Here is a 72089-nt window from a genome sequence, read left to right as displayed (position 1 = left end):
GTACCCAGAAACGTTCAACAACAGTATCGTGAACTTACCTTCGCTCAAGCTGAAAGACAGCGGATAAATAACTGTTTCAATGCTATTTGTTTGACCGTTGACAATGTTGAGCGATTCAATGAAATGTCTGACCATTATGAGAAACAGGTCAAAATTGTTGGCGCTCAGCGCAGAAAAATACAGAAGCTTGAGGCACAACTGAAGAAAGTTGCGGATGAAAATGCGACGCTCAAAAAGAGAGCGGAATACGCAGAAAAACAATTCTCTCAACTTGTCAAATATCTGCCCGAGCTTGGTGACAAGGTAATGGATTCGACGCCAGTGACCGAAAAATTTCAAGCATATGCCCAAGCTGCCAAGCTCGCTACCCGCTGCGAATGGTATGACTTGCTCTGCACACTTGGCGATCTTTCTCAACCACTTCCCGCAGATATTGCTAAAGAAATATGCCCAACCAGTGAGGCACAAGAGGCGCTGAATATAGGGAAGAAAGAAGTTGAGAAAGTCGCTATCCCGGCACTGGAGGAACTTATCCAGCGCGAAGATGTTACCTTTGAAGATATTAAAGCGCTTAAGCTTTAAAATAGTTGGTTAGGTTGTAAACCTGTAATCCGCAATCATATTGCGTTTTTGTACCTTTACGAGTTTCGCATAACGCGTTATTAATGAAATACTTATATTTCGCAGTTGCAACTTGACTTATTTATATAGCGCTTTATTTAATATATATTCATAATCATACTTGTCCTTTGCAATTTCCAACTTTTACTATTGTGCACATAATAAGTATGTACTTTCGCGAAACAATCTGTTTTCATACATATGAATCTTCTAAGTCCGCCAAAACGATCCTTAGGTAATCTATTAGCATTGCGAAGCATCTAAGTATGGCAAGATCAAATACTTAGGAAATTTTATCCTTTCGCAACATTCATTATTTAACACAAGTAGGCAATTTCATCACTTGGTTCTAGAATTGATATTTCACAATATACATCCGCGTTATTATAGCATAAATAGGCCGCATCATTTCTCAGCAAAACAACACCATGTGTTTTAAAATATCTGTGAACACTTAGTCACATTTGCACAAAAATTAATTCAGTGTTGAAAGATTTAAGTAATTGTATCCTGCAAAATGATCACTACGCGTGGCCACACGCAGCGTTTTCTGCTTTATATAGAAACAATCACTAGAACACAAATTAATTTTGTCTTATGCATTATTTTTTAGCAATACCAGCTCAGCAATGAAAACAACATATTGATCATGATCTAATATGATTAAGCATTCTATCCAAATTCTTCTATTACAAATGTGTGTATTATTCAGTGAGCACTGCATGTCCCTCAACACCCACACTTTGTCGTGGCATAATCATCGTGCAAAGTGGCTCAACTACCGCCGAAGTCAGCATGTCAATACCCTTACAAGCAGAAAACTTCACCATTCCATGCAGTGTGGATGGTATTTGTGACGACCAGGAAATTTCTGAGCAAATTTAAACTTAAACTTCATCTGATTTCGACACGATAAGCAAAGCCTGTAATGTTGAGTCTCAAAAATTTTGAACTGTTTCATATATTCAATTGACCTTCGACCAGTCTCGACGATTCACGAACCATTATTTGTAAATAAATGTGTATACATATAAAAATAAATATAAATATATGTATAGAGTATATTAAATATAATTATTTAATGATTGTAATACTCGTTGGACGTTTCGATTATTATTTAGAAAAGTTTAATTCGAACTTATATGATTTTAAAATAAACGGTGATCCGAAAATGAGTTCTATAAATTTTAGACTTATTAAAAATATATTTAGGAACTATTTGTTGAATTTTAAAAGTTTTTATATTTTACTTGGGGTTGAAAGTGAATAATTAATGTAATTTTTATTTAATAGTTAATGATCGAATTTTATACCATAATGACCAAAATAAATAAATATAGTTAATCTAAAAATTTGGGATTTTTCCGAAGACTTTTATTCGCCACTGAATTAACAACGGGGCACGATATAGCAGTCCGTGAAAACTGTCGGTAGAATTATTATATGAATTCACACGTTCTTAATTTTTAAATTATATTATAATAATGTGCATTCTGTTAACTGTTTTCATGATTGAATGATTTAGGAATATTAATATATTATTATTTTATTTTATCTTATCTCTATATATCCGTATACTTATGGAGATTTAAACACAAACCCACAACTCTGCACTACTACTGCTATTCGATCTAGCTATTGTGCGTCTTCTGTTTTGTAACTTAAACACCACAACTCACCATTTTTGTTCCTCTCTTTCTCTAACTCAAACCCAACACCCATTTTCTTTCTTGACCACAACCGTCCTCCATCCTCTTTCGGCACTCACCTCCGCCGCCTGACATATCCACCACCATGTCATCTTCGGTCAAAACATCGATCACCAAAAACTTGGTGTAACCGATCACCACCATGGCCACTTTCATCGAGAGACCACCACCATAGAACCCTTATTATCGACATCAATATCACTAAAACACGACACCACTTACATTTCCTAAAATGATCATTGCTGCTATGCTATTAACCTTTCAAACGAACCCATACATCTCATCATAATCCTGCAGTAAACGGGAATCACTAAATCGGCTTCCTAGATTGTAGTGACCCGAACTTTTCCATGTTTATATATATTAATTGAGATTGATATTTACATGATTAAATGTTTCCAACATGTTAAGCAATCAAACTTGTTAAGACTTGATTAATTGAAATATGTTTCATATAGACAATTGACCACCCAAGTTGACCGGTGATTCACGAACGTTAAAACTTGTAAAAACTATATGATGACATATATATGGATATATATATAGTTAACATGATACTATGATAAGTAAACATATCATTAAGTATATTAACAATAAACTACATATGTAAAAACAAGACTACTAACTTAATGATTTTTAAACGAGACATATATGTAACGATTATCGTTGTAAAGACATTTAATGTATATATATCATATTAAGAGATATTAATGTATATATATCATATTAAGAGATATATAGTTTGAGTTGTGATCAATACTGAGATACGTATACACTGGGTCGTGAATTGATTCAAGATAATATTTATCGATTTATTTCTGTACATCTAACTGTGGACAACTAGTTGTAGGTTACTAACGAGGACAGCTGACTTAATAAACTTAAAACATCAAAATATATTAAAAGTGTTGTAAATATATTTTGAACATACTTTGATATATATGTATATATTGTTATAGGTTCGTGAATCAACCAGTGGCCAAGTCTTACTTCCCGACGAAGTAAAAATCTGTGAAAGTGAGTTATAGTCCCACTTTTAAAATCTAATATTTTTGGGATGAGAATACATGCAGGTTTTATAAATGATTTACAAAATAGACACAAGTACGTGAAACTACATTCTATGGTTGAATTATCGAAATCGAATATGCCCCTTTTTATTAAGTCTGGTAATCTAAGAATTAGGGAACATACACCCTAATTGACGCGAATCCTAAAGATAGATCTATTGGGCCTAACAAACCCCATCCAAAGTACCGGATGCTTTAGTACTTCGAAATTTATATCATATCCGAAGGGTGTCCCGGAATGATGGGGATATTCTTATATATGCATCTTGTTAATGTCGGTTACCAGGTGTTCACCATATGAATGATTTTTATCTCTATGTATGGGATGTGTATTGAAATATGAAATCTTGTGGTCTATTGTTACGATTTGATATATATAGGTTAAACCTATAACTCACCAACATTTTTGTTGACGTTTAAAACATGTTTATTCTCAGGTGAATATTAAGAGCTTCCGCTGTTGCATACTAAAATAAGGACAAGATTTGGAGTCCATGTTTGTATGATATTGTGTAAAAACTGCATTCAAGAAACTGATTTCGATGTAACATATTTGTATTGTAAACCATTATGTAATGGTCGTGTGTAAACAGGATATTTTAGATTATCATTATTTGATAATCTACGTAAAGCTTTTTAAACCTTTATTTATGAAATAAAGGTTATGGTTTGTTTTAAAAATGAATGCAGTCTTTGAAAAACGTCTCATATAGAGATCAAAACCTCGCAACGAAATCAATTAATATGGAACGTTTTTAATCAATAAGAACGGGACATTTCAGTTGGTATCCGAGCGTTGGTCTTAGAGAACCAGAATTTTTCATTAGTGTGTCTTATCGAGTTTGTTAGGATGCATTAGTGAGTCTGGACTTCGACCGTGTTTACTTGAAAAATGATTGCTTAACAAATTTTGTTGGAAACTATATATTTTTAACATGTGAATATTATGTGATATATTAATCTCTTAACGCGTTTGATATTATGTGATAGATGTCTACCTCTAGAACAAGTCCCATTGACTCACCTAATAATAATGAAGAGTCAAATGTAAATTGGAATGATTCGTGGACTGATTCACAAGTTCCCGAAGAGGAACCGGAAGAAGAGTCGGAACCGGAAGAAGAATCGGAACCGGAAGAAGAATCAGAACCGGATGAAGAAATAGAACCGGTGGGGGAAATAATAAAACGGTTAAGTAAAAGAAAATCCTCAACCAACCGACCAAGGTTAATTATGGTCAATGGTGTTTCCGCCAAGGAAGCAAAATATTGGGAGGATTACCAATTCTCCGATGAATCGGATTCCGACGAGAATTCCGATGATGTTATAGAAATTACCCCAACTGAATTTAAAAAGGCAAAAGAAAATAATAAGGGAAAGGGCATAAAAATAGAGAAATCTAATTCCAACCCCGATGAACTTTATATGTATCGTCAACTCCCGAAGTCCTTAAGTTGTAACAATGACCCGGGAACCTCTAAACCACCAGGTTTTTCTAAACCAATGTGGAAAACGATGGCTCGTATTAGGGGAACATCATATATCCCTAGAAACTTGGCAAAACGAACCAAAACCGAAGAAGAAGAAACGAGCGAGTCGGAATAAGATAGTTGTATTCGTGTGGTGTAATATATGTAATATAGTGTTCTTATGCTTTATGATATATGTAAAAATTGCTTGTATTAATAAGTATTTTTTTATGAATCTAACTCTTGTCTATTTTACAGTTTAAAAACACAAAATGGATAGACAACCCAATATTTTAAGAGACCTACCCGGAGACATGATTGATGAAATCTTGTCTAGAGTCGGCCAGAATTCCTCGGCACAACTATTTAAGGCGAGATCAGTTTGTAAGACATTCGAAGAACGTTCCAAGAATGTCTTGGTTTATAAGAGACTTTCGTTTGAAAGATGGGGGATATCACATTGGGAAACCCATAAGTTACGATGTGTTTACTTTGACGCATATATTGCGGGGAACCCAAATGCTATTTTACGCAACGGGTTAAGAAATTATTTTGACTCAATATATCCGAATATTGGACTTCGTGATTTAGAAAAAGCAGCTAACATGCAACATAAAGAAGCATGTTATGCTTACGGATTAGTAATGTTCGCTTCTCACCAAAGTGAGAACAAGAACATCGGGCTACAACTATTAAACAAAACGTTTCCACAAGTGACGGAGTCGGTAATTGGGGTAAGAAATGAGGTTTTTAGATTATTACGGGACTGTTGGACATTACGTAACCCTCGTCCCTTTGACGACGTTACAACACGCTGTCTTATCAACGGCCATAACGGTTATGTTGCACAAGACCAAGGATGGGAAGTAGTCCTAGTAAAACCAGAATGCATGACTTGTTTCTGGACGTATGAATTACGTGTCTTTATTGCCTTTGCTGAACGACTTGTGTACTAGCTAGAATTATCTTCACAACTATCTTGTATCAAAGTTATTGTGTGCAATATTTCATGCTTTATGTAAAATAAGCGGTATTGTAAGTTTGTAAAATATTGTATAAAAGTTTGAACGCGAAATATTATTATAATCAGTTTTTCATATAGAATTGTAGTAGTTGAATTGTATATTAGCTACTAAGTATGAACTTAACGGGTAGGTACTACCCGAATTTAAACTTATAAAACGCTAATATGAAGAAAAAGCTTTTATAAATGAGTTCATATTATGCTACGAAATACTATTAACTACTCTTAATATTCTGTATGATTAACTTGTTCCATTTAACTATTTTGAAGGAAATGGCACCGACTACTCGACACACCGTGAATATGAATGAAGAGGAATTCCGTACTTTTCTAGCTTCAAACATAGCCGCAGTACAGGCTGCGCTACATACCAACAATAACCTTGGATCTAGCAGTACAGGAAATCGTGTAGGATGCACCTACAAAGAATTCACTGCCTGCAAACCTTTGGAATTTGATGGAACCGAAGGACCGATCGGATTGAAACGGTGGACCGAGAAGGTCGAATCGGTGTTTGCCATAAGTAAGTGTACTGAAGAGGACAAAGTAAAGTACGCTACGCATACCTTCACAGGTTCTGCGTTAACATGGTGGAATACCTATCTAGAGCAAGTGGGACAAGACGATGCGTACGCACTACCGTGGTCAGCATTCAAGCACTTGATGAACGAGAAGTACCGTCCCAGAACCGAGGTCAATAAGCTCAAGACAGAACTTAGAGGGTTACGAACCCAAGGATTTGATATTACCACGTACGAAAGACGATTCACAGAATTGTGCCTATTGTGTCCGGGAGCATTCGAAGATGAGGAAGAGAAGATCGACGCGTTTGTGAAAGGATTACCGGAAAGAATCCAAGAAGATATAAGTTCACACGAGCCCGCCTCCATACAACAGGCATGTAGAATGGCTCACAAACTCGTGAACCAAATTGAAGAAAGAATTAAAGAACAGACTGCTGAAGAGGCCAATGTGAAGCAAGTCAAAAGAAAGTGGGAGGAAAACGGTGATAAGAATCACCAATACAACAACAACAGCAATTACAACAATAATCGCAACAATTATCCCAACAATCGCAACATCAATCGCAACTACAACAAACGGCCCAACAACAACAACAACAACAACAACAACAACAGCAACTACAACAATCATCCCAACAACAATAATAACCGCAACAACAACAACAATCAGAAGCAGCTATGCCAAAGGTGTGAAAAGAATCACTCGGGGTTCTGCACCAAATTTTGCAACAAGTGTAAAAGAAATGGTCATAGCGTGGCGAAGTGTGAGGTCTACGGACCAGGGGTTAATAGAACGAAAGGAACAAATGGTGTCGGAACGAGTAATGGCGGAGCAAGTAGTGTCGGAGCAAGTTATGCCAATGTAGTTTGTTATAAATGTGGAAAACCGGGCCACATTATTAGAAATTGCCCGAACCAGGAGAACACGAATGGACAAGGCCGTGGAAGAGTTTTCAATATTAATGCGGCAGAGGCACAGGAAGACCCGGAGCTTGTTACGGGTACGTTTCTTATTGACAATAAATCTGCTTACGTTTTATTTGATTCGGGTGCGGATAGAAGCTATATGAGTAGAGATTTTTGTGCTAAATTAAGTTGTCCATTGACGCCTTTGGATAGTAAATTTTTACTCGAATTAGCAAATGGTAAATTAATTTCAGCAGATAATATATGTCGGAATCGAGAAATTAAACTGGTTAGCGAAACATTTAAGATTGATTTGATACCAGTAGAGTTAGGGAGTTTTGATGTGATAATCGGTATGGACTGGTTGAAAGAAGTGAAAGCGGAGATCGTTTGTTACAAAAATGCAATTCGCATTATACGAGAAAAAGGAAAACCCTTAATGGTGTACGGAGAAAAGGGCAACACGAAGCTACATCTTATTAGTAATTTGAAGGCACAAAAACTAATAAGAAAAGGTTGCTATGCTGTTCTAGCACACGTCGAGAAAGTACAAACTGAAGAAAAGAGCATCAATGATGTTCCCGTCGCAATAGAATTTCCTGATGTATTTCCGAAAGAATTACCGGGATTACCCCCACATCGATCCGTTGAATTTCAAATAGATCTTGTACCAGGAGCTGCACCAATAGCTCGTGCTCCTTACAGACTCGCACCCAGCGAGATGAAAGAACTACAAAGCCAATTATAAGAACTTTTAGAGCGTGGTTTCATTCGACCAAGCACATCACCGTGGGGAGCTCCTATTTTGTTTGTCAAGAAGAAAGATGGTACATTCAGGTTGTGTATCGACTACCGAGAGTTGAACAAACTTACCATCAAGAACCGCTACCCACTACCGAGAATCGATGACTTATTTGATCAACTACAAGGCTCGTCTGTTTATTCAAAGATTGACTTACGTTCCGGGTATCATCAAATGCGGGTGAAAGAAGATGATATTCCAAAGACTGCTTTCAGAACACGTTACGGTCATTACGAGTTTATGGTCATGCCGTTTGGTTTAACTAATGCACCAGCTGTGTTCATGGACCTTATGAACCGAGTGTGTGGACCATACCTTGACAAGTTTGTCATTGTTTTCATTGATGACATACTTATTTACTCAAAGAATGACCAAGAACATGGTGAACATTTGAGAAAGGTGTTAGAAGTATTGAGGAAGGAAGAATTGTACGCTAAGTTTTCAAAGTGTGCATTTTGGTTGGAAGAAGTTCAATTCCTCGGTCACATAGTGAACAAAGAAGGTATTAAGGTGGATCCGGCAAAGATAGAAACTGTTGAAAAGTGGGAAACCCCGAAAACTCCGAAACACATACGCCAGTTTTTAGGACTAGCTGGTTACTACAGAAGGTTCATCCAAGACTTTTCCAGAATAGCAAAACCCTTGACTGCATTAACGCATAAAGGGAAGAAATTTGAATGGAATGATGAACAAGAGAAAGCGTTTCAGTTATTGAAGAAAAAGCTAACTACGGCACCTATATTGTCATTGCCTGAAGGGAATGATGATTTTGTGATTTATTGTGATGCATCAAAGCAAGGTCTCGGTTGTGTATTAATGCAACGAACGAAGGTGATTGCTTATGCGTCTAGACAATTGAAGATTCACGAACAAAATTATACGACGCATTATTTGGAATTAGGCGCGGTTGTTTTTGCATTAAAGACTTGGAGGCACTACTTATATGGGGTCAAAAGTATTATATATACCGACCACAAAAGTCTTCAACACATATTTAATCAGAAACAACTGAATATGAGGCAGCGTAGGTGGATTGAATTATTGAATGATTACGACTTTGAGATTCATTACCACCCGGGGAAGGCAAATGTGGTAGCCGATGCCTTGAGCAGGAAGGACAGAGAACCCATTCGAGTAAAATCTATGAATATAATGATTCATAATAACATTACTACTCAAATAAAGGAGGCGCAACAAGGAGTTTTAAAAGAGGGAAATTTAAAGGATGAAATACCCAAAGGATCGGAGAAGCATCTTAATATTCGGGAAGACGGAACCCGGTATAGGGCTGAAAGGATTTGGGTACCACAATTTGGAGATATGAGAGAAATGGTACTTAGAGAAGCTCATAAAACCAGATACTCAATACATCCTGGAACGGGGAAGATGTACAAGGATCTCAAGAAACATTTTTGGTGGCCGGGTATGAAAGCCGATGTTGCTAAATACGTAGGAGAATGTTTGAGGTGTTCTAAGGTCAAAGCTGAGCATCAGAAACCATCAGGTCTACTTCAACAACCCGAAATCCCGGAATGGAAATGGGAAAACATTACCATGGATTTCATCACTAAATTGCCAAGGACTGCAAGTGGTTTTGATACTATTTGGGTAATAGTTGACCGTCTCACCAAATCAGCACACTTCTTGCCAATAAGAGAAGATGACAAGATGGAGAAGTTAGCACGACTGTATTTGAAGGAAGTCATCTCCAGACATGGAATACCAATCTCTATTATCTCTGATAGGGATGGCAGATTTATTTCAAGATTCTGGCAGACATTACAGCAAGCATTAGGAACTCGTCTAGACATGAGTACTGCCTATCATCCACAAACTGATGGGCAGAGCGAAAGGACGATACAAACGCTTGAAGACATGCTTCGAGCATGTGTTATTGATTTCGGAAACAGTTGGGATCGACATCTACCGTTAGCAGAATTTTCCTACAACAACAGCTACCATTCAAGCATTGAGATGGCGCCGTTTGAAGCACTTTATGGTAGAAAGTGCAGGTATCCGATTTGTTGGAGTGATGTGGGGGATAGACAGATTACGGGTCCGGAGATTATACAAGAAACTACCGAGAAGATCATCCAAATTCAACAACGGTTGAAAACCGCCCAAAGTCGACAAAAGAGCTACGCTGACATTAAAAGAAAAGATATAGAATTTGAAATTGGAGAGATGGTCATGCTTAAAGTTGCACCTTGGAAAGGCGTTGTTCGATTTGGTAAACGAGGGAAATTAAATCCAAGGTATATTGGACCATTCAAGATTATTGATCGTATCGGACCAGTAGCTTACCGACTAGAGTTACCTCAACAACTCGCGGCTGTACATAACACTTTCCACGTCTCGAATTTAAAGAAATGTTTTGCTAAAGAAGATCTCACTATTCCGTTAGATGAAATCCAAATCAACGAAAAACTTCAATTCATCGAAGAACCCGTCGAAATAATGGATCGTGAGGTTAAAAGACTTAAGCAAAACAAGATACCAATTGTTAAGGTTCGATGGAATGCTCGTAGAGGACCCGAGTTCACCTGGGAGCGTGAAGATCAGATGAAGAAGAAATACCCGCATCTATTTCCAGAAGATTCGTCAACACCTTCAACAGCTTAAAATTTCGGGACGAAATTTATTTAACGGGTAGGTACTGTAGTGACCCGAACTTTTCCATGTTTATATATATTAATTGAGATTGATATTTACATGATTAAATGTTTCCAACATGTTAAGCAATCAAACTTGTTAAGACTTGATTAATTGAAATATGTTTCATATAGACAATTGACCACCCAAGTTGACCGGTGATTCACGAACGTTAAAACTTGTAAAAACTATATGATGACATATATATGGATATATATATAGTTAACATGATACTATGATAAGTAAACATATCATTAAGTATATTAACAATAAACTACATATGTAAAAACAAGACTACTAACTTAATGATTTTTAAACGAGACATATATGTAACGATTATCGTTGTAAAGACATTTAATGTATATATATCATATTAAGAGATATTCATACATGATAATATCATGATAATATAATAATTTAAAATCTCATTTGATATTATAAACATTGGGTTAACAACATTTAACAAGATCGTTAACCTAAAGGTTTCAAAACAACACTTACATGTAACGACTAACGATGACTTAACGACTCAGTTAAAATGTATATACATGTAGTGTTTTAATATGTATTTATACACTTTTGAAAGACTTCAATACACTTATCAAAATACTTCTACTTAACAAAAATGCTTACAATTACATCCTCGTTCAGTTTCATCAACAATTCTACTCGTATGCACCCGTATTCGTACTCGTACAATACACAGCTTTTAGATGTATGTACTATTGGTATATACACTCCAATGATCAGCTCTTAGCAGCCCATGTGAGTCACCTAACACATGTGGGAACCATCATTTGGCAACTAGCATGAAATATCTCATAAAATTACAAAAATATGAGTAATCATTCATGACTTATTTACATGAAAACAAAATTACATATCCTTTATATCTAATCCATACACCAACGACCAAAAACACCTACAAACACTTTCATTCTTCAATTTTCTTCATCTAATTGATCTCTCTCAAGTTCTATCTTCAAGTTCTAAGTGTTCTTCATAAATTCCAAAAGTTCTAGTTTCATAAAATCAAGAATACTTTCAAGTTTGCTAGCTCACTTCCAATCTTGTAAGGTGATCATCTAACCTCAAGAAATCTTTGTTTCTTACAGTAGGTTATCATTCTAATACAAGGTAATAATCATATTCAAACTTTGGTTCAATTTCTATAACTATAACAATCTTATTTCAAGTGATGATCTTACTTGAACTTGTTTTCGTGTCATGATTCTGCTTCAAGAACTTCGAGCCATCCAAGGATCCATTGAAGCTAGATCCATTTTTATATTTTCCAGTAGGTTTATCCAAGGAACTTAAGGTAGTAATGATGTTCATAACATCATTCGATTCATACATATAAAGCTATCTTATTCGAAGGTTTAAACTTGTAATCACTAGAACATAGTTTAGTTAATTCTAAACTTGTTCGCAAACAAAAGTTAATCCTTCTAACTTGACTTTTAAAATCAACTAAACACATGTTCTATATCTATATGATATGCTAACTTAATGATTTAAAACCTGGAAACACGAAAAACACCGTAAAACCGGATTTACGCCGTCGTAGTAACACCGCGGGCTGTTTTGGGTTAGTTAATTAAAAACTATGATAAACTTTGATTTTAAAGTTGTTATTCTGAGAAAATGATTTTTATTATGAACATGAAACTATATCCAAAAATTATGATTAAACTCAAAGTGGAAGTATGTTTTCTAAAATGGTCATCTAGACGTCGTTCTTTCGACTGAAATGACTACCTTTACAAAAACGACTTGTAACTTATTTTTCCGACTATAAACCTATACTTTTCTGTTTAGATTCATAAAATAGAGTTCAATATGAAACCATAGCAATTTGATTCACTCAAAACGGATTTAAAATGAAGAAGTTATGGGTAAAACAAGATTGGATAATTTTTCTCATTTTAGCTACGTGAAAATTGGTAACAAATCTATTCCAACCATAACTTAATCAACTTGTATTGTATATTATGTAATCTTGAGATACCATAGACACGTATACAATGTTTCGACCTATCATGTCGACACATCTATATATATTTCGGAACAACCATAGACACTCTATATGTGAATGTTGGAGTTAGCTATACAGGGTTGAGGTTGATTCCAAAATATATATAGTTTGAGTTGTGATCAATACTGAGATACGTATACACTGGGTCGTGGATTGATTCAAGATAATATTTATCGATTTATTTCTGTACATCTAACTGTGGACAACTAGTTGTAGGTTACTAACGAGGACAGCTGACTTAATAAACTTAAAACATCAAAATATATTAAAAGTGTTGTAAATATATTTTGAACATACTTTGATATATATGTATATATTGTTATAGGTTCGTGAATCAACCAGTGGCCAAGTCTTACTTCCCGACGAAGTAAAAATCTGTGAAAGTGAGTTATAGTCCCACTTTTAAAATCTAATATTTTTGGGATGAGAATACATGCAGGTTTTATAAATGATTTACAAAATAGACACAAGTACGTGAAACTACATTCTATGGTTGAATTATCGAAATCGAATATGCCCCTTTTTATTAAGTCTGGTAATCTAAGAATTAGGGAACAGACACCCTAATTGACGCGAATCCTAAAGATAGATCTATTGGGCCTAACAAACCCCATCCAAAGTACCGGATGCTTTAGTACTTCAAAATTTATATCATATCCGAAGGGTGTCCCGGAATGATGGGGATATTCTTATATATGCATCTTGTTAATGTCGGTTACCAGGTGTTCACCATATGAATGATTTTTATCTCTATGTATGGGATGTGTATTGAAATATGAAATCTTGTGGTCTATTGTTACGATTTGATATATATAGGTTAAACCTATAACTCACCAACATTTTTGTTGACGTTTAAAGCATGTTTATTCTCAGGTGAATATTAAGAGCTTCCGCTGTTGCATACTAAAATAAGGACAAGATTTGGAGTCCATGTTTGTATGATATTGTGTAAAAACTGCATTCAAGAAACTGATTTCGATGTAACATATTTGTATTGTAAACCATTATGTAATGGTCGTGTGTAAACAGGATATTTTAGATTATCATTATTTGATAATCTACGTAAAGCTTTTTAAACCTTTATTTATGAAATAAAGGTTATGGTTTGTTTTAAAAATGAATGCAGTCTTTGAAAAACGTCTCATATAGAGGTCAAAACCTCGCAACGAAATCAATTAATATGGAACGTTTTTAATCAATAAGAACGGGACATTTCATAGATAACCATCACCTCCCTTTCCTATTCGATCAACCATGCACCACCACTACTACGCTCGATCATCTCTAAACCACCACCTTTCTCCACCATCGAAGACCACCATAAACCCGCTACTATACGCTACTGCACATTTCTGTTTTTATGTTCGAAGTGAAACCAACCACCAACACGTTGATCACCTCAAACACCATGAGTGAACTGCTGCTACTAAAACGCTTCCTGTTTTATGGATGAACAATGAAACGTATTAAAGAAGATGACGTGACGATATGAGTTTGGTCTTATGGTTATAATTCTATGCGTATGAGTAAAGAAAACGTTTAATGATGATAATTATTAATGGTGGGGTATAGAAATTTAGTGTGACAACCCGAAAATTTCTGACCAAATTTAAACTTTATCTTTATATTATTCCGACACGATAAGCAAAGTTTGTTAAGTTGAATCTCAAGAAGTGTAAACTGTATTCATATATTCATTTAACCTTGACCAAACCCTGACGATTCACGAACCATTATAATTGGATTGGAAAATATACGTATATATATATATATATATATATATATATATATATATATATATATATATATATATATATTACAAAAATATAATATTAACTTAGTCAAAAAAACGTCCTGATTTAAAATAATATATTTTGATAAACAACGAGTCACTGATTTATAGAAGCAAATGACCACAACGCTCAATTTTATAAGTTACATTTTTTATAAGGTAATTTATTGATGAGTAAGTCAAATTATTAATAAGGGTACACGTCGCGTAACGTAAAATGCTAGTTTTCTAAACGTACGAAAGTGCGTTTAAAAAACCGAAAGTGGTACACGAGTCGAGTATTAACGTACGAGTCAACGGACCTAAAATTACAAGTCAACTATGTACATGAATATAATATAATATATATATATATATATAATTAATATAAATTATATATATATATTATATATATATATATATAATAATATGTCGACAAACAAGAAAACACAAAAATTGTGAGCTGAATTTTGGGGCCATGTGACCGCATGAGAAATAGGCATAAAACTCATGCGATCGCATGGCAGTCAGAATTCAGAAACATTCTATAAATTGGCCAGTTTGCTCAACACACACACGCATATTAATATCTATATTACTCCGTATTATATTTTATATTTATTATTTATATTTATTATTTATATTATTATTATTATTAAGATTAATATTATTATTAATCTTATAGTTAGGAGTATTATTATACATAAAATACTACGACGAGGTCATGAGCGAATTATTTTCAAACAAGCCTTCCGAGCGGGATAGAGCTAGGGAAACTATGGGTTATAACTATGGAGGTTATGGGTAATGTTCGTGAGTATTGTTCGTAAGTCAAACTAGTATTTATCATCTCCGTTGCGTCTACGTACTTTACTGTAATATTGAATCTCAATATTGATACGTGAGTACTCGTAATTTAATTTTTATATATTAATAGTGTATCCCTGACTAGTGCTCGAGTATATAGGATTATGCATGCTTGTACTTTTGATATTGCCATTAGATAGGTTATGTTGAATCCTGAATTAGTTACATATGCGGTTGAGATAAGGTATAAGATATGCATGTCGTTGGAAAGCTAGCGAAAAATTATTAACTTTTCATTTAGAAATCGCGTGATTTCGATGAACGGATTAAAAGATATGGTCAACTGAATTATGGTTAACGTTAAATGAAATTGTGTTTGAAACTGTAAATTAATATTTAAACAACTTGTCTATGAGATTGATAAATTGAATTTTTAAATATTACTAATCGAGTAAATGAATTTCTATATAAGGCACGTCTCGTCTTGTTGAGCAATTGTCAGAGTTGACTGTCTTATCATGTTTTAAAGCTTTATAAACACTATAATCTGAGTTTTCAAGTATTGGAAAACTATATGAAAATCATGTTCGATTGCCATGATAATTCAAATATAATATAGCCCCTGAAATAAATAATATTTTGAGTTTGATAAACTATAAATTCGTTCAATTATCAAGACTTATACTATGTTAATAAACATGTATAGATTTAAAGATCATATTGGGTCAGGTTGACTTTTGAGATGACTTTTGTTAAATTTCTGCATGTCGGTCTCGAGCATTAGGATTGTGATACACTATGACCCGACTTAGCTTGTTAGACATATATTGACCAACATATGGATCCATAGGGCTTGATATCCCCATCCGAGCTAGAGCACTAGCCTTTTAACGGACGTATGCTATTTGAGAAGCGTACACGTCAGTTTACGTGTATTATTAAGATGATTATACAAAGGGTACGAATTATATATACGTTAAGTTTAGTTACCAGGGTGCTCAATTTTGTAGAATATTTTGATAAACATTTCGGATGAAACAACTGAAATCTTATGATCCACCTTTATATACAGATTATGCGCAACATTAAAACTATGAACTCACCAACCTTTGTGTTGACACTTTTAAACATGTTTATTCTCAGGTTCCTAGAAGTCTTCCGCTGTTTGCTTATACATTGTATAAGCTATGTGCATGGAGTCATACATGCTTTATTCAAGAAAACTTTGCATTCACAAAATCATCACCATGTATCTTATTTTGACTGCATTATCAACGGATGTAGTATTGAAAACTATTATATACGGTGATTGTCTATACGTAGAAATCATCAGACGTTGAAAACCTTGGATTTATATATTCATTTATAGTGTGCCTTTTCAAAAGAATGCAATGTTTATAAAACGTATCATATAGAGGTCAAAACATCACTATGAAATCAATGAATGATGTATTCGTCCAAAGAGATTTGGAAGGATCGTCACATTTAGTGATAATGATTAAATCAATATAATTAATGTTGGTGCTTTGACTTCAACTAGTTAAAGTATCTGATTCCCGTTTAATTTACGAACCGAACCATTTAATTATTACATTGGGCCATAAGTTTCTAATTGGGCTGCCATTGAGTAATGTATTGGGTTACCAAATGAGCTACTGTTAGGCCATGTTAAATACCACCTTGATCAACTTGTTACTGCCATGCTGCTATTTCGCTTAGATGAGGCAATATAAGGACATGATAGGATTATGCATGATGATAATGATGAGCGATATTATGAAGTCGATGATGGCAACATAGATGATGTTAAGATTGATGATGATGAGTGGATGATTGTAAGGACGATCGATGTGGGTGTTGATTTTGTAACTCGAAATAACGAAGTAAAACATGAAACGGGTGTGAGTGATGAACGTGTACCAGGAAAAGTTCGAGATGATGGTTACGGATGAACATGGTGAGGATGATCACGACACCATGATGATGATGAGGGTAGATAGTTCCGGGTTTTTGTTTTGAGAAGATAGAGAAAAACAGTTAAATACGGGTTTTATAAATTTAGGAGTAGAATAATAATAAAAAAAAGAATGGGTGGAGGGATGGTTTGGATGATAGTTGAAATGTCCCGTTCATATTGATTATAAACGTTCCATATTAATTGATATCGTCGCGAGGTTTTGACCTCTATATGAGATGTTTTTCAAAGACTGCATTCATTTTTAAAACAACTATAACCTTTATTTTATCGATAAAGGTTTAAAAAGCATTACATAGATGATCAAATAATGATAATCTAAAATATACCGTTTACACATGACCATTACATAATGGTTTACATTAAGAATATATTACATCAAAAATAAGTTTCTTGAATGCAGTTTTTACACAATATCATACAAGCATGGACTCCAAATCTTGTCCTTATTTTAGTATGCAACAGCAGAAGCTCTTAATAATCACCTGAGAATAAACATACTTAAAACGTCAACAAAAGTATTGGTGAGTTATAGGTTTAACCTATATATTATCAAATCATAATAATAGACCACAAGATTTCATATTTCAATATACATCCCATACATAGAGATAAAATTCATTCATATGGTGAACACCTGGTAACCGATATTAACAAGATGCATATAGAATATCCCCATCATTCTGGGACACCCATCGGACATGATAAAATTGAAGTACTAAAGCATTCCAAATTCCAGAATGGGGCTTGTTGGGCCCGATAGATCTATCTTTAGGATTCACGTCAATTTGGGGGTCTGTTCCCAAATTCTTAGGCTACCAAGCTAAAAAGGGGCATATTCGGCTTCGATCATTCACCCATATAATGTAGTTTCATTTACTTGTGTCTATTTCGTAAAACATTTATAAAATTTGCATGTATTCTCATCCCAAAGTATTAGTTTTTAAAAGTGGGACTATAACTCACTTTCACAGATTTTTACTTCGTCGAGAAGTAAGACTTGGCCACTGGTCGATTCACGAACCTATAACAAATATGTACATATATATCAAAGTATGTTCAAAATATATTTGCAATATTTTTAATACGTTTTAATGTTATAAGTTTATTAAGTCAGCTCTCCTCGTTAGTAACCTACAACTAGTTGTCCATAGTTAGATGTACAGAAATAAATCGATATATATTATCTTGGATCAATCCACGACCCAGTGTATACACGTCTCATGCTAGATCACAACTCAAAGTATATATATTTTTGGAATCAACCTCAACCCTGTATAGCTAACTCCAACATTACTGCATATAAAGTGTCTATGGTTGTTCCAAATAATATATATACATGGGTCGATATGATATGTCAAAACATTTTCATACGTGTATATGGTATCCCAAGATTACATAATATATTAGAATACATGTATAATACAATATAAGTTAGCTAGGATATGGTTTGTATGGAATTGTTACAATATTTCCCGTAGCTACAACAATCAAAAAATATTAGAATATTAATATGTAACAAATTGTACAGATTATTTAGGAAGGGATTTGATAATGCTAAAAACGAACATATATTTCATAGCATTATTCCTCAAGAAAGACAAGCTTTTATTTGCAATTGTTCTATTTACAAGTGATATTCGTTTAAATAATAAAAGGTGAAGACAAAAGACAGATTCGACGAATTGAAGACGCAAACGACCAAAAAGCTCAAAAGTACAAAAGACAATCAAAAAGGTTCCAATTATTGATAAGAAACGTCTCGAAATTACAAGAGTACAAGATTCAAAACGCAAAGTACAAGATATTAAATTGTACGCAAGGACGTTCGAAAATCCGGAACCGGGACCAGAGTCAACTCTTAACGCTCGACGCAACGGACTAAAAATTACAAGTTAACTATGTATATAAATATAATATAATATATAATTAATTATATTAATTATATATATATTATATATATAAATAAAAACCGTCGGCAGAGAAAGACTCCAAGGACTGAGCTGTAAATTCATTCTCCGCGACTCGCGGAGTTTGAAGAGGATATCACCGCGAGTCGCGGAGCCCCAAAATTAAAAACTGCCTATAAAGCCAACCGAATTCTGATCAAAATCATCATCTTTTTCTTCTCTTATCATACGTAAACGATATATATATATATATATATATATATATATATATATAATTTATATTTTAATTTTAATTATAATTCTAATAATAAGGGTATGTTAGCAAATATTGTAAGGGTGTAAGTCGAAATTCTGTCCGTGTAACGCTACGCTATTTTTAAATCATTGTAAGTTATGTTCAACCTTTTTATATTGATGTCTCGTAGCTAAGTTATTATTATGCTTATTTAAAACGAAGTAATCATGATGTTGGGCTAATTACTAAAATTGGGTAATTGGGCTTTGTACCATAATTGGGGTTTGGACAAAAGAACGACACTTGTGGAAATTAGACTATGGGCTATTAATGGGCTTTATATTTGTTTAACTAAATGAAAGTTTGTTAATGTTAATATAAAGATTTACAATTGGGCGTCCCTATAAATTACCATATACACTCAATCGGACACGATGAGCGGGGTATTTATATGTACGAATAATCGTTCATTTAACCGGACACGGGAATGGATTAATAGCCACTAGAATAATTAAAACAGGGGTGAAATTACATTCAAGGGTAATTGGTGTAATTGTTAACAAAGTAGTAAAACCTTGGTTTACACGCAGTTGATAACCTGGTGTATTCATTAAACAAAGTATTAAAACCTTGTTACAATTCGAATCCCCAATTAGTTGGAATATTTAACTTCGGGTATAATAATAATTTGACGAGTACACTCGCACTTTATATTTATGACTGATGGACTGTTATGGACAAAAACCAGACGGACAGATTAAATAATCCAGGACAAAGGACAATTAACCCATGGGCATAAAACTAAAATCAACACGTCAAACATCATGATTACGGAAGTTTAATTAAGCATAATTCTTTTATTTCATATTTAATTTCCTTTATTTTATATTTAATTGCACTTCTAATTATCGCACTTTTATTTATTGTTATTTAATCGCACTTTTAATTATCGTACTTTTTAATTATCGTAAGTTTATTTTATCGCACTTTTATTATTCGCAATTTCATTATCGTTATTTACTTTACGCTTTAAATTAAGTCTTTTATTTATTTAATATTTTACATTAGGTTTTAACTGCGACTAAAGTTTTAAAATCGACAAACCGGTCATTAAACGGTAAAAACCCCCTTTATAATAATAATATTACTTATATATATGTTTGTATTTTTATAAAAGTAAACTAATATAGCGTTGAGCTTTGTTTAAAGATTTCCCTGTGGAACGAACCGGACTTACTAAAAACTACACTACTGTACGATTAGGTACACTGCCTATAAGTGTTGTAGCAAGGTTTAAGTATATCCATTCTATAAATAAATAAATATCTTGTGTAAAATTGTATCGTATTTAATAGTTTTTCCTAGTAAAATATAAGCTATTTTATATACACCTCGCATAACATCAAATATTTTTGGCGCCGCTGCCGGGGACAACTCTTAAACGCCGGAAGCGCAACGCTAATATAAAAAAAAAAAAAAGATTTTTATTTTACTTTTATTAAAAGTCGCTTTTGTAAAAATACGTTTTAAAAATTCGAAAATATAAAAAGAAAAACAAAAATATAAGTATTTTTTAAGATTTTGTTAAATATTTAAGTTTTATAAGTTTCTTTATTTTTATTTTAGTTTATAAAAATATAAGTTTTATTTTAATATTTTTTATTTATTTAAAAACAGAAAACAGAAAATAAAAAAAAAAATAAAGAAAAAACGCGTCGATTTAAAACTGTGCCAGAGTTGAAATTTGGATCCCCGCGACTCGCGGGGTTTGATGCAATAATTGCCGCGACTCGCGGAGCTTCTCTGACACACGGACAGAAGCCCTAATTCAGCATTAATTACGGGTTTTAATTAATTATTATTATTATTTAACCCTAATAATTATTATTATTATTATTAGTTTTATTTTAAGATTTACTTTTTATTTAATTTATGTATTTAGTATTAATTAGTTTTAATTAATTTGTAAAATTAATAGTTTTATTAAATAAATAATATAAAAATAATATTTTTATAAAAATTGTACTTTTTATATATTTTTATATTTTGTCCATTTTTAATCATTGTAGCGTAATATTTGTATTTTTTCGCTCATATTTAATTTTAAACTTAGTTTTTGCTATAGTTATTTTTACTCCTAGATTTTTAGGCTTTGCCGTAGAATTCCTTAAGTGCTTTTTCTTTAGACTAAGATTTAGGTGCTTTAGAATTTTGCGACGCCTTTTAAAGTTTTAGTTTCTTTTTAAGTTATTTCCATTTGGGATTTAGTTTTTCCTGTAAGCTTTAATATTTTTAGACCTTTTACTATGTATCAATTATCATTCCAATTAGTAATTTCAATTTGCAATTATAATTTTAAGTTAGTTGTAGTAATAAGATTAGGTTAGTTAAGTATTTTTAAGTTTTTATAAGTTTCTTTTATTTTTTCCGTCACCTTTTATTTTTCAACCATTTTTCTTTTTCGACCTTTTTCGACGAACTCTTTTTCTTTCTTATTTCTCGCTATTCTAGTTTTAGGACATAGATTTTTATTCTACTTCTTATCTAAACTTTCTTAAAATTACGAAAATTTATTTTAAGTGGTTAAATTGATAGACATCAAAATTTTCTGGTTCGTAGTAATAGTTGGATTTGTACGTGGACCGGGTTATTGGAGCCAAACAGTCCTCAATTATATTGAGACCAAACGAATCCTGCCCCTCTGCTGCATCTTTTGGCTATTCGAAACGTGGGCAAAATCAGAAAAGTCTATTGATTGGATAACTTATTATAATTTTTCTTTCCTTTTAAAAACTAATAGGATATTCAGTGAATGCACCGAGCAAGACGTTCACCACCTTTTGTACGTTCACCACCTGTAACTAGATCAAGACATTTAGCAAATATAACCGCCGTTGATTTTTCTTTAGAATCGTCATCCAGTAGACCAAGTACTTCAGTTCAAATTTCCGATAATCCATTTTTTGAACCCGACCTCACAATTGAGAATCCGGAGAATATTCAGGAACGGTTCGTAGATCCTGAACCATTAAACTTTCCTCCGGAGCCACCAATCATTCAAACAGAGATTGTTGAGGAACGAACCATTAAATCAGAATCATCTAGTGATACCGATTCAACAAATTCAATTATGGAGAATCTGGAACCTTTAAGTATGGAAGACCGAATGAGAGCTAAACGCACTGGCCAAGGTCACGCAATTACTCATCCAGACATTAATGCGCCAGATTATGAAATCAAAGGACAAATTCTACACATGGTGACTAATCAATGCCAATTTAGTGGTGCGCCGAAGGAAGATCCAAATGAACATCTACGTACCTTTAATAGGATCTGCACACTATTTAAAATACGAGAAGTGGAGGATGAACAGATATATCTCATGTTATTTCCCTGGACTTTAAAGGGAGAAGCCAAAGATTGGTTGGAATCGTTACCTGAAGGGGCGATCGATACATGGGATGTTTTAGTTGACAAATTTCTTAAACAATTCTTTCCTGCATCTAAAGCCGTAAGACTTCAAGCAGAAATTGTTACGTTCACACAGAAGCCAAATGAAACTTTATATGAGGCATGGACTAGATATGGAAAGTTGTTAAGAGGATGTCCGCAACATGGTTTAGACACCTGTCAAATAGTACAAATATTCTACCAAGGATGCGACATCACTACAAGGAAAGACATAGATATAGCAGCTGGTGGTTCTATTATGAAGAAAACCGAAACTGATGCTTACAAAATTATTGATAACACTGCTTCCCACTCACATGAGTGGCACCAAGAAAAAGATATCGTTAGATCATCTAAAGCAGCTAGAGCCGATTCTAGCCATGACTTAGATTCCATTTCCGCAAAGATAGATGCTGTGGAAAGACGAATGGAAAAGATGACTAAAGATATTCACTCAATACGAATTAGTTGTGAGCAGTGTGGAGGACCACATTTGACAAAAGATTGTCTCAGTATTGAATTAACAATGGAACAAAGAGAGAATATTTCATACATAAACCAAAGGCCTGGAAATAATTATCAGAATAATTATCAACCGCCAAGACCAATTTACAATCAAAACCAGAATTATAACCGAAATATTCCATACAACAACCAACAAGGTCCTAGCAATCAACAAGTATCCAATAATACTTACAATCAGCAAAGACCGAATTTTCAAAACAAACCACCACAACAAACCGATGATAAAAAGCCGAATTTAGAAGATATGATGGCAAAGCTAGTTGAAACTCAAACACAGCTTTTCACATCTCAGAAACAAACCAATGAACAAAATGCTCAAGCATTTAGAAATCAACAAGCTTCTATTCAAAATCTGGAACAAGAAGTGAGTAACCTAGCAAGGTTAATAGGTGAAAGAAAACCGGGAAGTCTACCTAGTGATACAAATGCTAACCCCCGGAATGAAACAGCTAAAGCTATTACCACAAGAAGTGGTACAACACTTAAACCACCTGAAATACCTGTAACTTCTGGTGAAACTATTCCTACTCCACAAGAACCACAACCTGATCAAGATAAGGAAAAAGAACCGGTAGTTGAAAAGGTTAATGAAAATAACACAGTTAAGGATAAACCTTATGTTAAACCATACCAACCACCACTTCCTTACCCGAGTAAAATGAAGAAAGAGAAACTTGAAGCCGAGCAATCCAAATTTTTGGATATGTTTAAACATATAAATGTAAATCTTCCTTTCATTGATGTGATTTCAGGAATGCCAAGATATGCTAAATTCTTGAAAGATCTAATCTCAAATAGAAAGAAAATGGAAGAACTCTCGGCTGTTACTATGAATGCTAATTGTTCAGCAGTGCTGTTGAATAAGATACCAGAAAAACTATCTGATCCAGGAAGTTTCACAATTCCATGTTTTCTGGGTAGTCTTAGTTCAATAGAAGCATTGGCAGACTTAGGTGCTAGTATAAATCTAATGCCGTATTCACTATACGCTAAACTAGACCTTGGAGAATTGAAACCAACCAGAATAAGCATACAACTAGCCGATAGATCAATAAAATATCCTAGAGGGATAATGGAGAACATGCTAGTTAAAGTTGGTACTTTAGTATTTCCAGTAGATTTTGTTGTTTTAGACATGGAAGAAGATTCTCAAGTTCCTCTCATATTAGGAAGACCATTCTTAAACACGGCTAAAGCAATGATAGACGTGTTCGGTAAGAAACTGACCCTAAGTATAGAGGATGAGAGTGTTACCTTTTCAGTTGATAGAGCAATGCAACAATCACAATCTGCAGATGATACATGTTATTATATTCAAACTATAGATGCACATGCAGAATTATTAGAAGAATTTCCAGAATTACAAGGAACAGGAGAATGTTCTTTAGGAGAAGGTAATGAACCAATTGATGAAGCTGAAATGTTAGCTACACTTATAGCTAATGGATATGAACCAACAACAGAGGAAATTCAAATGCTAAAAGAAGAAGACAGATATCGATATAAATCATCGATAGAAGAACCTCCGAAATTAGAGTTAAAGCCACTTCCAAACCATTTGGAATACGTTTATTTACATGGTGAATCTGAATTACCTGTAATAATATCGTCTTCTCTTACTGAAAATGAAAGATCACAACTCATTTCTGTGTTAAAAGCTCATAAACCAGCCATTGCATGGAAGATTCATGATATTAAAGGAATAAGTCCTTCGTATTGCACACATAAAATCCTTGTGGAAGAAGGTCATAAAACGTATGTGCAACGCCAACGAAGACTAAATCCTAATATGCAAGATGTAGTTAAGAAAGAGATTATTAAACTGCTAGATGCAGGTTTAATTTATCCAATCTCTGATAGTCCATGGGTAAGCCCAGTTCAATGCGTACCTAAGAAGGGTGGCATGACTATCATTACAAATGAGAAAAATGAGCTTATTCCTACTAGGACTGTAACAGGATGGCGTGTATGTATTGATTATAGAAAATTAAATGACGCCACCAGAAAAGATCACTTTCCCTTACCTTTCATAGATCAAATGTTGGAAAGATTAGCCGGAAATAGTTACTATTGTTTTCTAGATGGATTTTCCGGATATTTTCAAATTCCAATAGCACCCGAGGACCAAGAGAAAACCACATTCACGTGCCCTTATGGTACTTTTGCTTACAAACGCATGCCATTTGGACTTTGCAACGCCCCTGCAACCTTTCAAAGGTGTATGATGGCGATTTTTCACGACATGATAGAAGAATGCATGGAAGTATTCATGGATGACTTTTCGGTCTTCGGTGATACATTTAAATCATGTCTAGTTAATCTGGAACGAATGCTAATTAGATGCGAAAAATCAAATCTAGTACTTAATTGGGAGAAATGCCATTTCATGGTTAAAGAAGGCATCGTTCTTGGACATAAAATTTCAAAAGAAGGAACTGAAGTGGATAGAGCTAAAGTAGATGTAATTGCTAAACTTCCACATCCCACCAATGTTAGAGGAGTTAGGAGTTTTCTAGGGCATGCCGGTTTTTACCGACGTTTCATAAAAGATTTTTCTAAAATTGCCACTCCTATGAATAAACTCCTAGAAAAGGATGCGCCATTCATCTTTTCAGATGAATGTATCAAATCTTTTAATATTCTTAAAGAAAAACTCACTAATGCGCCGATCATGATAACACCAAATTGGAATCTACCATTTGAACTAATGTGCGATGCAAGTAATTTTGCAATGGGAGCCGTTTTAGGACAAAGGATTGAAAAACGATTTCAACCTATATATTATGCTAGTAAGACATTAAAAGAAGCACAAACAAACTATACAACTACTGAAAAAGAACTCCTTGCTATTGTCTTTGCTTTTGACAAATTCCGAGCATATCTCGTTCTAGCAAAAACGGTGGTCTATACCGACCATTCTGCTCTTAGATACCTATTTTCAAAACAAGATGCTAAACCAAGATTAATCCGTTGGATCTTACTCTTACAAGAGTTTGATATTGAAATCCGAGATAAAAGAGGAGCAGAAAATCTCGCCGCTGATCATCTTTCTCGTCTTGAAAATCCTGAGTTAGAAGTTCTAAATGAATCGGCCATACAAGACAACTTTCCTGATGAATATCTATTGAAGATAGATTATAAAGAAATCCCATGGTTTGCAGACTATGCAAACTACTTAGTTTGTGGATTCCTTGAAAAAGGATTATCGTACCAAAGACGAAAGAAATTCTTCAGTGATATAAAACACTATTTCTGGGAAGATCCACATCTGTTTAAAAGTTGTCCTGATGGAATAATACGCCGATGTGTATTTGGAGATGAAGCTAGTAAAATTTTAAACCATTGTCACACAGGACCAACAGGAGGGCATTATGGGCCTCAACTAACAGCAAGAAAAGTTTATGAAGCTGGATTCTATTGGCCTACAATTTACAAAGACGCACACCTTCTTTGCAAATCCTGTGATGCTTGTCAAAGGGCCGGAAAAATAAGTCAACGTGATGAAATGCCACAAAATGTCATCCAAGTATGTGAAGTATTTGACATTTGGGGTATTGACTTTATGGGTCCATTTCCAAAATCTCATAATAATCTATATATACTCGTAGCCATTGATTATGTATCTAAATGGGCGGAAGCACAAGCTCTCCCAACTAACGATGCACGAGTTATAGTCAACTTTTTAAAACGTCTTTTTGCAAGGTTTGGAACACCGAAAGCTTTAATAAGTGATCGGGGTACTCATTTCTGTAATAATCAACTTGAGAAAGTTCTTAAAAGATATGGAGTAACTCATAAAATCTCCACCGCATATCATCCACAAACAAGTGGACAAGTTGAAAATACCAACCGAGCTTTAAAACGTATTCTAGAGAAAACCGTAGGATCAAATCCGAAGGAATGGTCCATTAAATTGGAGGATGCACTCTGGGCTTTTAGAACAGCCTACAAAACTCCAATTGGAACCACACCTTTTAGACTTGTTTATGGAAAAGCATGTCATCTTCCAGTAGAAATTGAACACAAAGCATTTTGGGCTTTGAAAACATGTAATCTTGATTTACATGAAGCTGGACGTCTACGATTAAGTCAACTAAACGAATTAGAAGAATTAAGACATGAAGCATACGAAAATTCGTTAATCTATAAAGAAAGAACGAAGAAATGGCATGATAAAAGAATCAGAAGTTCAAAAGAATTTAAAGAAGGAGACAGAGTTCTTCTTTTCAATTCACGATTCAAGCTATTTCCTGGAAAATTGAAATCAAGATGGTCTGGACCATTCATAGTCAAAAGAGTTTTCCCATACGGAACGATAGAATTGATAAATTCAAATGAGATTGAATTTAAAGTTAATGGTCACAGAGTTAAACATTACATACATGGTCCGATGGAAGTCGACAATGAAGTTAATCATAATTTCGATACCACAGCTAACTAAGTGTGGGGAGAACCAAGTCTTTAAAGGATAATATGTATTTCTGTTAGAGTTAGATTGTCTGTTTTCGTGTAGTTCTCGAAAATGGAACCCGAATGGTCTTTCCCTAGCAGACCCTAAAGAACTAGTCTTCTCCCCCCATTCTGAATTTTTATTTTTTTTAGGTTTTTACAAAATGAAGACTGCCTGTGAACTAAACCATGGTCTAATGCTACACGCTTTGATCACTAAAAGAAATAATGACATACTACCGAGTGAAATAGTATCAGTAATCAGAGAAAGAATGGACGGAGTTAGAAAAGAATCCAGATGCGAAGATAATAAGTTACAATTTGGTAAAGGAAAATCAAAATCCGCAGCGAAAAGAAGAGCAAGACACCTAGAACGATGTCACAAATGCGGAAAATGGTCACATGGAGGTAAATGTTCAAATAATCAAACCTATTCAAATACCGAATTTGTTACTTTATGCAGAGACGGACCGTTCATATGTTTAGAAGAAAAGACACTGAATGCTCGAGGTTACGCCTATGTAGCCATGGAAAACCAATTAAACCGACTATCTTATGAATGGGATAGATCATATAACTAAGAAATCTATTTCACAGGTATGTCTGTACAGTTTTTATTTTTTTTTAATTTTTTTTTAACGTTTTGATAATAAACGCTAATTTGTTCGCTAAAAAGTATTAAATTGGTATTAAATAAAATTAGGTTTGGCGACCGAAATTATTGATATCATTCAAAAATTTATTACATCACTGCGAAATTTAACGTTTATTCTTAAGGTATAAATATCTTTAATCAATCAACCCAAAATATTTCAAAAATTCGTCATGAGTTAAATTAGGTCTTGGAACCGAAATTACTTTACTGAAAAGAGGGGCGCATATTTTTGATAATATTTGATTGATTAAAGTGGGATAAAAAGACAAAAAGATTTTTAATTTTATTTTTACCATGTTTTTTTTTTAAAAATTAATATTTGAACCCTTTATAAATATTGTAAACTTTGTAATATCAATATTTTTAAAATTGTAAATATTTAAAAAATTAATATAAGTTTGATATGAATTTATTAAGTTGGTGTGAATTTTTAATTTTTAAAATATAAATATTTAATTTTATGCATTTCAAATTTTAAGTTTGGTGTGAATTTTTAATATTAATTTTGAATTTTATATTTAAGTTGTGTGAATTTAAAAACAAAAATTTACTTTATCTCATTTAAGTTAAGAATATGATTTTTAAAATTCGTCGTAAGTTGAAGACTAGGTCTTTGAACCGAAATTGCTTTACCCAAGGGAGGGACGAGAACTTTTATTATCATTATTTTTAATCTTATTGATTTAAAGTATGCCAAAAACATTAAAAAACCCAAAAATCTTAGCTTTTAAAACAATCGCTACAAAAAGACAAATTTTAAAATTTTGTCGAGAGACGGACTAGGACATCGATCCGAAACGACCTCGTCCTAAATAACAAGGGAAACAAAATTTTAAAATTAATTACTTAATTGTTTTAATAAGTTAATGATTATAAAAAAAAAAAAAAAAAAAAATACCAAACTCCGCGAGTCGCGGAGTTTGGAGTGCATTTCGCCGCGACTCGCGGAGGGATCGAAAATCAGAAAAAAAATAAAAAGAGCTGAACGATCAGTGCACCACACAACTCAAACACTGCGAAAAATAACAGCGAAAATAGCTGCGAAAAACCCGAAAAACACCCTCAAAAATCCCAATTTTTAACCGTTAATCACCAAATTTTTTGCTAAAATCATGTTGAGAAGGATGCTATCTAAGAATTACTCAAGAAAAACGGTAAATTTCTACACCTAAACACCATTTAATCCGAAATTTGGTGTTCTTGAGCAAATTTTTCCCCAATTTGATTTTGATGCTTTTTAGTGTAATTAGACTTAAATTGTTTATGTATTATGCTTGTATAACCTAGATTGATGCTGTTTAACATGATTAGAAGCCTTAAACTTCAAATTTTGAGTAATCTAGGGTTTGTGTTCTTGAGCAAATTTGGGGCTTTTTGATATAAACAGGTTATGGCCGATTTTTGTCATGAATTGTTGCTAAATTGAGTAGTGTAACATGTCTAGGTAGTTAAATGATCCAAACTTTGAGCCTAAACATGATTTTGAGAATTAAAGTGGACTTTTTCAAGTCTAAAATTCATAAACTTGATTTTTGAAAGATAATGCCATTTGAGACTTGTTTAATTGCTAGTAATGATTATTTTGACATGTTATTTGAGTTGAATGCTTATGAACTTGGCGAAAATTTTCGTATATGCTTATTTGAAAAATTGTAGATTTGATAAAAATGTGAAAATAAGCTTAAGTTTGATATAAATTGATAATGTCATTGTAATTATTTTGATTGATGATTTTGCTGACACTAATGCATATTTGGATGCACAAAAATTGTGTTTGATGTGTTTTGCAGAATGAAAGGGGTGAATCTTCATCCCAAGCCCGCAATGCTCCTGCTGAGAATTTGGAACAACAGGAGGTGGATAACTACTACAAGCAGGATACACCTCATCCAGTCATGACCTTTTCCGATATGCACTTGGAAGAGTTGCACCCGAACCTGAGATTTGACAGACTTTGGATAGATTATCCAAAATATCAACGGGGTTTGCATACTCTTCATTCTAAGGTTGTTGAGGTACCGAGGGTCATAGAATGGGGACCCTTAGAAGCTGTAGAATTGGCCGGGCCAATTAGGGAATTACTTGTACAGAGGTATGGTAATTCTTCTTTTAATGACTGGATATGTTTATTCACCATACGTAGACCTGTATATAAAGTATGGTGTGAAGAATTGTTATGTAGTATAGAGTTGAATGATCGGGTAGCTAGTTTAACCGATCGTTCTTTTATTAGATTTTTGTTAGGCGGTTCGATGCGCCACATGTCTTTACTGGACATGGCTCAGGCTTTACGTATATATACGCCTGAGGAGTTAGCGTCTACCGATTGTAGAGGATTGATACTAAACGGTAGAAAGATAGATGAGAATTTTGATACACACGGTGTGTGGAGTCAAATGACAAGCCATCACCATTTCAAAGGGGGAAACTACTCTTATTTGGATATAGATAGAGCCGAATTAAGTGTGATACATAGGTTTTTAGCTAATTCGATTACACAAAGGGGTAAGAACAAAGAAAAAGTAAATGAACAAGATTTGTTTTACCATATGTGTATTCGAGACCCACAAAGCCCTGTAAGTATACCATATTGTGTGGGTTATTATTTATCAGCTATGGTTCGGGGGATGCGACCACATAGCATAATAGGAGGTGGTATTTTTATTACTTTGATTGGTGAATATCTCGGTGTGGATATAAGTCGGGGGGGATTATTACTAGAAGAGCCGGAACCCCGCGACACTATAGGTTTAAATGTATACCATGGTGCGAAAGTTTTGAAGAGGCGAAATAACGCCGCAGTACGATACCATGGTAGACATCCACAGGTGGAGAGAAACCAACAACAAGGTAATGTAGGAGGGGGGAATGAGATGCAAGAAATGCATAGGTTTATAGCTTCTCAGGAATACGAAAATGCTAGACAGAGAGCATTTGAAGATTGGCAAGTTCATCAGAACCAGATCATAGCTCATTGCCAACATATAGGTAGAAACTATATTCCTACACCGAAACCCATCTTCCCTCCTTGGTCTATAGAGATGCAGCCACCATATCCTACGTATGATCCTGCCGAAGCATTCTATAGCACTTATGGTTATGCCTGGAACCCCTATTGGTACCAATATCATCCTTAGTATACTTATTTTTTATTTATTTTGTAATTTGTAATTATTGATACGTTTAATACTTTTGTTAATATTGTAATCATTAATTATCTAACTTTTATTCTTAAATTTTAATAATTTTTGAATGTGGGGTAATATACCAAACTTCAAAAATATGTATATATATTTGCAGTTTATCTTATGTACACAACAGGGTAAAACAACGCATTTTCAAAGACTGGCATTAAGTTCAGCAAAAGCAACTAATTTTGACGACAAGATGCAAAATATATGTGAAATAACAACAAGACGGAATGAACAAATGATGTGCACCATTTATCATTCAGCAAACAAACGCCAATATATTTGGAAACTTTGGTAAAATTTAATCATTTTCACACTAATCACCCTCAATAATTTAAATTGTTACTGATTTCTTGCAAATGAGGGCATTGCAAGATCTTAAGTGTGGGAAGGGGTTAAATTCTTTCGGATTTTAAAAATTTTTACTTTATACATTTGGTTACCATTAAAAATACTAGTAAAGCAGTAGTTGTATTAGAATCTAGTGCTCTATGATAATAAAGAACAGCCCTAGTCTTATATACTGACTACCCAATTCTAGTAAAATTTTTCAAAATTTTCAATTAAATGAATTCAAATCATGTTTATACATATTTATGAACGATAAAACTAGGTTTTAACACCGAAATTATTGTTACCTCGGAAAGGACATAAATTAAGAAACAAACTAAAATGTCAAAATTCATTTAAAATGGAATAGAGGACGATAAAAAGAAAAATAAAAAGCCAAGTGTGGGAAAATTTACCAAGTTATTTTAAACATATGTCACATATATCTGTAACAAATAACTGAAAATACTTTTGCTTTGGACTAAACTAAACTGTTTTACCCGATGAAAGAAAAGAAGAGATGGATCTACACGATGAATCAATTCCATCATTAAAAGGAAGTAAAGTCTTCTGAAAAAGAAACGCGCTTCTTGATTTAGGTCATGAAGTTGTCGTTCAGACCAGCTGTAGGTTGACGAAAAATCTAGAAAAGTCATCACTAAAATCAGCAGGAAATCCACGGACCTCAGCATTAAACAGGGTCGCCATGTGGTCGGATTTATCCTAACCATGAGAAGGATTTATCTCGTACAATGGGGGGGCACCATGCAAATTAGCTGGATAAGACTAATGAATCAGATCCCCAGAAAGGATAATCTCCTTAAAGATTAAAAATCAGCTTTTAAGACTGATATTACTCAATCCTAGAGATTGACCTTAAAGATTGAGAATTCAAACTCATGGAATTCAATGATATCTAAACTCGAGCTTGAACGAGAAAATATTTTGATCAAAATTATAAACCGATTTATTTTCTGAAAACCCTATTTTCAATGCGTTCATTACCATTGAACGTAAAAACCTAGGAATTCACCTGGAATTCATTAGGTCACCTGAACCAAATCGGGTGTCAACCGTAAGAACGGTGGTTGCATAGTGGTCAAAGACAGGACCTTGTGCCAGACCGAAAAATTATAAGGGTGAGCTTTACTATTGCTCCTACCAAGGATAGTAATTGCATCCGACACGTTATAGACCATAATCAAAAGCATGTCACGGGACATTGCCTTAACAGTTGCTTGTTCAACGCTTTCCTTTACAACCGGACGGTAGTTTGCCGAAAGGTAATATACGGAACAAGTAAACTGGACGTGTTGCTTTCCTAATACAAGGTTAGCAAGTGGGTGACACAAAACCATAAGTTTTGATCTAAAATTTTCAAATCTGAAACCTACCAAACCCACAAAAATATTTTGCAAACACCGGTAAAGGGTTATCCCGGAAAACTTATCTAGGGTAAAAACTAGATTTAATTTTCAAAAGATCAAATGTTTTCATAAAGATCCAATTTCATTAATGGATCTAAATTTTTATAGTCATGTGGGACTGTAAACCATATCGTTACTACCATTGTTTATACCGCCGTATAGAAATCACTGATGTACAAAGTGTGAAGAATAAAGAAGTGATTCTAATATTTCAAGACGATATTGCTTGAGGACAAGCAACGCTCAAGTGTGGGAATATTTGATAATGCTAAAAACGAACATATATTTCATAGCATTATTCCTCAAGAAAGACAAGCTTTTATTTGCAATTGTTCTATTTACAAGTGATATTCGTTTAAATAATAAAAGGTGAAGACAAAAGACAGATTCGACGAATTGAAGACGCAAACGACCAAAAAGCTCAAAAGTACAAAAGACAATCAAAAAGGTTCCAATTATTGATAAGAAACGTCTCGAAATTACAAGAGTACAAGATTCAAAACGCAAAGTACAAGATATTAAATTGTACGCAAGGACGTTCGAAAATCCGGAACCGGGACCAGAGTCAACTCTTAACGCTCGACGCAACGGACTAAAAATTACAAGTTAACTATGTATATAAATATAATATAATATATAATTAATTATATTAATTATATATATATTATATATATAAATAAAAACCGTCGGCAGAGAAAGACTCCAAGGACTGAGCTGTAAATTCATTCTCCGCGACTCGCGGAGTTTGAAGAGGATATCACCGCGAGTCGCGGAGCCCCAAAATTAAAAACTGCCTATAAAGCCAACCGAATTCTGATCAAAATCATCATCTTTTTCTTCTCTTATCATACGTAAACGATATATATATATATATATAATTTATATTTTAATTTTAATTATAATTCTAATAATAAGGGTATGTTAGCAAATATTGTAAGGGTGTAAGTCGAAATTCTGTCCGTGTAACGCTACGCTATTTTTAAATCATTGTAAGTTATGTTCAACCTTTTTATATTGATGTCTCGTAGCTAAGTTATTATTATGCTTATTTAAAACGAAGTAATCATGATGTTGGGCTAATTACTAAAATTGGGTAATTGGGCTTTGTACCATAATTGGGGTTTGGACAAAAGAACGACACTTGTGGAAATTAGACTATGGGCTATTAATGGGCTTTATATTTGTTTAACTAAATGAAAGTTTGTTAATGTTAATATAAAGATTTACAATTGGGCGTCCCTATAAATTACCATATACACTCAATCGGACACGATGGGCGGGGTATTTATATGTACGAATAATCGTTCATTTAACCGGACACGGGAATGGATTAATAGCCACTAGAATAATTAAAACAGGGGTGAAATTACATTCAAGGGTAATTGGTGTAATTGTTAACAAAGTAGTAAAACCTTGGTTTACACGCAGTTGATAACCTGGTGTATTCATTAAACAAAGTATTAAAACCTTGTTACAATTCGAATCCCCAATTAGTTGGAATATTTAACTTCGGGTATAATAATAATTTGACGAGGACACTCGCACTTAATATTTATGACTGATGGACTGTTATGGACAAAAACCAGACGGACAGATTAAATAATCCAGGACAAAGGACAATTAACCCATGGGCATAAAACTAAAATCAACACGTCAAATATCATGATTACGGAAGTTTAATTAAGCATAATTCTTTTATTTCATATTTAATTTCCTTTATTTTATATTTAATTGCACTTCTAATTATCGCACTTTTATTTATTGTTATTTAATCGCACTTTTAATTATCGTACTTTTTAATTATCGCAAGTTTATTTTATCGCACTTTTATTATTCGCAATTTCATTATCGTTATTTACTTTACGCTTTAAATTAAGTCTTTTATTTATTTAATATTTTACATTAGGTTTTAACTGCGACTAAAGTTTTAAAATCGACAAACCGGTCATTAAACGGTAAAAACCCCCTTTATAATAATAATATTACTTATATATATATGTTTGTATTTTTATAAAAGTAAACTAATATAGCGTTGAGCTTTGTTTAAAGATTTCCCTGTGGAACGAACCGGACTTACTAAAAACTACACTACTGTACGATTAGGTACACTGCCTATAAGTGTTGTAGCAAGGTTTAAGTATATCCATTCTATAAATAAATAAATATCTTGTGTAAAATTGTATCGTATTTAATAGTTTTTCCTAGTAAAATATAAGCTATTTTATATACACCTCGCATAACATCAGGATTCTATCCCCTTTTTTACTGATAGTTAGTTACCCAATACTGGGTCCATGTACGTGTATATATTGTATGTTAAACTGATGAATAAAGGCAAGCAATTCAATTACTTTCATGGTATCAGGCCTTTCTCCTCTCAAATTCACACTCCATTTTCTGCAAATTTCTTCCACTTTATCAACCTACAATGGCAGACAAGCAAAACTTTCATCCTGCCTTAACAATTTCAAACATTAAAAATCTCATACCTATTACTTTGGAACTCAATAACAGCCTTTACAATTCTTGGTCTCGTTTGTTTAAACTCCATTGCACAGCCTATGGTGTACTCGATCATATCATCCCACCAACTGATGACTCATCTTCCACCAACACCACCAACACCACCAATCCCAACACAGATCCAATGTGGCTTTGATTGGATGCTATTGTGTTACAATGGATTTATGGCACTCTTTCCACCGAGCTTCTCAATACCGTCATGGAACAAGACGAAACCACTGCTGCTGCTGCCTGGTCTCGATTACAATCCGTTTTTCAAGACAACAAGAATTCCAGAGCGTTATACCTTCACAGGCAATTTTCAACAATCAAGCTTGATGATTTTGCCAATGTTTCAGCCTATTGTCAACAACTCCAGTCTCTAGCCGATCAATTGATGAATGTTGGGGACAAAGTATCCAACGAGCGAATGGTCCTTCAACTCATCGCCGGCTTGAATGACAACTTCGACACCGTGGGAACGTATTTTACTCAATTAGATAAGCTGCCATCTTTTTATGAAGCACGTTCCAAGCTTATTTTAGAAGAAACACGAAAGCAAAAACAAATTATCCACAACACTGGCAATAACGACGCTGATCTAATCACCACCACTACCACAAAATCGTCATCTCCAATTGACCAGTCACAACCACGATACAACACTCAACGAGGTCGAGGTAATAATCGGGGTCACAATGGTCGGGGTCGTAATAATAGCAATCGGGGTCGTGGATGGTCCAACTTTTATCAATCGGGTGGCATTCCCTCATCTTCGCCGACTAATTGGAAACAACAGCAACCGCCATTTACCAATTGGGGTTATCAACAAAACCCTTGGGCTCAGCAGACTCCTCCATGCCCTTATCCAACTACGAATTGGGTCAGGCCCAATAGCAACCAAGCTGGGCTTCTCAGTCCTAGCCCTCATCAGCAAGCTTACAATGTGGAAACTAGCCAGTTTTGTCCTACTGAGTTGAATAATGTGCTTCACACTATGTCTCTAAATTCTCCGGACGAAACATGGTACATGGATTCAGGGGCTACTTCTCACATGGCTGCGAACTCAGGTTTACTCTCGTCTTATTCTCCATTAAATCACTCTAAACAAATTATAGTTGGAAATGGTTATGGGATACCAATACAAGGGTTGGGACAATCTAAAATAAACAACCCACACCATCCACTATACTTGAACAATATTCTACATGCCCCTAAACTAATTAAAAACCTTGTATCGGTTCGACGTCTTACTCTTGATAATAATATATCTATATCATTTGATCCTTTTGGTTTTACTGTGAAGGAGTTTCCCCAGGGCACGCCAATATTGAGATGTAATAGTACCGGCGACCTATACCCCATCTCCACTTCCATGTTGCAACGTGTCACATCGCCTAGTTCATTTGTTGCCGTTTCTCAAGACTTATGGCATAATCGTCTTGGACATCCCGGAGCAAATATTTTAAATTCTCTTAGAAATAAAAGTTTCATTACTTGTAATAAAAGTTCTTTAAATTCTGTTTGTCAATCTTGCGTATTTGGAAAACACATAAAAATGCCATTTGTTACTTCTCGTTCAACTTCACTTTCACCTTTTGACATTATTCATAGTGACTTATGGACCTCACCCGTACTAAGTACATCCGGACATCACTATTACCTATTATTTCTAAATAACTACTCCAATTTCCTATGGACTTTCCCCTTAGCAAACAAATCTGATACATATTCCGTCTTTCTAACTTTTAACAAATATATTAACATACAATTTGGAAAACAAATCAAAACCTTCCAATGCGACAATGGAACTGAATACAATAACAAATCCTTTCATCAATTTTGTACTCAAAATGGAATGTCATTTCGTTTTTCGTGTCCTTACACATCACCACAAAATGGAAAATCCGAACTCAAAATACGAGCCATTAATAACATAATTAGAACACTTCTATCTCACGCTTCCGTACCACCATCTTTTTGGCATCATGCCTTACAAATGGCCACATATCTCATTAACATTCTTCCTAGCAAGCTTTTACAATATCAATCACCTTCACAAATTCTTTATTCGCGCACCCCCTCTTACACTCATCTAAGAACATTTGGATGCTTATGCTTTCCATTATTACATTCAACAACTATAAATAAATTACAACCACGTTCTACACCGTGTGTGTTTCTAGGTTATCCTCAAAATCATCGTGGTAATAAATGTTATGACATCCACTCAAAGAAAATTATTATTTCTCGTCACGTTATTTTTGACGAAGCCCAATTTCCATTTGCAAACTTATCAAAATTCACTCCAAAAACTTATGAATTTCTACACGATAATATTCATCCACTTTATACACTTCCATCTACCTGGACAAGTCAAAGCTCGCCTACCAGTGTGCCTTCTATTATCTCACCCACACCTAATAATCAGCCCAATCTCGCTACACCTTCACCATCATCTACTGGGCCATCATCTAATATTAGCCCACTATCTAAGTCTAATTCTCCTACTGGACAATTTCATAATAGTCCTCCTCCATCACCTTCTACTTCAAGTAATAATTCACCTACACCTATTAATACTCTCCTACAATTCCTACTGATCCATCACCTGTGCATGATACGAACCTCACTCCCCAACCAACTAGAACTATCACTACTAGGAGTATGTCTGGCATTCATAAGCCTAAAACTCTTTTTAACCTGTCCGCTACTACTACCCTCTCTCCACTACCTAGTACACCCAAACAAGCCATATCTGACCCTAATTGGAACCATGCCATGACCGATGAATATAGAGCTTTAATGGACAATAACACTTGGGTACTTGTACCGCGGACTAATGATATGCATGTTATTAGAAGTATGTGGATTTTCAGGTAAAAATTTAAATCGAACGGGTCACTTGAAAGGTACAAAGCAAGGTTGGTTGGTGATGGTCGTTCTCAAATGGTCGGCATTGATTGTAACAAAATGTTTAGCCCTGTCGTTAAACCGGCAACAATTCAAACCGTTTTATCCATCGCCCTTTCTCGCTCTTGGTTAATAAATCAACCTGACGTCAAAAATGCATTTTTACATGGGACTTTAAAGGAGACAGTATATATGCATCAACCTTATGGTTTTCATGATCCTACTAAACCGGATCACGTGTGTCTTCTCAAACGATCTTTATACGGGTTAAAGCAAGCACCACGTGCTTGGTATCATCGTTTTGCAACGTATGTGTCTTCGATTGGGTTTGTTAATAGCAAGTCAGATAACTCTCTTTTTGTCTACAAAAACGGTAATCAAACGGCATATATTCTACTATATGTAGATGATATCATATTAGTAACATCGTCGCCTGCTCTTAAACAATCAATCATGTTGCTTCTATCTCATGAGTTCGCTATGAAAGATCTCGGTTCACTTAGCTACTTCCTTGGCATAGCTGTCACTTCCAACAAACAGGGGCTGTTTTTGAGTCAATCTTCATATGCAAAAGATATAATTGCAAGGGCTGGTATGACTGCTTGCAATCCTATTAAAACCCCTGTTGATACTAATGCCAAGTTAAGCACCATAACAGGTCCATTGTATGCTGATCCTACAAAATACCGAAGCCTAGCTGGCGCCTTACAATACCTAACGTTTACGCGACCCGATATCTCATATGCCGTTTAACAAATTTGCTTACATATGCATGATCCTAAGGAGTGTCACATGCATGCACTTAGGCGTATTATTCGATACCTTCAAGGCACTTTATCATATGGGTTACAGTTAACACCATCGTCTACTACCTCCTTAGTTGCATATACGGATGCCGATTGGGGCGGATGTCCCGATACTCACCGTTCTACTTCCGGATATTGTGTCTTCTTAGGCACAAACTTAATCTCCTGGTCTTCAAAATGTCAACCGACGGTATCTTGCTCAAGTGCGGAAGCCGAATATAGAGGTGTAGCTAATGCCGTATCTGAATCATGTTGGCTTCGTAATTTACTTCTTGAGCTCCATTGTCCCATTTCAAAAGCAACAATGGTACTTTGTGACACTGTGAGCGCTATTTATCTTTCTGGTAATCCGGTTCAACATCAACGAACTAAGCATATAGAAATGGACATTCACTTTTTCCGTGAAAAAGTTACTCGTGGTAATGTTCGGGTTCTACACATTCCTACTCGTTTTCAAATTGCGGATATATTTACAAAGGGCCTTCCACGAGTTCTTTTCGAAGAATTTCGGTACAGTTTAAACGTCCGCTCCACTCCCGCTTGAACTGAGGGGCTATATTAGAATATTAATATGTAACAAATTGTCATATGTTGTAAAGTGTAAGTCTAGTTAGTCAACATACAACCTAGTCATAAGTTGTACATATTATTTAGGAAGGGATTCTATCCCCTTTTTTACTGATAGTTAGTTACCCAATACTGGGTCCATGTACGTGTATATATTGTATGTTAAACTGATGAATAAAGGCAAGCAATTCAATTACTTTCAAAAAATATTCAATCATGTTTTACCCATAACTTCTTCGTTTTAAATCCGTTTTGAGTGAATCAAATTGCTATGGTTTCATATTGAAATATATTTTAGAATTTAAACAGAAAAAGTATAGGTTTATAGTCAGAAATACAGGTTACAAGTTATTTTTGTAAAGGTAGTCATTTCAGTCGAAAGAACGACGTCTAGATGACCATTTTGGAAAACATACTTCCACTTTGAGTTTAACCATGATTTTTGGATATAGTTTCATGTTCATAAGAAAAATCATTTTTTCAGAAGAACAACTTTTAAATCAAATTTTATCATAGTTTTTAATTAACTAACCCAAAACAGCCCGCGGTGTTACTACGACGGCGTATATCCGATTTTACGGTGTTTTTCGTGTTTCCAGGTTTTAAATCATTAAGTTAGCATATCATATAGATATAGAACATGGTTCTAGTTGATTTTAAAAGTCAAGTTAGAAGGATTAACTTTTGTTTGTGAACAAGTTTAGAATTAACTAAACTATGTTCTAGTGATTACAAGTTTAAACCTTCGAATAAGGTAGTTTTATATATATGAATCAAATGATGTTATGAACATCATTACTACCTTAGGTTTTGTGGATAAACCTACTAGAAATGAGAAAAATAGATCTAGCTTCAAAGGATCCTTGGATGGCTTGAAAGTTCTTGAAGCAAAATCATGACATGAAAACAAGTTCAAGTAAGATTTCCACTCGAAATAAGATTGTTAAAGTTATAGAAATTGAATCAAAGTTTGAATATGAGTATTACCTTATATTAGAAAGATATCTTACTGTAAATAAGAAAGATTTCTTGAGGTTGGATGATCACTCAAAGTGGATTTGCAAGATTGGAAGTAAGCTAGCAAACTTGGAAGTGTTGTTGGTGTGTTATTGAGTAGTTGTTTTGTAACTTGGTTTATGTATGGATTTATGATTATGAAGATGATGAAGAGCACTTAGAACAAAGGAAGAACACTTGAGAGAGAGTAATTTGATTCAAGAAAATTGCAAAGTGAATGTGTTTTTGGTGTGCCATATTCACGTGAAGTATGGAGTCCATATAGGCTCCATTAGTTTGTTGTTTTGTTAGATATTTCTTGCTAGATGTTAAATAATGGTTCCCACATGTGTTAGGTGACTCACATGGGCTGCTAAGAGCTGATCATTGGAGTGTATATACCAATAGTAAATACATTTAGGAGCTGTGTATTGTACGAGTACAAATACGAGTGCATACGAGTAGAATTATTGATGAAAATGAACGAGGATGTAATTGTAAGCATTTTTGTTAAGTAGAAGTACTTTGAAAAGTGTCTTGAATTTTTTCAAAAGTGTATGAATACATATTAAAACACTACATGTATATACATTTTAACTGAGTGGTTAAGTCATCGTTAGTCGTTACATGTAAGTGTTGTTTTGAAACCTTTAGGTTAACGATCATGTTAAATGTTGTTAACCCATTGTTTATTATATCTAAAGAGATATTAAATTATTACATTATCATGATATTATGATGTATTAATATATCTTAATATGATATATATACAATTAAATGTCGTTACAACGATAATCGTTACATATATGCCTCGTTTTGAAATCATTAAGTTAGTAGTCTTGTTTTTACATATGTAGTTAATTGTTAATATACTTAATGATATTATTACTTATCATAATATCATGTTTTTACAAGTTTTAACATTAATGAATCACCGGTCAACTTGGGTGGTCAATTATCTATATGAAACGTATTTCAATTAATCAAGTCTTAACAATTTTGATTGCTTAACATGTTGGAAATACTTAATCATGTAAATATAAATTTCATTTAATATATATAAACATGGAAAAGTTCGGGTCACTACAGTACCTACCCGTTAAATAAATTTCGTCCCGAAATTTTAAGCAGTTGGAGGTGTTGACGTATCTTCTGGAAATAAGTGCAGGTATTTCTTCTTCATCTGATCTTCTCATTCCCATTTGAACTCGGGTCCTCTACGAGCATTCCATCGAACCTTAACAATTGGTATCTTGTTTTGCTTAAGTCTTTTAACCTCACAATCCATTATTTCGACGGGTTCTTCGATGAATTGAAGTTTTTCGTTGATTTGGATTTCGTCTAACGGAATAGTGAGATATTCTTTAGCAAAACATTTCTTCAAATTCAAGACATGGAAAGTGTTATGTACAGCCGCGAGTTGTTGAGGTAACTCAAGTCGGTAAGCTACTGGTCCGACACGATCAATAATCTTGAATGGTCCAATATACCTTGGATTTAATTTCCCTCATTTACCAAATCTAACAATGCCTTTCCAAGGTGCAACTTTAAGCATGACCATCTCTCCAATTTCAAATTCTATATCTTTTCTTTTAATGTCAGCGTAGCTCTTTTGTCGACTTTGGGCAGTTTTCAATCGTTGTTGAATTTGGATAATCTTCTCTGTAGTTTCTTGTATTATCTCTGGACCCGTAATCTGTCTATCCCCCACTTCACTCCAACAAATCGGAGACCTGCACTTTCTACCATAAAGTGCTTCAAACGGTGCCATCTCAATGCTTGAATGGTAGCTGTTGTTGTAGGAAAATTCTGCTAACGGAAGGTGTCTATCCCAACTGTTTCCGAAATCAATAACACATGCTCGTAGCATGTCTTCAAGCATTTGTATCGTCCTTTCGCTCTGCCCATCAGTTTGTGGATGATAGGCAGTACTCATGTCTAGACGAGTTTCTAATGCTTGCTGTAATGTCTGCCAAAATCTTGAAATAAATCTGCCATCCCTATCAGAGATAATAGAGATTGGTATTCCATGTCTGGAGACGACTTCCTTCAAATACAGTCGTGCTAACTTCTCCATCTTGTCATCTTCTCTTATTGGCAGGAAGTGTGCTGATTTGGTGAGACGATCAACTATTACCCAAATAGTATCAAAACCACTTGCAGTCCTTGGCAATTTAGTGATGAAATCCATGGTAATGTTTTCCCATTTCCATTTCGGGATTTCGGGTTGTTGAAGTAGACATGATGGTTTCTGATGCTCAGCTTTGACCTTAGAACACGTCAAACATTCTCCTACGTATTTAGCAACTTCAGCTTTCATACCCGGCCACCAAAAATGTTTCTTAAGATCCTTGTACATCTTTCCTGTTCCAGGATGTATTGAGTATTTGGTTTTATGAGCTTCTCTAAGTACCATTTCTCTCATATCTCCAAATTTTGATACCCAAGTTCTTTCATCCCTATACCGGGTTCCGTCTTCCCGAATATTAAGATGCTTCTCCGATCCTTTGGATATTTCATTATTTAAATTTCCCTCTTTTAAAACTCCTTGTTGCACCTCCTTTATTTGAGTAGTAAGGTTATTGTGAATCATTATATTCATAGCTTTTACTCGAATGGGTTCTCTGTCCTTTCTGCTCAAGGTGTCAGCTACCACATTTGCCTTCCTCGGGTGGTAACGAATCTCAAAGTCGTAATCATTCCATAATTCAATCCACCTGCGCTACCTCATGTTCAGTTGTTTCTGATTATATATGTGTTGAAGACTTTTATGGTCGGTATATATAATACTTTTGACCCCATATAAGTAGTACCTCCAAGTCTTTAATGCAAAAACAACCGCGCCTAATTCCAAATCATGCGTCGTATAATTCTGCTCGTGAATCTTCAATTGTCTTGACGCATAAGCAATTACCTTCGTTTGTTGCATTAATACACAACCGAGACCTTGCTTTGAGGTGTCACAATATATCACAAAATCATCATTCCCTTCAGGTAATGACAATATAGGTGCCGTAGTTAACTTTTTCTTTAACAATTGAAACGCTTTTTCTTGTTCATCCTTCCATTCAAATTTCCTCCCTTTATGCGTTAATGCAGTCAATGGTTTTGCTATTTTGGAAAAATCTTGGATGAATCTCCTGTTATAACCAGCTAGCCCTAAAAATTGGCGTATGTGTTTTGGAGTTTTCGGGGTTTCCCACTTTTTAACGGTTTCAATCTTTGTTGGATCCACCTGAATACCTTCTTTGTTCACTATATGATCGAGGAATTGAACTTCTTCCAACCAAAATGCACACTTTGAAAACTTGGCGTACAGTTTTTCTTTTCTTAACAACTCTAGCACTTTTCTCAAATGTTCTTCATGCTCTTGGTCATTCTTTGAGTAAATAAGTATGTCATCGATGAAAACAATGACAAACTTGTCAAGGTATGGTCCACACACTCGGTTCATGAGGTCCATGAACACAGCTGGTGCATTAGTCAACCTAAATGGCATAACCATAAACTCGTAATGACCGTAACGCATCCTAAAAGTAGTCTTTGGAATATCATCCTCCTTCACCCGCATTTGATGATACCCAGAACGTAAATCAATCTTCGAATAAACCGATGAGCCTTGTAGTTGATCAAATAAGTCGTCGATTCTCGGTAGTGGGTAACGGTTCTTGATGGTAAGTTTGTTCAACTCTCGGTAATTGATACACAACTTGAATGTACCATCTTTCTTCTTGACAAACAGAACAGGAGCTCCCCATGGTGATGTACTTGGTCGAATGAAACCACGCTCTAACAGTTCCTGTAATTGACTTTGTAATTCTTTCATTTCGCTGGGTGCGAGTCTGTATGGAGCACGAGCTATTGGTGCAGCTCCTGGTACAAGGTCTATTTGAAATTCAACGGATCGATGTGGGGGTAACCCCGATAATTCTTTCGGAAATACATCGGGAAATTCTTTTTGCGACGGGAACATCACTGATGTTCTTTTCTTCAGGTTTAACTTCCTTGATGTGTACTAGAATGACGTAACAACCTTTTCTTATTAGTTTCTGCGCCTTCAAACTACTACTAAGATTTAATTTTGCGTTGTTCTTTTCTCCGTACACCATTAAAGGTTTTCCTTTTTCACGCATAATGCGAATCGCATTTTTGTAACAAACGACCTCTGCTCTCACCTTTTTCAACCAGTCCATGCCAATTATTACATCAAAACTCCCTAACTTGACTGGTATTATATCGATTTTAAACGTTTCATCCCCCAGTTTAATTTCTCTATCCCGACATATATTATCTGCTGAAATTAATTTACCGTTTGCTAATTCGAGTAAAAATTTACTATCCAAAGGCGTCAATGGGCAACTTAACTTAGCACAAAAATCTCTACTCATATAGCTTCTATCTGCACCTGAATCAAATAAAACATAAGCAGATTTATTATCAATAAGAAACGTACCCGTAACAAGCTCCGGGTCTTCCTGCGATTCTGCCGTATTAATATTGAAAACTCTTCCGCGGCCCTGCCCATTAGTATTCCCCTGATTCGGGAAATTACTTCTAATTTGGCCCGGTTTTCCACATCCATAACAAACAAAGGCGGCATTACTTGTTTCGCCACTATTTGTTCCTTTAGTTTTGTTAAACTTTGGTCCATAGACCTCACACTTTTTCGCACCATGGCCAGTTCTTTTACACTTGGTGCAAAATGTTGCGCGGAACCCATTCTGGTGGTACTCTTCACACCTTTGGCATTTTTGGTTTTTGTTGCCATTGTTGTTATTGATGTTGTTGTTGGGATTGTTATTGTTGTTGGAACGGTTGTTGTAGTTGTTGTTGTTGTTATTGTTGGGACGTTTGTTGTAGTTATTATTGGGATTGCGGTTATTGTTGCGATTGTTGTTACGGTTGTTGGGATAGTTGTTGCGATTGTGGTTGTAATTATTGTTGTTGTATTGGTGACCCTTGTCACTGGTTTCTTCCCACTTTCTCTTAAGTTGTTTCGTGTTGGCTTCTTCGGCCGCCTGCTCTTTAATTCTTCCCTCAATCTGATTTATGAGTTTATGAGCCATTCGACTTGCCTTTTGTATGGAAGCGGGCTCGTGTGAACTCACATCTTCTTGAATCCTTACTGGTAACCCTTTTATAAACGCGTCAATATTCTCTTCTTCATCTTCGAACGTTCCTGGACATAATAGGCACAACTCTGTGAATCGTCGTTCATATGTGGTAATGTCGAACCCTTGTGTTCGTAACTCTCTAAGCTCTACCTTGAGCTTATTGACTTCATTTCTAGGACGGTACTGCTCGTTCATCAATTGCTTGAATGCCGACCACGGTAGTGCGTAAGCAGCATTTTGTCCTACCTGTTCAAGATAGGTGTTCCACCACATTAACGCAGTACCTGTGAAGGTATGCGTAGCGTACTTAACTTTGTCCACTTTAGTACACTTACTTATGGCAAACACCGATTTGACTTTCTCGGTCCACCGTTTCAATCCAATTGGTCCTTCAGTTCCATCAAATTCCAAAGGTTTGCAGACAGTGAATTCTTTGTAGGAGCATCCTACACGATTTCTTGTGGAATTAGTTCCACTGCTAGATCCAGAGTTATTGTTATTTTGCATCGCAGATTGTACTGCGGCTATGTTTGCTGCAAGGAAAACACGGAAGTCTTCCTCGCTCATGTTCAAATTCTGACGAGTCGCTGGTGCCATTTCCTTCAAAAATAGCCAAAAGAATTGAGTTAATCATATAGAATTTAAGAGTAGTCAATAGTATCTCGCAGCATTATATGAACTTATTTATAAAAGCTTTTTCTTCATATTAGCATTTTAGTACCTACCCGTTAAGTTCATACTTACTAGCTACTATACAACTCAACTACTACGCTTCTATATGAAAAACTTATTACAATAATATTTCGCGTTCAAACTTTATACAAAATATTACAAACTTACAATACCGCTATTATACATATAGGATGAAATATAGCACATAATAACTTTGCTACCCGGTAGCTATAAAGGCAATTCTAGTTAATATGCAAGTTGTTCAGCAAAAGAAATAAAGATATGTAATTCATAAGTCCATAAATAAGTCATGCATTCTGGTTTTACTAAGACGACTTCCCATCCTTGATCTTGTGGAAAGTAACCGTTATGACCATTGGCTAGGCAGCATGTTGTTATGTCGTCAAAAGGACGAGGGTTTCGTAATGCCCAACAGCCTCGTAGCAATCTAAAAACCTTGTTTCTTACCCCAACTACTGAGTCCGTCACTTGTGAAAATGTTTTATTTAAAAGTTTTAACCCAATGTTCTTTTTCTCCATTTGATGAGAAGCGAACATTATTAACCCGTAAGCATAACATGCTTCTTTATGTTGCATATTAGAAGCTATTTCTAAAGAATGGAGTCCTATGTTGGGATATGTTGAGTCAAAATAGGTTCGTAACCCGTAGCGTAAAATTGCATCTGGGTTTCCCGCACTAAATGCCTTAAAGAAAACTTGACGTAACTTAAAGTCTCCCCAATGTGATATACCCCATCTTTCAAAGGAAAGCCTTTTATATACTAAGGCATGCCTGGAATGTCTTTCAAATGTTTGACAAACTAATTTTGCCGTAACTAATTGTGCTGATGAATTCTGCCGGACTCTAGACAAGATTTCATCAATCATATCTCCTGGTAGGTCTTCTAAAATTTTTGGTTGTCTATCCTTAACGTCCATTTTGTGTTTTTATACTGTAAAATAGACAAGGATTAGATTTGTAAAAGATAATTAACAAACAATACAAGCAATATTTACATAGAACATAAAAGTACAAGCACACTACAATACATATAATACACAACATGATTACAACCCTCTAATCTGAATCACTGGTTTCTTCTTCTTCGGAATTGGTTCGTTTTCCTAATTTTTTAGGGATATATGATGTTCTCTAATACGAGCCGTCGTATTCCACAATAGTTTAGAAAAACCTGGTGGTTTAGAGGTTCCCGGGTTATTGTTACAATTTAGGAAATACGGACGTTGTCGATACATATAAAGTTCATCGGGGTTGGAATCAGGTTTCTCTATTTTTATACCTTTTCCCTTATTATTTTCTTTTGCCATATTAAATTGGGTCGAGGTAATTTCTATAACATCATCGGAATCCTCATCGGGATCCGATTCATCAGAAAATTGGTAATCTTCCCAATATTTTGCTTCCTCGGCGGAAACACCATTGACCATTTTTAACTTTGGTCCGTTGGTTGATGATTTTCTTTTATTTAATCGATTTACTGTAGGTATCAATATTTCTTCCTCCGGAACCTCTTCTTCTTCCGGTTCCTCCTCTTCCGGTTCCTCCTCTTCTGATTCCTCTTCTTCCGGTTCCTCTTCTTCCGGTTCCTCTTCGGGAATTTGTGAATCTTCCCAAATTATATTCGACTCTTCATTATTGTTAGGTGATTCGATGGGATTTGTACTAGTGGTAGACATCTATCACACAATATCAAACACATTAAGAGGTTAATATATCACATAATATTTACATGTTAATAATATATAGTTTCCAACAAAAGTGTTAAGCAATCGTTTTTAAAGAAAACACGGTCGAAGTCCAGACTCACTAATGTATCCTAACAATCTCGATAAGACACACTAATACAAATTTCTTGTTCTATAAGACCAACGCTCGGATACCAACTGAAATATCCCGTTCATATTGATTATAAACGTTCCATATTAATTGATTTTGTCGCGAGGTATTGACCTCTATATGAGACGTTTTTCAAAGACTGCATTCATTTTTAAAACAACCATAACCTTTATTTTATCGATAAAGGTTTAAAAAGCATTACATAGATTATCAAATAATGATAATCTAAAATATACCATTTACACACGACCATTACATAATGGTTTACATTAAGAATATATTACATCAAAAATAAGTTTATTGAATGCAGTTTTTACACAATATCATACAAGCATGGACTCCAAATCTTGTCCTTATTTTAGTATGCAACAGCGGAAGCTCTTAATAATCACCTGAGAATAAACATGCTTAAAACATCAACAAAAATATTGGTGAGTTATAGGTTTACCTATATATATTATCAAATCATAATAATAGACCACAAGATTTCATATTTCAATATACATCCCATACATAGAGATAAAATTCATTCATATGGTGAACACCTGGTAATCGACATTAACAAGATACATATAGAATATCCCCATCATTCCGGGACACCCATCGGACATGATAAAATCGAAGTACTAAAGCATTCCAAATTCCAGAATGGGGCTTGTTGGGCCCGATAGATCTATCTTTAGGATTCGCGTCAATTTGAGGGTCTGTTCCCAAAATTCTTAGGCTACCAAGCTAAAAAGGGGCATATTCGGCTTCGATCATTCACCCATATAATGTAGTTTCATTTACTTGTGTCTATTTCGTAAAACATTTATAAAATTTGCATGTATTCTCATCCCAAAATATTAGATTTTAAAAGTGGTACTATAACTCACTTTCACAAATTTTTACTTCGTCGGGAAGTAAGACTTGGCCACTGGTCGATTCACAAACCTATAACAAATATGTACATATATATCAAAGTATGTTCAAAATATATTTACAACATTTTTAATACGTTTTAATGTTATAAGTTTATTAAGTCAGCTCTCCTCGTTAGTAACCTACAACTAGTTGTCCATAGTTAGATGTACAGAAATAAATCGATATATATATTATCTTGGATCAATCCATGACCCAGTGTATACACATCTCAGGCTAGATCACAACTCAAAGTATATATATTTTTGGAATCAACCTCAACCATGTATAGCTAACTCCAACATTACTGCATATAGAGTGTCTATGGTTGTTCCAAATAATATATATACATGGGTCGATATGATATTTCAAAACATTTGCATACGTGTCTATGGTATCCTAAGATTACATAATATATTAGGATACATGTATAATACAATATAAGTTAGCTAGGATATGGTTTGTATAGAATTGTTACAATATTTCCCGTAGCTACAACAATCAAAAAATATCCAATCTTGTTTTACCCATAACTTCTTCGTTTTAAATCCATTTTGAGTGAATCAAATTGCTATGGTTTCATATTGAACTCTATTTTATGAATCTAAACATAAAAAGTATAGGTTTATAGTCAGAAATACGGGTTACAAGTTATTTTTGTAAAGGTAGTCATTTCAGTCGAAAGAACGGCGTCTAGATGACCATTTTGGAAAACATACTTTCACTTTGAGTTTAACCATGATTTTTGGATATAGTTTCATGTTCATAAGAAAAATCATTTTTCCAGAAGAACAACTTTTAAATCAAATTTTATCATAGTTTTTAATTAACTAACCCAAAACAGCCCGCGGTGTTACTACGACGGCGTATATCCGATTTTATGGTGTTTTTCGTGTTTCCAGGTTTTAAATCATTAAGTTAGCATATCATATAGATATAGAACATGTGTCTAGTTGATTTTAAAAGTCAAGTTAGAAGGATTATGTGATGCCCCGTACAAAACCATCGTGTACGAATCATCAACAACAGGATCATTACAAGGTCAAATACTATATGCGGTTTCAAAAGAAGTTTGCATTCATGAATAAAGGTAACGTTTTAACCAACGTCAAATGTTTTACAACAGAAGTACGCTTCAATGAACAGAAGAAATTTAGTAATAGTACGTGACCCCAATGGTCGTTACAAATCATTGTTTCAAAAGGTAACATAGTTTGAATGCAATAAAAATGTTTCATGCGGTGACATCTCTAGTAAGCACAGCGGAAGTCTACAAGGCATGACTAGTACAGCTGAAGCAAGCAAACCTTAAGCATCTGAGAAAAACATGCTTAAAAACATCAACACAAATGTTGGTGAGCTATAGTTTAAGTATAACAGTAATGTAAGGTAGGAAACGAGATTTTAGTGCTTCAACAACGTTTCAAAACAGTATGAAAAGTATATGTATAACCGTGGGCACTTGGTAACTAACTTAACGTTTATCACCCCCTAAAAGTACACTTGGCGAGTGCGTATGTTTACGAAGTATTAAACACCCGTTAAATGCTAGCGCTACTAGCCCGAGTGGGGATGTCAAACCCTATGGATCCATATCTAAGATTCGCGTTCACCGGTTCAAAGACCAATGACTAAACGTTACCGAGCTAAGGGGAAAGTTTATATCATTGTATAACCCACACATATATAAAGTTTAAGTACTCGTGCCTAGTATGTAAAACATAAAATACGCATGTATTCTCAATTCCCAAAATAATTAAAGTAAAAAGGGGTGCTATAACTCACAGTGTTAAGTAGTAGTAAAGTTGGTTCGGGAAAGTAAGCAAGTATGTAGGTCCGGAAAGTCCTCAACCTAAGTCAAAAGTTACTAAGTTAGTAAATCGTCCCAATAGGTTTATAAGTATGTAAATTAGGTCTTAAGTATCATCATCATTCATCATTAAACAAAAAGTGTAAAGTAAGTTATAAGTCAAGACTAGGGTTTGAAATAAAGGCTGACTTCGATCAGTCACCGCGACCTCTATACAAACTGAAATGAGGTGAGACCAGTGGCCATGGCTCCGTATATGAGTCCTTTAGTTGATGTAAAAGTTCCAGAACCAAAATCATCTTCGTTTGACCGTGGTGACGGTTTAAGTGCGAGTAAGTCAGAATTTTCAGCACAACGTTAAAAGGACATAGTGACGTTCGGAGGGCCATAGATCCTAAACCGTAACTTGGATTAAGACGAGTCTTAAACGAAAAATTATCTACCCGAACAGAGATAACTGAAAATAAACTTTACAGTAGCCCAGGTATTTTGATCAGACCCGAAAAATAGTAGGTTTAGTGTTCCGGTGGGTTCTTGGGGCTCGATGCTCATCACTGTTCTCATCCTTGATGCATATAGCTTCAAGTGTACAATCGTTGATGTGTTTGCATCATCTTTACCAAGTTTTGACCATCATAACATAATTGTAAGTCTAAGATAAGTAGCACAACTCAATTAAGTGTTGCAAGTAGTTTGATGAACCAAAGTTACATCAAGATCTTAGATCCGACACATACATGAACTCTAAAAGTAATATTAAGCTACAAACTTGAAAGTAAACTAAATAATCAAGATCTTAAGTTGTAGAACATAGTTCTTAGTTAGATCTTGAAGATCCAAGACCCAAAAGTCTAGATCTAAAGTTACTAAGTTAAATCCTAAGTCATAACACTTGAATCTTTACTTTAATGAAACCATAAGTTATGAAACTTAGATTCTCATCTTGTAAAGTTTATGTAAGCTTACAAGCTCTTGTTTACAACAAAATAAGAAGACCATAAGCTATAGAAACTTAGATCTATCAAAAGTATATGAAGTTGTAACTAGAAAGTTAAACTTCCATGTTCTTGAACTTACAAAGTTAACTTTTAGTTTCAAGAAAATATGATATCAAGATTAACTAGTAATACTTGACCAAATTAACAACATCACAACCTTAAAGTACAGAAAATGAAGAAATAAGTTAAATCTACAAGTACTAAGTTCATGGTTGTTCATACTTGGAAAGATTCAAGCCAAAGCTTTGATCCTTAAGAAAGTAAACTTTAAGTTTACAACAAGAACACAAGTATGATTTTTACAACTCACGAACTTTAAATCTTTCAAACATTAAGTGTAGAACCATAAACTAGAAAGTTTAGATTCTTTGTTCTTTACAACAAAGATGAAAGTAACCAAGATTAGATGAAGATACAAGTTATAGAACTTGATCTTTAACAAAGATAAACAACAAGTAAGTAATCAACAACAAAGAACAAGTAATCAAAACAAGCAAATGATGATGTATATGTATATATTTCGGTTTTTGGAAGAGAAAAAGAAGAGAGAAAAGCTCATGTTACTTACAATATTTGAGAGAGAATGAGAGAAAAAGGAGAAGTAAGTTTGTGTGTGTGAAAAGTGAATGAAGTATAAGTGATTAAGTAACCAAGATTTGAAAACAAAAACCACCACCACACCCCACCTAGCCGACGGTTTTGGAAGAGAAAAGAGGAAGGGATCAAATGCTCTTTCAACATGGGAGAGTGGTGATAGCTTAGAATGGAAATAAAGTAAATTGACATGGGAAAGAGATGTAAAGGTGCTAGTAACTAGATTCCCATTTTCTAATTAATCTTGTATTAAGCTTAATAAGTCACTAGCAAATTGTTGGGCTCCTAATAGTCCATTAAGAAAGGTAGAGTGGGCTTCCAAGTCCATTAACAAGAATCCATTAATAAAAGGCCCAAGTATGTAAGCATGTAACAAATTAAATAAATAAGCCCAAGTAATTAACTAGTAACCTTAGTTAATTAAAAATGATTAATAATAATTAACCATGTATGTAAATAATATCCAAAATATTATTCGTGAAAAGTTCATGTGTCAGAAAGACGAGTCGGGCCATGTATAGTCAAGTACGGTAACAAGTAAATGTATATAAGTACATTTATTAAATCATAAGTATTAATAATAAAAATTATTAATTAAACGTTGGAAAATCCAGAGTCGTTACCTTACCCACCTGTTAAAGAATATTTCGTCCCGAAATTTTAAGCTGAGGTAGATGGAGGAGTTAGGAAAAGGTGAGGATACTTCTGCATCATTTGATCCTCTCATTCCCAGGTAAACTCAGGTCCTCGTTTGGCATTCCATCGTACTCGAACGATTGGAATCTTGTTGTGTTTTAAAGTTTTGACCTCACGGTCCATAATTTCAACAGGTTCCTCCACGAAGTGGAGTTTGTCATCAATTGTAAGTTCCTCCAAAGGTATGACATGTTCCGGTTCAGCAAGACACTTCTTCAAATTCGACACATGAAAGGTAGGATGAATTGAGCTCAATTATGTTGGAAGATCCAAACGGTAAGCAACGGGTCCAACACGCTCTAAGATTTTAAAAGGACCAATGTATCGCGGGTTAAGATTCCCACGTTTTCCAAAACGGATCACACCTTTCCGACCTTCAACATTACACGGTCACCCACGTTGAATTCAAAGTCTTTACGTTTTAGGTCGGCATAACTCTTTTGACGATCACGGGCCGTCTTAAGCCTCGCTTGAATCTGAACAATCTTCTCAGTTGTTTCGTGAACTATCTCGGGTCCGGTGATTTGCATTTCGCCTACTTCGGCCCAACAAATAGGAGATCGGCACTTGCGGCCATACAACGCTTCAAAAGGTGCGGCACTAATACTCGAATGATAACTGTCGTTGTAAGAGAATTCGGCTAGCGGCAAATGCCTTTCCCAGGCCTTTCCAAAATTAATGACACATGCACGTAACATGTCTTCTAAGGTCTGAATCGTGCGCTCGCTTTGCCCGTCGGTCTGTGGATGATACGCGGTACTCATTTCGAGATGAGTTCCCAAGGCTTCTTGCAAAGAACGCCAAAATCTGGAAGCAAAACGGGGATCGCGATCTGAGATTATCGATAAAGGTACACCATGACGAGATACAACCTCTTTGATGTATAGTTGAGCGAGTCTCTCCATCGTATCCGTCTCTTTCATGGATCAGAAGTGTGCAGATTTAGTGAGACGGTCAACGATAACCCATATGGTATCGTATCCACCCACCGTCCTTGGTAGCTTAGTAATGAAGTCCATCGTTATCCTCTCCCACTTCCATTGAAGTAATCCAGAGGGCCTCTGATGCTCGGCCTTAACTTTCGAGCAAGTCAAATACTTCCCAACATAAGTTGCAACGTCTTTCTTAATATTAAGCCACCAATACTGTTCTTTAAGATCGTGGTACATTTTGCCCGCTCCGGGATGAATCGAATATCTCGACTTGTTGGCTTCATCTAGTATAAGGTTCCGTAGATCTCCATAACGGGGTACCCAAATTCTTCCGGCATAGCATCGGAGTCCAGTCTCCTTAACTTCGAATCGAGAAACAAGAATGTTCAAGCATTCATGAGATATATTCTCCTCCTTGAGAGCCTCATCTTGGGATGCTCGGATCTGACTATTGAGGTTCGAATGAATGGTGATGTTCAGTGCCCGAACAAGAAGAGGTGTCATCCTCTCCTTTCGGCTCAAAGCGTCAGCTACAACATTGGCCTTGCCAGGGTGATAACGAAGTTCACAATCATAGTCGTTTAGCATCTCGATCCATCGACGCTATCTCATATTCAGTTGCTTCTGATCAAAGATGTGTTGGAGACTTTTATGATTGGTGAAAATAGTGCTCTTTGGTCCATAAAGATAGTGTCTCCACAGTTTTAATGCAAAGACAACGGCTCCAAGCTCGAGATCGTGAGTAGTGTAATTTCGTTCGTGAATCTTCAGTTATCGGGAGGCGTAAGCGATAACCTTTGTGCGTTGCATCAGTACACAACCAAAACCACTTTTTGAAGCATTGCAATAAACGACGAAATCGTCACTGCCTTCAGAAAGTGATAAGATAGGTGCGGTGGTTAACTTCTTTTTCAAAGTTTGAAATGCTGATTCCTGTTCGGGTTCCCAAATGAACTTCTTCCCTTTGTGAGTCAGCGCGGTCAAAGGACGCGCAATCAGAGAGAAACCTTCAATAAATCTTCGGTAGTAACCGGCGAGACCTAAAAATTGGCGGATATGAGTCGGAGTAGTGGGGGTCTCCCACTTGCTGATAGCTTCGATATTTGTGGGATCTACCTTGATACCCTGGTCGCTCACAACATGACCCAGAAATTGGACTTCCTTCAACCAAAATTCACACTTGGAGAATTTGGCGTAAAGTTGCTCTTGTCTCAAGAGTTCCAACACTAGAAGAAGATGTTGCTCATGTTCTTCTTCGCTCTTGGAGTAGATGAGGATATCATCTATGAAGACGATAACGAACTTATCCAAGTATGTCTTGCAGACACGATTCATGAGGTACATGAACACGGCAGGTGCTTTAGTTAATCCAAATGGCATTATAAGGAACTCATAATGACCATAACGAGTTTTGAACGCAGTTTTCATTACATCACTCTCCTTCACCCTCAACTGGTGATAACCAGATCGCAAATCGATCTTAGAGTAAACGCTCGATCCTTGTAGTTGATCAAAAAGATCGTCAATTCGGGGAAGAGGATACCGATTCTTGATCGTCAATTTGTTGAGTTCACGGTAGTCGATACACATGCGGAATGATCTGTCCTTCTTCTTCACAAACAAAACAGGTGCACCCCAAGGCGAGAACTTGGTTGGATAAATCCACGGTCTAGGAGTTCTTGTAATTGGCTCTGCAACTCTTGCATTTTGGAAGGTGCGAGTTGGTAAGGTGCGCGAGCTACAGGTGCAGCTCCTGGCAATAAGTTGATCTGAAACTCAACTGCTCTCGGTGACGGTAATCCAGGCAATTCCTCTAGAAAGACATCGGAAAATTTGTTCACAATTCGTACGTCATCCACGCTCTTCACTTCGGTTTCTAATGTTTTCACATGTGCCAAAACAGCAAGACGTCCTTTCTTCATGATCTTTTGCGCTTTCATGCAACTAATGAGATTCAGTTTCGGGCTACAACTCTCTCTGTAAATAATCAGTGGCTCACCATCTCCTTGTGGTATACGGAGAGCTTTATCTCCACAGATAATGTCGGTCCTTATCTTGGTCAACCAGTCCATAGCAACAATAACATCAAAGCTTCCCAACTTAATAGGTATTAAGTCAATCTCGAAATCCACACCAGCTATGTTGATAATAGCTCCTCGGCTAATTTGGTCAACTTTCTCAAGTTTTCCATTGGCTACCTCTACAAGCATACTCTCCTTTAAAGGAACTAACGACCAATTTATCTTATCGCAAAAGTGTCTACATACATAACTTCTATCGACACCAGTATCAAATAGGACAGAAGCTAATAGATTGTTGATAGTGAATATACCTGTGACCAAGTCGGGGTTTTCACGAGCATCCCTTGCATTTACATTGAAAGCTCGTCCACGCGGTGGTCCGCCGTCCTTTCGCTTGTTGGGACACTCATTTCTGAAGTGGCCCGTCTGTCCGCATTCATAACACTTTCTCGGTCCATTGGGGTTCGGCTTCCCAGTCATGGTGGTGATCTTGCAGTCTCTGCCAATATGCCCGGTCTTTTTTGCATTTTTCACAAACAACATTACAGTACCTGCTATGGTGCTTGTAGCACCTCTTGCACTGTGGTAGAGTACCTTTATAGTTGGGGTTTGAGTTGGTGTTTGGATTGGGGTTTCCACCGTTGTTGTTTCCCTTAAAACCCTCATGTCGCTTCACCGGGTTTTGATCATAGGCTCTCCCTTTGTTGTTGTTGTCCCACTTACGCTTTTCACTACTACCCGCTTCGGATTTTGCCTTTTTCGGTTCATCGATGATGATTTGGTTCATTAAGGTATGTGCCATGCGCATTGCTTCTGGGACATTGGGTGGCTTAGACGAGGTGACATTTCCCTTAATGGACTTAGGAAGTCCCCACAAATATCTTTCCATATGTTTAAACTTCGGGGTAACCATCATAGGACACATCAGGGCTAATTCCAGATATCTACGGTTGTAACCATCGAGATCATTTCCTACAACCTTCAACTGCATAAAATCAATCTACATTTTCTGGATCTCGGTCCTAGGGCAATATTCCTCAATAATGGTCCCTTTGAATTCCTCCCATGGCGTAGCATACGCCTCATCAATACCCTTTGCTTGAGCCAATGTGTTCCACCAAGTTAGTGCGCCGTCTGACAGCGTACATGAAGCATACTTGGTTTTGTTCGCCTCCGAGCAGTTACTAAATCTAAACACAGATTCTAATTTCTCAAACCACCTAGTGAGACCAACCGGCCCCTCAGTTCCACTAAAGTTGTGGGGCTTGGAGCTTTGAAACTCTTTGTATGTGCACTCATTACGAATGGGCTGGATAACCGGTGGCGGTGGAGCTTGGGGGTTCATTTCCGCTAGTGCTGCGGCGACTCGTTCATTGATCATTTCCTCGATTTGGGCTGCTGCGGGTGTGGATCTTCCGTTGGCCATTGATGTTCTAAACAAAATTTTTAACTCAAGTCAAAATCCAGTAATCAAATAGTAATAATACAGTATATGGTAACCAACATAGAATCAACACATCACATGTTTATTAAGTAGCGCAACTAGGTACAAATACCACAGAATCATCATACAGTAACGTAAATAGAACACCGCGCAAGAATTAAATAACGTAAAGTTCCATTCATTAATAATAAGTTGCATACATCTGCATAGGTTCGTACAATACATAAGTGAAATATAAAACTACAAATGAGATTACATAACGAAATCTACTACAAAAGCTCTACGGTGACGGTGGGTGAAGGATGTCCAATACGTGGGACATCTGGTCCTCGAGCTCAGCTACCCGAGCATGGAGGATCTCCACTTCCCTTGTCAGTTCCTCGACAGTGAGTGATGGTGGGGTAGGCGGTGCAGTCGGTACGGGTGGTGCTGGTGGAGCTGGTGGTGCAGACGGTCCGGCTCCAGAAGTAGAGGCTGCAAAGCGGTAAGGCTTACGGATGAAGGGATCAGCAGGATACGGCACAAGTCGCTTTCGGGCGGTAACCCTACGACGCCGACCATGAGCGTCAACGAATGTTCGACCTCCATTAATCCCTGGAATGACGGTACCATCAAAACGGTACCTGTAACGACCCGGGAATTTCCGACCAAATTTAAACCTTAATCTTTATACGTTTCCGACACGATAAGCAAAATCTGTAATGTTGAGTCTAGAAAGTTTGAAATCTATATTCGGTTAATCAATTACCCTTTGACCTTGTCTGACGATTCACGAACAATTGTTGTAAATAATTAAATGTATATAAACGTGTATATGTATATGAATATATATAAACAAAATTATATATAATAATTTGAATTAGTATAATATCAAATAATCATTTGAATTAAATAGATAATGTAATGTACAAAATAAATAAGATGTTATTAAATAAAAACATAACTATATATATGTATATATATATTGTAATTGATAAATAATAAATATCCAAGGTATGTTATTTTATAATATATAATTAGTAAAGATGATTAACAAGTTGTAATATTACGATATTAAATATAATTATGAGTTGAAAATATAATTGTTAAAGTAGTATTATTATTATTAATTCCCTTAACATTAACATTAACATTTGTATCATTACTATTATTATATAAAGGGTATATTTATATATGAAACTAGATAAGTATATATTGTTAATATTATTATTATCATTTTATAGTTACTCTTAATTTTATTATTATTATTATTATTATTATTATTATTATTATTATTATTATTATTATTATTATTTTAAATTATGTATTATTATCAATATATCAGTATTTTTATAATTAATTAATATTAATAGTATTATTATTAAGATATTTATTTGTTATTAAATATTATATACATATAAAAGCAGATTATTACGAATTATATCATTATCTGATTGTTGTTTCTTTCTGAGTTTCTGTACAGCTTGTGAGAGGTGTCGACATCTCTCCCTTATATATTAATCGATCAACTCAAGGTTTATTAGAGGGATTCTTTTGTTTATTTTTTTTTTCCTTTCATCATCTATATCACGTTTAACCATCTGAGGATATCTGATTTATTTATTTAATTAATTAAGAAACCGATCGGTTTTCTCTGTTCGCGAGTTAGAATAATGAAAAACTCGAATTCGATCTAGATTTTAAAATATATAAATGTAGGATTATTAGGAATGTTTTACTCTAACTATCTGGGAAATTTTACGTTCCAATTCATTCTATCAAGCTTTAATTTTGAGATTCAAAGTTTTTGTTTTAAAAATCAAACATTGTTCTTCAACCAAATTCGAGATTCCTGTTAGGTTTCAAATCAAATTGAGGACTCAGTTAGTTTCTAATGGTGATTCTTAACACAATTCAGGTTGTGATCTTTGTCTAAAAACGGTCGAAAATCCAAATTCGTGTTTGGAGTTCATCGTGACAAGAACACTGTTACGACAGTTTTAATTATTTATTTTACTTTACTTTCTTTTCTATAAATTTATATTAGCACAGTCAAAACATTTCTGTTTAAGCACAAATTCCAGTTATGTAAATAATTCGCTGAGAGATTTGATTGTGGGTATGATTTATTTATTTGGCGAAGAAGATGAAATGAGCACAAAATATCATACGGTTTATATATATTTTCGCTTAGGATAACATACAGAAAAACGGATTAGAGGAATGGTTTAAGGGTTGTGTTTGTGAATGAGTGGTCTCGGGTTCGAGTCCCGCTGGTGGCATCTTTTTCTTTTCGCCTATTTTGAGAGGTAGTAAATTTTATTTTATTATTATTATTATTATTATCATTAATATAGATTACATTAATATCATTCTTATTATGATTATTCTTATTCTTATTATGATTAAAATAAGTATTAGTATTATTATTACCAATATTATCATTATTAGGAATATAAATATTATTATGATTGTTAAAAATTGTCATTTTTAGTAAAGTTCTTATTAACGTTATTATTATAAATTTTCATTACTATTATTATTATTATTATTATTATTATCATTATTTTCATTTTTATTTTTTTTGTTAACATTATTACTATTATTATTATAATTATAGATGTAAATATTATTATAGAAACGATTATGTTACAAAAACAAATAAAATTATTAATACTATTATTACTACCATTACTATATTATTATTATAATAACCAACAAATTTTTTTTATATAAACAACTACTTTTGATGTATATGATATAAATATATTAACATTTCTACTAACTATTTATCTAATGTATATAAAATAGATATAATTAATTATAAATGAAACTTATAAAATGTTAAATATAACAATTACATCACTAATAATAACATATGAAATTTGTTCGATTACAAGTATATGTTTTAATATACATATGAATGATATAGGTTCCTGAATCCGAGGCCAACCCTACACTTATTCAATGATGTTATATGTATTTTTACTACAAAATACATTAGGTGAGTATATAGTCCCTTTTAAACTCTAAATATTTTTGGGCTGAGAATACATGCGCTGTTTTTATAAATGATTTACGTTATGGACACAAGTGATCAAAAATAAATTCTACGTTGAGTTGTACCATGGCATATTTCTTTATACTTGGTAGCTAATATTTACGTGAGGAGCGTAAACGCGAATCCTGTTGATAGATCTATCGGGCCTGACAACCCCAACCGGGCTGGACGACCAGTTTTAAACGGTTGCACAGTACTTCGTTTCATTACTACACTTGGTACGGTGTAGGGTTTATTTAAGAATATGCTGCTGTGATTTAAATGTTAAGTATGGTTACCAAGTGCTCAATGACTTTTCCATACACGAGGAGTGTATTATGTATAATCTGAAATCTTGTGGTCCATAGTTATAACGCTGCTAGCATCAAACCTATATATCTCACCAACTTTATGTTGACATTTTAAAGCATGTTTATTCTCAGGTACAAATTAAGTCTTCCGCTGTGCATTAGCTCATACTAAAGACATTACTTGGAGTCGATCATCGCAATGGAACCAAATGTTGAAGACCTTGTCCAGGTGGATAAGGACGGGTCTTTACAGGTGGTATCAGAGCGGTGGTCTTAGTGAACCAGGTCTTGCATGAGTGTGTCTAACTGGTAGTCGTTTAGATGCATTTGTAAGTCTGGACTTTGACCGTGTCTACATGTCAAAAGTTTTGCTTATCATATCTAGTCGGAAATTATCTATTTATCATCCTTAAGGAATTGCCTGTTATCAGTCTTAAGTCTAGACACGTCTTACTGCATTTAGTGCATCGATAGTGTATAGACAAAATCCATATCTTAGCACATCTGTAGACTTGCCTGACATATGCCGTAGGTTCCTCTGTAGTCTACGAAATCTCTAGTATTATATATATACAGATATTCTATATAGCTAAAATATCATCCGATATCCGAAAATCATTTCACATCGAAGATCCCTTCCATCCACCAAATTGCCCTCTTGGCGGTGAACTTGAAGCACTTACCGGCGAACCTGTTCGAGAAACCATTTTCTCTCTCATTTCTAGAGTATCTCGTCACGATTATATACTATCCCATATTTCAAATCTTGTTCATTCGCTCATTCCAACCGTCAATCATCCCGGTGTAAGAGAAGAAGTCAACGAACTTCGCGCTCGGGTAGTGGCTTTAGAAAATATGGTGCGAAGGTTACAAACACCAGCAGCAGCTCCGACAGCATAATTCGTACCACCATCATCAACGCCGACAGTACCCTTATCACCCCAAACTACAACTGCATCGTAAACCTCAACATCATAATCTGTGCCTCGGATATCAACATCACACATCTCAATGTTACCATCTATACTTCGAGTATGATCTTCGTTCTACATATCGTTCTACATCGATTATCTCCGCTTTACGTAACATTCTACCTCATTTATCTTCACTTGACATGGCAATTATGTAATTTCTAAAGTTTTAGAGATTATGTAATCTGATATTAACGATAAATCAAATGAGTATAATATCTTATTGACTCATTAAATCCATGATTACATCCGATGAAAATATATATGCAAGTATATTTTCATAAAGATTGTAATTTAAAATTCTTTTGTACAAACTGTTAATGATGGAAATATTTTAACGGGTGGGTAGTACCCGAGGAAGATTTAGAATTCACATTAATAAGTTACACTGTACAATTTTCGAATCTGATTCAACGATCATTTACTATCCTACTTACAACTACCGATATACGTATCCGTTCACCAACGAATAACCATTTCTATTCACATTTCATATTTGGATTTTGACCTATCAGAATCCAACAAGTGGCATAACGAAGAAAACATTGGACAAAAATAAAAAGTGTTAGAAACAAACGAATTAATTAATTGAAATTGTGATAGGATTACACGCTAAATGTTCCGACTAACTGTTCCCAGCTAACTGATTAACATTTAATTTATCGTAATTTACATTCTCGCAATTTTAATTTCTGCACTATACATACCGTCGGGACACATGTACAACAATACGTCGGATTTATTCTGAGACAACACGTTGTATAATAGGTCATGATATATATATTTATTTATTTTACGCATTTTAAATAACGGGACACGTATACAAGGTTTCGACTTATCATATTGACCCATCTATATATATATATTTCGGAACAACCATAGACACTCTATATGTAAAGGTGGGAGTTGGCTATACAGGGTCGGAGTTGATTCCAAAATATATATATACTTTGAGTTGTGATCGACACTGAGACCGGTACACGGGTGACGATACGTATTAATTAATTCGAATATTATATATTTAATTTATATATGAAATTATTAAACTATTGGACAATCGGACTATTGGACTGCTAACTTTGGACGATTAAAATGAATTAAAATGTTGATTATAACATATGAATTTAAACAATTCTTCAAGTTTGCCACTTGACTCTATCTAAACCTCATTCGTATCTTGGCGATTACAATTCGTATTCACAACTTTACACGATTCTTGAAAATGCCTTGATCAAGAAGTTGAACTAGTCGCACCTCATCTACGGAAGAAAGATCTCTGCATATGGTTATGCACCTGAAAATTCTCGAAAACTGAGCTAACACGTAGCAGTGTAAATTTCTTTAGTGTTATTATTATCCAAAATAACTTTGCAATTTCTTTCCAAATTAGCCACTTTTATCACAGCTCCACTTTGACTTCTCAGTAAAACTAGTCTTATTATCATCTCGATATAAATACGCTGTCCTTTCGCCGTCGTTACTGGAGAACCTTTCACGACATCATGTACCAGCAGCTCGGCACCCCTTTGGCGGAATCTGCAAGTCATATTTTGAAAATCTTGCAGAACTTCTCCAGCTATACTTATGATGTTTATCTCTAAGAATTTCATACCCCGAATGTGAAGTTTCTGAAAAACGTCTTGAACTATGAAGTAGTTCTTGAAATGCTGACGAAGCAGCATGTTGTAGACGGTCTTAATGACCAAAAGTTGATGATAAAAGGAGGAAGTGTTAGGAACGCTCGATAGAAAATTTGGTACTGAAAACCGGATTGAGCAAACCGTGAAGGAGACACTGAACAAATTTCAAGGACTAAACTTGTACATAAAGAATCATGATGATTCTGTAGCAAACCCTTTGCTTCTGAATCTAAACCCTTACGGGTCAATCTTCATCATCATCCTTCGACATTAGAAATTCCAAGATATTATCATATCTTTCATTATAAATATCCCCAATATTTCTGAGGATGTTTTCACAGCTATCCTTATCTGAAATCATTTATTCCTCCGTAATATCTGCGATACAATATAAAAGAAACTGTGTTAGTTTCTAAGTTCTAAAACCTTCGAGTTTAAAATAGGAATGTTCTGAAGCAGTGTTGGGAACTGATGCATGAATTAGTATAATATAATGAAACTTGATCAACTTCATTATATTACAGTAAGTCATGTTAAGTTTCTAATGGAATGTGATGATTCACAGTACCATCATCATATGCCATTTTACACGGCTCATACATTCTATCTAATCTCTAAACATATCAAGAAAGTATTCTCTTAATGATTCGGTCTTTTCCAGGATATTCTGGTAATTTGACAAGTCTAAAATCGTGCCATGACCATTTCTTTCTAAGAGCATTAGCTATGTTCATTCTGAATTTCATACCTACGAATTCCGAACCATTATTCGCTTGACTCAAGTCGGGAAGAGATAACGAAAACATGAAGCTTTGAAAAATAATGAAGAATACAAAGGCCGAAGACCACCCAGGATTTACAAACCGTGTATATCAATACGTATTGCAACATAAAGACACGGGAGAATTAAAAATATTATATTTCGAGAAAATAATAGAAGTAAATAGATTCTTCCGGCGGTAAATGAAAGAGAAGAATGAAAGATATGAAAGTTAGAAGTATAATGAGAATCAAAACGGGATGGAGCATATTAAGGAATGAGTAGAGGGGGAAAAGAATAGAAGGTGTGAATTGTAAAGAAACGAAGGGGTGAATTTATAGTGAAGTATCCGACAAAGAAATCGAAACAGATTGCCGCATTAAATCAAAGAAGATCCTGATTTCTTTAATCGCCGAAGAACCAAATCTTATTATAAAGATTTTCTTTTAAATCCCTTAAATTCCGGAAATTCACTATGACTACGTCAAAAGTTAGATATCTATCTCAATCTCGTGTGGCAGCTTCACTCGTACGCTTCACATAATCGAATTGTTTTACCACTATTACTAAATGGTGATAAAACTCTAATTATCAATTCATACTCGTCATAAAGACATTTTATTGTTAATCATGACGATCTCGATCAAATTTCGGGGACGAAATTTTTTAACGGGTGGGTACTGTAACGACCCGGGAATTTCCGACCAAATTTAAACCTTAATCTTTATACGTTTCTGACACGATAAGCAAAATCTGTAATGTTGAGTCTAGAAAGTTTGAAATCTATATTCGGTTAATCAATTAACCTTTGACCTTGTCTGACGATTCACGAACAATTGTTGTAAATAATTAAATGTATATAAACGTGTATATGTATATGAATATATATAAACAAAATTATATATAATAATTTGAATTAGTATAATATCAAATAATCATTTGAATTAAATAGATAATGTAATGTACAAAATAAATAAGATGTTATTAAATAAAAACATAACTATATATATGTATATATATATTGTAATTGATAAATAATAAATATCCAAGGTATGTTATTTTATAATATATAATTAGTAAAGATGATTAACAAGTTGTAATATTACGATATTAAATATAATTATGAGTTGAAAATATAATTGTTAAAGTAGTATTATTATTATTACTTCCCTTAACATTAACATTAACATTTGTATCATTACTATTATTATATAAAGGGTATATTTATATATGAAACTAGATAAGTATATATTGTTAATATTATTATTATCATTTTATAGTTACTCTTAATTTTATTATTATTATTATTATTATTATTATTATTATTATTATTATTATTATTATTATTATTATTATTATTTTAAATTATGTATTATTATCAATATATCAGTATTTTTATAATTAATTAATATTAATAGTATTATTATTAAGATATTTATTTGTTATTAAATATTATATACATATAAAAGCAGATTATTACGAATTATATCATTATCTGATTGTTGTTTCTTTCTGAGTTTCTGTACAGCTTGTGAGAGGTGTCGACATCTCTCCCTTATATATTAATCGATCAACTCAAGGTTTATTAGAGGGATTCTTTTGTTTATTTTTTTTTTCCTTTCATCATCTATATCACGTTTAACCATCTGAGGATATCTGATTTATTTATTTAATTAATTAAGAAACCGATCTGTTTTCTCTGTTCGCGAGTTAGAATAATGAAAAACTCGAATTCGATCTAGATTTTAAAATATATAAATGTAGGATTATTAGGAATGTTTTACTCTAACTATCTGGGAAATTTTACGTTCCAATTCATTCTATCAAGCTTTAATTTTGAGATTCAAAGTTTTTGTTTTAAAAATCAAACATTGTTCTTCAACCAAATTCGAGATTCCTGTTAGGTTTCAAATCAAATTGAGGACTCAGTTAGTTTCTAATGGTGATTCTTAACACAATTCAGGTTGTGATCTTTGTCTAAAAACGGTCGAAAATCCGAATTCGTGTTTGGAGTTCATCGTGACAAGAACACTGTTACGACAGTTTTAATTATTTATTTTACTTTACTTTCTTTTCTATAAATTTATATTAGCACAGTCAAAACATTTCTGTTTAAGCACAAATTCCAGTTATGTAAATAATTCGCTGAGAGATTTGATTGTGGGTATGATTTATTTATTTGGCGAAGAAGATGAAATGAGCACAAAATATCATACGGTTTATATATATTTTCGCTTAGGATAACATACAGAAAAACGGATTAGAGGAATGGTTTAAGGGTTGTGTTTGTGAATGAGTGGTCTCGGGTTCGAGTCCCGCTGGTGGCATCTTTTTCTTTTCGCCTATTTTGAGAGGTAGTAAATTTTATTTTATTATTATTATTATTATTATCATTAATATAGATTACATTAATATCATTCTTATTATGATTATTCTTATTCTTATTATGATTAAAATAAGTATTAGTATTATTATTACCAATATTATCATTATTAGGAATATAAATATTATTATGATTGTTAAAAATTGTCATTTTTAGTAAAGTTCTTATTAACGTTATTATTATAAATTTTCATTACTATTATTATTATTATTATTATTATCATTATTTTCATTTTTATTTTTTTTGTTAACATTATTACTATTATTATTATAATTATAGATGTAAATATTATTATAGAAACGATTATGTTACAAAAACAAATAAAATTATTAATACTATTATTACTACCATTACTATATTATTATTATAATAACCAACAAATTTTTTTATATATAAACAACTACTTTTGATGTATATGATATAAATATATTAACATTTCTACTAACTATTTATCTAATGTATATAAAATAGATATAATTAATTATAAATGAAACTTATAAAATGTTAAATATAACAATTACATCACTAATAATAACATATGAAATTTGTTCGATTACAAGTATATGTTTTAATATACATATGAATGATATAGGTTCCTGAATCCGAGGCCAACCCTACACTTATTCAATGATGTTATATGTATTTTTACTACAAAATACATTAGGTGAGTATATAGTCCCTTTTAAACTCTAAATATTTTTGGGCTGAGAATACATGCGATGTTTTTATAAATGATTTACGTTATGGACACAAATGATCAAAAATAAATTCTACGTTGAGTTGTACCATGGCATATTTCTTTATACTTGGTAGCTAATATTTACGTGAGGAGCGTAAACGCGAATCCTATTTATAGATCTATCGGGCCTGACAACCCCAACCGGGCTGGACGACCAGTTTTAAACGGTTGCACAGTACTTCGTTTCATTACTACACTTGGTACGGTGTAGGGTTTATTTAAGAATATGTTGCTGTGATTTAAATGTTAAGTATGGTTACCAAGTGCTCAACGACTTTTCCATACACGAGGAGTGTATTATGTATAATCTGAAATCTTGTGGTCCATAGTTATAACGCTGCTAGCATCAAACCTATATATCTCACCAACTTTATGTTGACATTTTAAAGCATGTTTATTCTCAGGTACAAATTAAGTCTTCCGCTGTGCATTAGCTCATACTAAAGACATTACTTGGAGTCGATCATCGCAATGGAACCAAATGTTGAAGACCTTGTCCAGGTGGATAAGGACGGGTCTTTACAGTACCGCTTCTTCGACGAGGTGGAGGGTGGCTGTACAGGTGCATCATCAGGGTCCTCATCTGAATCCTCGTCACTAGAGTCGTCAGAGGATGAGTCGTCGGATGAAGAATCGGCGGATGATGGGTCATCTAGATCGGCTGGGGGTGGCTGCACGGGTGGATCTCCTCGGGCGGCCATCATCTGTCGGTATCTGGCAGGCCCGATCGGCACGAGACGTCCATCAGGAAGGCGTCGGCACCAATGGTTATGCTTATTACGGACTGGAGCTTCCCCAAGTTTCGCGGGAATCACAGCACCACCAGGATGGTGCTGTGGCTCTGGAGGTCCTGGGGCAAGTGGAGCTAGAATCTCCGGTGGGTCCACGTGTCCGTCTGAGGTAATCACTGGGTCGGGCGTATGGCTACTGGCTCCAGTGGATGAAGCGCCTGAGTCACTGGAAGGTGTCGACAACGGCATTTAAGAATCGACAACAATGGTCGGTGAGGTGGCTGATGAGTCTGTGTCGCTGTCCAAAATGATGACAGGTGGAATATCCGACATCTGAACAAGGAAAAATAACTTTTTCCATGTCAGTAAGTCATAAAGCTAGCACGTATTAGGCAAAGTAACTACGACAGTCTAAATCATGTGTAACAGTAAGTAGCATGGTAATAACGGCAAGTATCATGCAATCGAAAACAGATAATAGCTTGTAGTAGTGAAGTCATGTAGTAACATACGACATATAGCAGTAAAAGTAAGCAGCAGCATGCAGCAAATTCCGCAGAAACAAGTAAACTAGCAAGTTGTAGATTAGTCCTATTAGTGAATCCTACTCGGGTCGGTCCAGACTCACTAATGCAACCTAATTCCCTACAACCTGGCTCTGATACCAAATGTGATGCCCCGTACAAAACCATTGTGTACGAATCATCAACAACAGGATCATTACAAGGTCAAATACTATATGCGGTTTCAAAAGAAGTTTGCATTCATGAATAAAGGTAACGTTTTAACCAATGTCAAATGTTTTACAACAGAAGTACGCTTCAATGAACAGAAGCAATTTAGTAATAGTACGTGACCCCAATGGTCGTTACAAATCATTGTTTCAAAAGGTAACATAGTTTGAATGCAATAAAAATGTTTCATGCGGTGACATCTCTAGTAAGCACAGCGAAAGTCTACAAGGCATGACTAGTACAGCGGAAGCAAGCAAACCTTAAGCACCTAAGAAAAACATGCTTAAAAATGTCAACACAAAGGTTGGTGAGCTATAGTTTAAGAATAATAGTAATGTAAGGTAGGCCACGAGATTTCAGTGCTTCAACAGCGTTTCAAAACAGTATGAAAAGTATAAGTATAACCGTGGGCACTTGGTAACTAACTTAACGTTTATCACCCCCTAAAAGTACACTTGGCGAGTGCGTATGTTTACGAAGTATTAAACACCCGTTAAATGCTAGCGCTACTAGCCCGAGTGGGGATGTCAAACCCTATGGATCCATATCTAAGATTCGCGTTCATTGGTTCAAAGACCGATGACTACACGTTACCGAGCTAAGGGAAAAGTTTATGCCGTTGTATAACCCACACATATATAAAGTTTAAGTACTCGTGCCTAGTATGTAAAATGTAAAATGCGCATTATTCTCAGTTCCCAAAATAGTTAAAGTAAAAAGGGATGGTATAACTCACAGTGTAAAGTAGTAGTAAATTTGGTTCGGGAAAGTAAGCAAGTATGTAGGTCCGGAAAGTCCTCAACCTAAGTCAAAAGTTACAAAGTCAGTAAATCGTCCCAATAGGTTTATAAGTATGTAAATTAGGTCTTAAGTATCATCATCATTCATCATTAAACAAGAAGTGTAAAGTAAGTTATAAGTCAAGACTAGGGTTTGAAATAAAGGCTGACTTCGATCAGTCTCTGCGACCTCTATACAAACTAAAATGAGGTGAGACCAGTGGCCATGGCTCCGTATATGAGTCCTTTAGTTGCTGTAAAAATTCCAGAACCAAACTCGTCTTCGTTTGACCGTGGCGACGGTTTAAGTGCGAGTAAGTCAGAATTTTCAGCACAACGTTAAATGGACATAGTGACGTTCGGAGGGCCATAGATCCTAAACCGTAACTCGGATTAAGACGAGTCTTAAATGAAAAATTATATACTCGAACAGAGCTAACTGAAAATAAACTTTACAGTAGCCCAGGTATTCTGATAAGACCCGAAAACATAGTAGGTTTAGTGTTCCAGTGGGTTCTTGGGGCTCGATGCTCATCACGGTTCTTATCCTTGATGCATATAGCTTCAAGTGTACAACTCGTTGATGTGTTTGCATCATCTTTACCAAATTTTAACCATAATAACACAAGTGTAAGTCTAAGATAAGTAGCACAACTCAATTAAGTATTGCAAGTAGTTTGATGAACCAAAGTTACATCAAGATCTTAGATCCGACACATACATGAACTCTAAAAGTAATATTAAGCTACAAACTTGAAAGTAAACTAAATACTCAAGATCTTAAGTTGTAGAACATAGTTCTTAGTTAGATCTTGAAGATCCAAGACCCAAAAGTCTAGATCTAAAGTTACTAAGTTAAATCCTAAGTCATAACACTTGAATCTTTACTTTAATGAAACCATAAGTTATGAAACTTAGATTCTCATCTTGTAAAGTGTATGTAAGCTTACAAGCTCTTGTTTACAACAAAATAAGAAGACCATAAGCTATAGAAACTTAGATCTATCAAAAGTATATGAAGTTGTAACTAGAAAGTTAAACTTCCATGTTCTTGAACTTACAAAGTTAACTTTTAGTTTCAAGAAATATGATATCAAGATTAACTAGTAATACTTGACTAAATTAACAACATCACAACCTTAAAGTACATAAAATGAAGAAATAAGTTAAATCTACAAGTACTAAGTTCATGGTTGTTCATACTTGGAAATATTCAAGCCAAAGCTTTGATCATTAAGAAAGTAAACTTTAAGTTTACAACAAGAACACAAGTATGGTTTTTACAACTCATAAACTTTAAATCTTTCAAACATTAAGTGTAGAACCATAAACTAGAAAGTTTAGATTCTTTGTTCTTGGTTCTTTACAACAAAGATGAAAGTAACCAAGATTAGATGAAGATACAAGTTATAGAACTTGATCTTTAACAAAGATAAACAACAAGTAAGTAATCAACAACAAAGAACAAGTAATCAAAACAAGCAAATGATGATGATGTATATGTATATATTTTGGTTTTTGGAAGAGAAAAAGAAGAGAGAAAAGCTCATGTTACTTACAATATTTGAGAGAGAATGAGAGAAAAAGGAGAAGTAAGTTTGTGTGTGTGAAAAGTGAATGAAGTATAAGTGATTAAGTAACCAAGATTTGAAAACAAAA

The 72089-nt window shown here is 34.6% G+C and overlaps 1 protein-coding gene across 1 annotated transcript; it reads left to right on the top strand.

Moving 5' to 3' along the window:
* The first annotated feature begins 36262 nt into the window (after nt 1–36262).
* Nucleotides 36263–37383, top strand: LOC139888136 (uncharacterized). Its single transcript, XM_071871167.1, has 2 exons — nt 36263–37112; nt 37349–37383. The coding sequence occupies exons 1-2, from the start codon at nt 36263–36265 to the stop codon at nt 37381–37383; spliced, it is 885 nt and encodes a 294-aa protein (XP_071727268.1).
* The last annotated feature ends 34706 nt before the right edge of the window (nt 37384–72089 follow it).

The sequence above is a fragment of the Rutidosis leptorrhynchoides genome, chromosome 2 (assembly GCF_046630445.1).
Source record: "Rutidosis leptorrhynchoides isolate AG116_Rl617_1_P2 chromosome 2, CSIRO_AGI_Rlap_v1, whole genome shotgun sequence".
Classification (NCBI taxonomy): domain Eukaryota; kingdom Viridiplantae; phylum Streptophyta; class Magnoliopsida; order Asterales; family Asteraceae; genus Rutidosis; species Rutidosis leptorrhynchoides.
Note: the sequence above shows the minus strand (reverse complement) of the source record. Positions and strands in the feature narration are given on the sequence as shown.

Coding starts and splice junctions, on each gene's coding strand:
- LOC139888136 (XM_071871167.1), top strand. CDS start 36,263: ATGGAACAAGACGAAACCACTGCTGCTGCTGCCTGGTCTCGATTACAA. Junction 37,113..37,348: donor TCACATGGCTGCGAACTCAG/GTTTACTCTCGT, acceptor TTTACTGTGAAG/GAGTTTCCCCAGGGCACGCC.